Source organism: Phaseolus vulgaris, chromosome 4, assembly GCF_000499845.2.
Source record: "Phaseolus vulgaris cultivar G19833 chromosome 4, P. vulgaris v2.0, whole genome shotgun sequence".
Taxonomy (NCBI): Eukaryota; Viridiplantae; Streptophyta; class Magnoliopsida; order Fabales; family Fabaceae; genus Phaseolus; species Phaseolus vulgaris.
The window spans coordinates 41,973,201-42,045,289 of record NC_023756.2 but is presented as its reverse complement, the minus strand read 5'-3'; the positions used below and the strand labels follow the sequence as shown (position 1 = coordinate 42,045,289).

Genomic DNA, 72,089 nt, shown 5'->3' with positions numbered 1-72,089 from the left:
CAGACAGGGTCAGTTATCGAAGGCTTGGTGCATCATTGAAGACTTTAATTGTATAAGAAGGCAGGAGGAAAGGAAGAGTTTGGTGTCGTGCTCGGATTACTCTAGAGAAATAAAGGGGTTTAATGATTTCATTGAAAGCTCTGAGTTGGTTGATATTCCGTTGGTGGGCAGGAAGTTTACTTGGTTCAAACCCAATGGTTTGGTGAAAAGCAGGATTGACAGGGTGTTGGTTTCCAAGGAGTGGTTGGAGGTGTGGCCAAACAGCCAGCAATTTGTCTTCAATAGATCAATCTCGGATCATTGTGTTGTTATTCTAAAGGAGGTGTCAGTGGATTGGGGTCCGAAGCCGTTTAGGTTTTTGAATGTTTGGCTAAAGGATCGTAGGTTCAAGGAGTTTGTGAGTTCGAGCTGGTCTGCTTACAAGGTGACGGGAGGGGGAATTTTTGTGTTTAAAGAGAAGCTGAAAAAGTTAAAAGCAGACCTAAAGGTGTGGAATAGGGAAGTATTCGGAGATGTGAATCAGGCTAGTAAGAAAATCCAGAAAAGGTTAGACGAGTTAGATTCTCGTGACGACGAAGACAGGTTGTTGGAATCAGAAAGGGATGAAAGAAAGTCTCTATTTGCTCAACTATCTGAGTCCAGATCCAAACAAGAGGCGATCTTATTTCAGAAAGCAAAGCAGAATTGGATAAAGCAGGGGGATCACAATACAAAGTTCTTTCATTCTGCAGTTAAGTGGAGGAGGGCAAGGAATCAGTTACATGGATTTTTGACAATAATAAATGGTGTGATGATAAGGAGGAGGTAAAGGATAAGGTTCGTAAGTATTTTGAAGAAAGGTTTGCCCGGAACGATGTTTGTCAGGTCACTTTGGATAATGTCAGGTTCAATACCATATCGGAAGCTGATAACGCTATGTTAGTCAGCGTTTTCTCGAAAGAGATGCGATCTGGGGGTGTGATAGTTCAAAAAGTCCTGGTCCCGACGGGTTTAACTTTGGTTTTTTAAAATCTTGTTGGGACATTGTGAAGAAGGATGTGATGAACGCAGTAAAGGACTTTGCTGATTTTGGATGTTGGCCAAGAGGATCAAATGCGTTGTTTCTTTGTTTGATTCCAAAAGTTGAAAATCCTCAACAGTTGAAGGAGTTTAGACCTATCTCATTAGTAGGTTGCCTGTATAAGATCATCTCAAAGGCGCTCTCCTTGCGCCTGAAAAAGGTGATTGGAAAAATTATTGACATAAGACAGTCGACTTTTATAGAAGGAAGAGGTTTGCTGGATAGTGTGCTTATTGCAAATGAGGTTCTTGAGGAGTACAAGAGAAAGAGAAAACAAAGTATCTGCTTTAAAGTCGACTACGAGAAGGCATACGATTCGGTGAAATGGGAATTTTTATATTATATGTTAAGAAGGTTGGGTTTCTGCGCTCGGTGGATTCGATGGATAAAGGGATGCCTGGAGTCAGCTTCGGTGTCGGTCCTTGTAAACGGAAGCCCAACTAGGGAGTTCTTTCCTAGAAAGGGTCTACGTCAAGGCGACCTGCTTGCCCCTTTTCTCTTCCTTATTGTGGCGGAGGGTTTAGCTGGGGTGACAAGGGTAGCAGAGGAAAAGAAGTTGATTGACAGTTTGGAGGTTGGGAAGAGTAAAGTAAAGGTAAATATGTTACAGTATGCGGACGACACTTTGTTCTTCTGTGAAGCAAATACCAAAAGTGTCTTTAATATCAGGGCGATCCTGCAGTGTTTCGAGCTATCTTCTGGGTTAAGGGTTAATTTTGCAAAGAGTAGGATTGGAGGGACGGGGATGGACCAGGCCACACTTCAGAGATTTGCAGCGATTCTTGGGTGTGATACGATGGCCCCTCCGTTCATTTACTTGGGTTTGCCTGTCGGAGGGAGTCACAAGCGCGGTACATTTTGGAACAGGGTGATTGAGAAAGTGCAGGCTAGGTTAAGCAGGTGGAAGGGAAGAAGTTTGTCGATGGCTGGGAGGATTTGTCTGATTAGGTCTGTGCTTTCTGCTATTCCGTTATTTTATATGTCTTTGTTCAGATTGCCTACTGGGGTGGCAAGGAAGTTGATCAAGTTGCAAAGGGATTTTCTTTGAGGATGGGGTGCAGAAGGGAGGAAGATCGCCTGGGCGTCCTGGAACCTGGTGTGTAAACCTCGTGAGTTTGGGGGGCTTGGAATAACAGACTTGAGATTGTTTAATTTGGCTTTGTTGGAAAAGTGGATTTGGAGGTTGGGTTCGGTTGAGGTAGGACTTTGGAAGGACATCATTTTCTCTAAGTATGGGGGGTGGAGAGATCTGGGGGTGGCAAGTAATGGTAAGAGTTGTTCTCTTTAGTGGAAGGATTTGAAGGAAGTTTGGTATTCGAAGGGGTGGGGGAGTTGTTTCGAAGACAGTTTTGAGTGGAAGGTTGGGAATGGGATGGACATTTGTTTCTGGAAGGATAGCTGGTTGATGGGTGAGGCATTGAAGAATGTTTTTCCACGACTATTCTCAATCAGCTCTAACAAACATGCAAAACTGTCGGATCTTGGGTCTTGGTCTGATGGGAGATGGGTCTGGGGACTTGATTGGAGAAGGCCTTTTTTCGAATGGGAGAAATCGGCGGCGGATTGTTTAAGTCAGCTCCTGCTTGGGGTTGAGGTTGTTCTTGGAGAGACTGATAGGTGGATTTGGAAGGGTGGGGGTGTTCAGTCTTACACCGTTAGCTCTACTTACAACCTTATCAGGAAGGATATTGAAGCAGTTTCTTCGCAGGAGCTTAGGAAGTTGTGGAGGAGTAAAGCAATTCCTTTTGCAATGGTTTTGGCTTGGAGGGTGTTGAAAAACAAGCTTGCTACCAGGGTCAATCTTAGTAGAAGAGGGGTTCGATTAGAAAGCTTGAGGTGCGTGTTGTGCGGGAAGGAAGAGGAGTCGAGTAGCCATCTGTTCTTTGGTTGTTCGTTTGCTTGGCGAGTTTGGTGTTTATGTTTTAAGTGGCTAGGAATCCAGTTTGTGACTCATATTGAACCAATGTGCAACTTTGATCAATTTAGATTGTGCTTGCCTTCGGAGACGGGTCTGGTTGCTTGGAACACGATCTGGATTGGGGTGATAAGTGAGATTTGGAGCCACAGGAATCGTATAATTTTTAATAGAGGAGTGGCAGACGAGAAAGAGGTCTTTGCGTTGGCACAGGTAAAGGCTTGGTCTTGGGTTTCAACATCCCGGTTAGTTTCGTTTTCTTATTCTGATTGGTGTTTGGCTCCTTTGGAGTGTACGAGGTTAGTTTCTTGAGGTTTTTTGCTTGGTTTTGTAACGGGTAGAAGAGTTGGTTTGGTTTTTGGAAGGCGTTAGTTGGAGCTGGTTTAGCTTTTTTATGTATAAGGGTTGAACCACCCCTGAAGTGGTTCTATTTTTATTTTATTTATTTTTTATTGCCGATAAAAAAAAAAATTGCAAAAGATTCTCCGATGCTCAAGCCAATAAAAATATATGTGATTTTATAAGTGAGTAAATGAATGAAAGATTATATGTACTTCTTGAGTAAATGAGTCCATAAGTCCAATAAAATGACTACTTTATCCTACCTGTTAGGTCATGTGTCCTATTATTTTGGATACTTAATAGCTAAAATTGAGTTGTGAGTAACATGGATGGTTAATAAAGAACCATAAGGTGAGTTGTCATAATTGTTAACAGTTTTTATCCACTAATACATAATTAATATATTTATTATAATAGATATATAATAAATACTTATATTTTAGGTAATGGATAGTACAATTCCAATTATTAAAATATACAATAATCATCTTTATTAATAGTCTTATTCTCATAAGGTATAAAATCCTAATTAAGATAATTTGGAAGTTGACTATGTTAGGAAGAATATGTATCACATCTTCAGCCTCCAATTTTTCTAGAGTTGCACAAGTAGCCGAACATAATCTTCATCCGCAACAAGGGTTAATAGATGCAATTTCATCCATTTGATCAACTAAAAAAAGCATACTATAGTGTTTCATTTAGTACGTGGAAAGACATCACCACATCAAGATTGCTTACCACAAACAAGAAGAAACACTCATGATAATTCAGACTAATCGGCAGCATACAATATAATTATTAGCTAACAAAACAATTTTTTTATAAAAAACATAATCAATTTTGGACAAAAATAATTTATAAAAGATGTCAATTAAAAAAAACCTAATTAATATTTGTCTAAAATTAATCTTTTCTAGTTTTTAAATTTTTATCTATCTCAATTGATATCTAATTAGTCAATTGGTATCTAATTAATTAATTGATATCTAATTCGATATCAAAGTTTTAGTTACCGATTTTAGAATCTAGTGTAGTTGATAGTTAAAACCTTGGTAACTAATTAAATATCAATATAAAAATTAATTTATAAATTTTTATTAATAATATAAATTACCAATAATATTTTTAATCTATAAAATAATATCTAATTTAATCAATATAGTAACTAATTATTTTTATCTCTAAAATTAATATTGATTTATTGATTTTCATGATAGAAAAAAAAATTAATGTAATGAAATACCATACTTGTTAAAGAAATTTACTTGCATTCGGTTAGACAAAATTGTGTATTAAAACAAATTTGATAAAGCAAATTAGGATTATTTAAAGACTAATATATTATTTTTGAAGAAAATATGTGTTTCTTCTTTCAAATAATTTTAGTTGATTTAAGATTTTCAACATATCTTTAATTCAATCCTTTAAGTAAAAATTGTAAGCTCTAAAATCTCTGTTGAGTACTCATAAATGAATGTTTACAATGTGTAATATCCAAGTACTTCTATAATAGAATACATTAAAAATAGTAAGCATTAGTAATTTTATGCCACACAATATTTAGAAAAGTAATTTACTATCGAGGAAGAAATTCACTTGTTGGCATTTCATTAACAGATAATGGAATGCAGCCACTAGAAGAAGGTCTAGAACTTGATTCTTTTGAATCCATTGTGCCATGCAAGAAAAATGTGGGTTCCTCTGGTCTTGGTAATTCAACTAAATGTTTGCAAAAATATGAAACAACCTTCACCATTGATGGTCTAGCATGAGGATTTTGGTGCACACATAATAAACCAATTTGAATGCATATCAAAACTTCCTGTTCTGAATATTTTTCTTTAATACTTGGGTCTAATATGCTTAATATTGTCTCATCCCTCCATTGCCTCCACACCTGTAACAAATTAATTGTGAATTTAAAAATCCAAATCAAGAGGCACATCTTTAAAATTAAATTAACCTGATTGATAATTGAAGGTGTGACCTATAAACAATGACCAAACAAGAACCAAATGGTCATATTATTATACTCACATAACTCAAAAGGCTATTAGCAACTCCATGTGGTTGATCATAAGAAGTTGAATTCCTTTTTCCAGTAATAATCTCTAGAACCATCACTCCAAAGCTAAAAACATCTGATTTGTCTGAAAATTGTCCAAACATTGCATATTCCGGAGACATATAACCACTAAAAAAAATGTTAATTTAGTCAAAATCCACTTTATAAAAAAATAAAAATAAAAGAACAAGCAGAGAGTTTTGTTCTAAACATACTATGTTCCAACAATTCTAATTGTATTCCCCTCGTCTTGATTTATTTTAACAATCCTAGCAAGACCAAAATCTGAAATTTTCGGAATCATATTTTCATCTAATAAAATATTGCTAGGCTTAAGATCACGATGTATAACTTTAAGTCGAGAATGTTCATGTAAATAAAGAATTCCTCGAGCAACTCCTCCAATTACATTGTAACGTTGAGACCAACTTAACAAATGTGTTCTTTGAGAATCTGCATATTTAAAAGAGAGTGTAAGTGTAAAATATATTTCGAATTTAAACGTTGAGTTTTATAAAAGCATATATACACATAAATCTAAACATTAACCATGGAGTTTAAGGGTGGTAGTGTCAAACCAAATAAAAAATAGTCAAGGCTCTTGTTGGGCACATATTCATAAATAAGTATTTTGTGTTCTTCTTTCAGACAAAAGCCAATGAATGTCACAAGATTTCTATGTTGAAGCTTGGCTATCAATAAAACTTCATTCTTAAACTCATTTACTCCTTGTTTAGAACTTGTTGAGAGTTTTTTCACTGCTACTTGTCGGCCATCAAAAAGAATACCCTAAAAATAAAATTATTATTGATGTTAAAAACAAAAATACACATGTAAATATATTTCATGGGATGCTGTAAAAATTAAATATGTTTAAACAAACAATACAAAAGTAAATATATGTCATATTTTTTCTTACCTTGTAAACTTCTCCAAATCCACCTTTTCCAATCTTATTCTCATTTGAAAAATTGTTGGTAGCTGCTTCAATTACTGCCAAACTGAATTGCAATGGCTCTAAAGTGGCACTTTCGTAACCAACTGAATGAAATACATAAGATTAAATTGTAAAATTAATTAAGATGCTATAAAAGATCTTGAAACTTAAAATACGTACAATTTTCTCTAAGAATAGACTTAGCACTCCTTCTTGCTTTTCTCTTTATCAAATAGTAGACGAAAATGAAGAGTATCACTGAAACAGTAGTGGGTAGAACAATCGAGATAATTGTTCGCAATCCTCTTTTTCCTTTTTCTGCATAACAATCAACACATCTTATGTTTAAAATTTTTACTTAATAAACTATGTTATGTAATGATTATTTTTCCACCTTTTATAACATAATTGACGAGAAACTTAGTTATGACTGTGTATGATCCTTTAGAAAAAATGCCACAATGTCAAACTTACCAATAATGAATTTGAGATAGACTTATTATGATTTTAGAATTCATAAAATAGGCTTTCATTGGAAAAAAATGGGAACAGAGAAATATGGAGGAGTGGAGTTTACCTTTAAGAACTGGTGGAGAAGAATTACCAGGCCCCTGTAGCTGAGGATCCCTGTAAAATTGGAAAAATTCATACCTGAGATTGCAACTAGGATATAGAATTCTTCCCCCTGTGTTTCCCAGTTGAGAGAATGGCATATTTTTATTTATATCTTCCAGACAATGCATGCAATCATCACCCAACAAATCCTGCGTACATTGAGCAAGAACATAAAGGGTTTGTGAATCATCCATTTGTGAAGATTTCGTCACATATCTCGCACTACTGAGATGTGCCGACTCAAGAAGATAATTTAACGCTTTTATTAAACCATAAGTGAATAAGTTTTGCTCCGTAACATCGTTGAAGGTATTGATAAGACTCTGAAAAGTTGGACTTTTTTCCACTTTTGAGAAGAAATGACGATAGGAATAGCGAAGCATGCAGTGGCTGTACCAAATTACAGCCTCTTGAAATGAATTGCACTCTGAAAATATTCGGTGCGTTGCGTTGAGGACACACTGTTGACAGAGGCGTGAGGGAAGGTCACCTCGGCACATGAAGAGGCCATACACAGTGTTTTCAACACCATCTTTGTAATCCATTTGGTTGGTGGCATTGGAAGACATGTAAGAGAAGAGGGTGCTGAGATGTACTTTGAAATTGCTGTCAGAAGTTACATTAGTTGAGCAATTGTGACTTAGATAAAGGGGATCTTCTGATAACTCTGAATCTTCAGGTGCTTCTGTGGAGCGATAGAAAGGGTAGAGTTCATATCTAACATTACAACTTGGATACAGAACTCTCCCTCCTTGCTTCCCTTCGCAGCACCATGGTAGGTCCCCTATTGCTCCACTCAAACACCTTCTGCAATCAATGAGTGACAAGTCTGGAGTACACTGAGCTAGACAATAAAGACTCTGAAATTCAGAAATAATTGCTTGGTTTATTGCAAACTTGTTTTCAACAGCACTAGCAGCAGCATCTGCAGTTTTGTTCATGGTCTGGAACAATAATTCCATGAAACTTTCCTGGTTTGAGATATTACCAGTATTCAACAGGCCAACCCTAGGTCTAAGGGAGACAGTAGAGAAGAACGAGGTGTTGGAGTAACGAACGGTGCACTCATCGTACCAAATCACAGCTTGCTTGGCCAACGGGCAGTCTGAGGATAATCGCCTGGTTGCATTTTGGACACAATGTTGACAAAGCTGAGAAGGGACCTCACCCCTGCACATGAAAAGTCCAAAGGCAGAGTCCGAGGAATTTTGTGAAGGGACTGTGTTGTTGTAGAATCCGTTGTTGCCGGAGGCGTTATCTGATAAGGAAGAGAGTAGGGTTTTGAGATTGGATTGGAAGGTGCTGCCAACGGTAGTGTTGCCCCCAGAACAATCGTGGTATAGATAGACAGGGTCGGAAACGGTCTCTGCCTGAGTAGTTTCAAAAGTGAGGAAGTTAACAAGTATTAAGATGAAGAAAATGTTACAGGAAGCCATGGATGTGCTATGGATGTGCTGCTCTTGAATCATGTTTCCTAATTATTTTTGTGTTTGCTTTATGATGATGGGAAAGTGTGCTGGTGTTTGGTTTGGAAAAGTAAGTCAATGAGGCAAGTCAAGTAAACGGAAAACATAAGATAATTAATGTGGGAAAGAAATGAATGGAGAGAAAGAAAACACTGCCTTCATGATGTTCTCTGTTTGAATGAAATGGATGGGATGCTTCCATCAAATTACTTAAAAAACTTATAAAATTTTTTACTTAAAAAATAGCATTTACTACCCGAAAAATATCATCAACTTATAGTTTTAAATTATGAAATATATTTTAGTAATAAATAAATAGTTGCAATTAGTAATAATGAAAATATTCTGTTTAAACAATGAAATTAAAAGATCATAAACTTCAATTGATTAATTCAAAATAAAATATTAAAATAAATCAATTTAAAATAAATAAAAAAACTTAATATTTTTATGGTACTTAAATTCTTAATGCTCAATACATTTAAATATTTAAAACAATTAAACTTATCTGTCAAAATAGATACTTTACCTTTTGCAGTTATTTAATGTATTAACTTGACCATCTCACTATTGTCTATAACAGTATTAAAGGGATGGTTCTATTTAACATACACAATTTTTTACCATTTTACTTTTTAATTAATAGTTTTTTCAACTAAAATAGCTATCTATAAAAAAAACTATCTACAAAATAAATAAATAAATGTTTAAAAAATTATAGAAATGATTTTTATTTATTTTTAATTGGAAAATTTTAATCTTTAATAAATAAAAATAATTTATTTATTTATTTAATAAAATAAATAATTAAATATTTTTTCTTTATTTTAAAATAAATAAATAACATATTTTTTAAAAAGTAATTATATATTTTTTAATATTATTTTTACAAAATTATATATATTAAATTATATTATTTTTTAATTAATTATTTATAAAAATAAAACTATAAAAATAATAAATAATAAAATTATACATATTTTAATCTAATAAAGATGTGAATATGAACCACATGTAACTTGCATTTTTGGTTTGGATGGTAACAACAGTTGGAAGACTGTGTTTGAATGCTGGTAACTCTGAAAAGAATATGAACCACATGTCTCTTCGCTGATAAAGAAGGTTGAAGGTTAAGTTTTCCTATTAAAGTCTTTATAGACGGCGCAATTGACATAAGCACCAACGATTATGAGTTTGTTCTAAATGTCATTTAATTATTATATTTAATTGTAGTGGTACGTGGGAGACCGTGATTCCCTGATCGGGATTCGGTCTCCCCGAGATCAGTGAAATCTGGCCAAAACCAAGGAAATCTGGCCGAGACGAGAAAAATCACCATGGACGGTCCGGCCAATCGACACATAAACCATTAACGTTCAAACCAGATCAATGAAACTAATCTGTCATTAAGGATTAGGTAATACATTCATAAGTGTGATTCATTCCACTAATCAGGCCCAATAAGGTAAGTCCATTAAAATAATATAAATAGCACACATCCCAAGGAGAAAGCTACGTCATTTGTCATTTATTACTGTGCACCTACCTGAATACCGATCACCCGCTTTACTGACTTGAGCGTGGGAGTGCCTTCCACAGATACCCCCCATTCGGTGTTCACCCAAGACCGAGAGTCGAAAGAGAAGCGCGAAGACGAGAAGGACCCCAATTAAGCACCCAACAACCTGCCCGACCGAAGGAGGAAGACGAAGACTTCAATAGTTCTGTAGGTCTCATCTCCCTAGCAGAAACATTAATATTATTCTGAATTTATTAACAAAATATATTATTTAAAATAGAAAAATAACGTATAAGTATAAAGGTTGAAACATTTCTAAAATACTATTTTTATTTAATTAATTCACTAATAAAAATAAAAAATAATTTTTTTCTTTACCAGATCATATTTAATATTATTTTCGCAATAATTTGCATTCATGCATCAGGTGAAAGGAAAAAACTTTACACAAAAAAGTAGAGTTACATTCCATCCAAAGACGTCTAAACATAACAATTTAGGATTATCCAAGAGCTCCCATGATCTCAACATATAAAGAATTTTGAATCTCCAAGTAAAAAGAGAAGCTACCAATATAATCATTCGGCTACCTCTGAAAATGTCATCCTAAACAACTATACTAAACAACCCCTAACTACACAATTAGTGTTAACTTTGACCAAACTCACATACAGAAAAATACAAACAACTTACTTTCCCATGTGTTGATGTCAATTGCGAAATAGAAAAGTCACTAATATCATTATGTATGGATTTGGTAGAAAAGTTATGTGAGATGGGGGACTGGGTAGAAGATAAATGGAGCTAGAATCTATGTTGGAGAACAAAATGGTTTGATTGAGAAAACATTCAACTTCAGGATTTGATGACTAAAATTGAAAATATTAATCTATCCAAATCCAATAGTGATTAGTGGAAGTGGAGAAATGAGGCCTCCAATTCTTACTCAGTGAATTCAGTATATAAAATGTTGCATAATCTCTAGTGAAGTTAATGATTTGTTTACCAACTTATAGAAAATCAAATGTCTACCATCAACTCTTTTCTTTCCTTGGAGGTGCTCAGTGATAGGGTAGCAACTAAATAAAATCGATCACAAAAAATCAGTCACCAAATTAGTCACAGAAAATCAATCACAAAATCAGTGACTGTATCACTTTCCCTCTCCCAAATTAATTTTAAAAATATTAAATATATTAATAATAATAACAATAATAACAATAATAACAATAATATTAATAATTATTATAATAATATTATTAACAATATAAATAATATTATTAATTAAATAATAATACTAATAATACTAATAATAATACTAACAATAATAGTAGTAATAATGAAGGTTAAAGGGTTTTATGTTGGTGCCCTCAAACTAGATGAAAGGGTCATAGCCTTCATCACTGCTTGGATGCTGATACCAAAGGGGAGAAATCATGTTGTGCTAAATGAAGAAGATCTAGTGTTGATCTACTACATTATAAAGAACATCAAGGTAAACTAGATACATGTCTTCAAGGAGCACATGCTGAAATTCGTTAGGTTAAGTGATTATCGTTTTCCTTATATAATTCTTGTTTCTAAATTTCTGCAATGTTTTGAAGTTAACCTTGATGAAGAACTAACATAGGTGGTAAAACCATCTCATGAGATTAAAAATGGTTCTATAAACAAAATGGGGTTTATAAAAGTGCATAACACATGGATCAACAAAGAGGAAGACTCTACTGGTACCTCTGCTGGACCAAGTGGAAATGCAGAAACTGATGATGGTGTTGGACCTAATGCCTATGCTGAAGAAGACTACACATGCATGCTCTTGTAAGTTATAAACCGCCAGTGGATCATGGGATTCCTATGTCTCAGTTTGAAAGACTGATGATTAATCGCATAGACACAATGGCATGTGATCAAGAAGAGCACTATGGGTTCCGTGCAACAAGATTTCAACATCTGGATGAGCAAATTGAAGTTGTTCAGACCCAGCTTGCTGAGTTCCAGTATGGAAGGGAGATTTAAAGATTGTATCATCTTGCCTTTGTCTTTGAATTATTTCCTCTCTACCTATGTTTTGTAATCCTACTTAATTTATGTAACTCCTTATCTTTTTTCTATTTGCAAAGACAAATGGGGAAGATAACTATCGTTGGTTTGTAATTTTTTAAATTTATGCGTTTTACACTGTTTGAACAATTATGTTTCTACTATATTGCATGGTTTTGCATAAACTACTCTTTTCATAAATTCCGTTAAAACCTTTTTTTCTTATAGTGTTAGACTCTCGTTAGTACATGGTATTATTTTTTAGGATTTTTTGAAATGTTGAATGATGGGACTAATGTTATATAAACTTATATATTTTTTTTATAAGGATTGAAATATCCCTTAAATGCTTCAATTAATTTTTTTTTCTATACTGATGAAAAAATGAGTAAAAGTTGAACTAGAATTAGAGAATTCTTATATAATTATTTAATAAAAAAATAATTGTAAAGTTTTTTTTAATAAGATAAAATAAAATTAATATTTAATAATGAGAGAAAAATAGTTTAACTTTTAATAAAGATCGATCAAAGTACTCAAATAAGTTAAATAAAAAGCAAACCACAATATACATTCAAAGTAATTCATAACAATAATCTCCTAAGACAACTAATAATTGATATATCTTTCAGACGAATTATGATCTTGTTGATGATTTATGTTTGTTCATTATTTTCCTTCTAATAGTATTGTTGGTGATTTTTTTTTTCTTTGTGCAATAGAGTTGGTAGGTACTGTAGGACCTCACCATGAAATGTCTTCATGGGCTAAAATACGAAATTTGATTTACAACTATGCTCATCATTGGTTAATAATCACTTCTCATTTATTGTTATCCTTATCCGTCTTAGTTGATTAATCTATTCAACTTATCGAGTAGAAGATATTTATGCATGTTATATTGCTCTGGACGTAATTAGTTTGAATTTTATAAAACCTGAACAATGTGAAGGTATGCTAATATGGGATTACGATTCAAAAGAGAAAAAAAAGAGAAGAGAAGAGAGATAGAAAAACAGAATAGGGAGGATAGAGACACACAAGATAATCCGAGAGACCAAATAATATTTATGTTATTATTGTTGAAGATTCCACATCGACTAGAGATGAAGACAATTCATTGTATATAAGGGAGTGCAAACCTCACCTCATGAATTGATTTTATGGGGTTGAGTTAGGTTTAAAATTTATTTCGTAATATGGTATCAGAGTCATATAAAACTTATCCAAACGAATGTTTGTTGGCCTTTTCAGACCATCCGCTATTGGATCGTTATCGGACCACCCATCATATGTTATCCTACGCACGAGCTGAATGCAAACCTCACCTCATATTAGGCTTAAAATCCACTTTATATGATTCCAATGGTTAAAATACACAACAATCATCTTTGTTCATATTTTCATTAAGGTATAAAATTCTAATTAATTACTGTCAACAAATTAAGGGAAGTTAACTATGGTAGGAAGAATATGTATGCCACAGTCTTCAGCCTCCAATCTCCAATTTTTCTAGAGTTGCACAACCCTCAACAGAAGTAGCCGAACACAATCTTCATCCGCAACAAGTTATGTGTCTACTTAATAAATTATTTGACTAAGTCAGGAGTTCAATTTGTGAAGTACAATTCCAAGGAAGATAAGTCTGCAAATGATGAGAGAAATGGACAAATAATGGTATTATTAGTGACATCTATGGCGTCAACATGCTTGAGGTATCTTAATTAATCAATTCTTTACGTTCTCAGCTTCTCTATTGACCCACCAATCTTAACACTACAAAAAAAATCACTTTTAGCGACCACCAAATTCGGTCGCTAAAATCACTATAATCGGTCGCTAATCATATCTGCGACCGAAACAGTCACCAAATAAAGATGGAAGCGAAAACCCTGGTCGCAAAACCGTTAGCGACCGAATTATAAAGTGGTCGCTAATTTGCAACCGAAATTTCGGTGGCTAAATCGGTCGCAGGGAATTTGGTCACCAAAATTTAGAAACTAAATTAGCAATCGAAAATTCGGTTGCTAAATTTGTCGCAGATAAATTTAGTCAACAAAATTCGAAAACCAAATTAGCAACCGAAATTGCGGTGACTAAATCGGTCGCAGAAAATTTGGTCACAGAAATTCAAAACCCAAATTAGCTACCCAAATTTCGGTGGCAGAATTAGAAGGTGATAACGACCACCATTTTCGGTCGCTAAAAAGAAATCTTTTGGTGACTATTTTGGTGGCTAAATGGAGACTTCTACAGCGACAGATTTGATTTTGGTGGCTAAATAGCTACCAAATCAATTTCGGTGGCTATTTTTATTTGTATTATTAATACCTATTTAAAATGGTATTTTGACCATTTCATAAAAAAATTCAGACCTGCTTATAGAGATACTCAAAATTCAATCAAGCTAAATTGCAATGAACTTCAAATACATAGTTTAAGAAGAAGTTGTGCTCAAATTAAAGGTAAATCATACTACACAACTAAAACTGTTGAAAACTAGTTGAAAGAGTCAAATCTATGATATAATTCAACATATAACTAATCTTCTTTTGCATTGTCATCTCTACTCTGGTCTCCTTTATGATGTCCATTAGTAGTAGGATTTGAAGAGCCTGATGCGGGATTATTCATTTGAATCTGTTGTAGGATGAGTTGCATCTTCTCATCTTGTTTGCGCATGCGTTCACTTTGCTCTTCATGAGTTTTCATCAATAGCTCCATCTTTTCTTCAAGTGTCCGCTCCTTGACACGTTTTGTCATAAGTTCATCATTTAGCTTTTGAATAATCTCACGCATTTCTTCTATTTGATGGACTACTGGAGCTTGACTTGCAGCAGAGTGAGCACTTGTTGAACTATTAAACCTTTTGCTCAATACACCAAGACCATAGACACCTTTTTTATTTCCACTTCCAACAACATCGATGTATATTTCATTGTCATCAATAGAGGCAACATGAGAGTTTTGCGAAGATGCGCTTTCAAGCATTTGTTGTTGTTGGGCTTCTTCTCGACGTTTCTTATATTTCTCCTGAAAATGAAGTCAAATTGATTATTGCAAAGAAAACATATAGTAAAAATTAAACTATAACAAATTTTAAACATACCGCAAAGTCACGAGTCTTGTCATTGACCCATTGTCCAGTCTTCTATTTCTTTGTTCTCTCTACAACCTCCCAAGCAGTTGGTTGTCGTTCAAGCTCTTTAGTCTACATAAATTCAATAAAAAGATATAATAGATTGTATTTAAATTAAATATAGAAAGAGAAGAAATATAATAATATTACCATTTTCTCAAAGTGAGTTGCGGTAGATATGGAACCACCACAGTAGGCTGAGGCTCCCTTCTCAACAGCCCGATTCGCCTTGGCAATAGCACTCTTGTTCTGGAATTCTGTAGAACTCCAATGCTGGTCTAAGGTTGCTGGAACAAGTTGTGGAATCCAGGTCCCCTTATCTTGACCATGCCTAACTTTACTCATAGCATTTTTAAAGATACGGGAGGCTTTTGTATAAAAAATGGATCTAATGAGTTGGTCTTGTTCCATATCCCACCTATACTCTTTCTGCATGTAAAATAAATTAGAAAAAAAAAACATTGTAGAAAAATAAAATATCATTTTAAATGTAATCATAACTCAAATTACCTTGAACTCTCTAAACCATCTATCTCTAAGCTCAAGACGAACCTTCTTCCAAGTGGGACTGGGTTCATCATATTTTTGCTTGATGATTCGTGAGATTACATTGGAAGGTCCATTTGCAGGTGAAAAACTATGTTCAAAACATATTGTCAAAATGATATATGAAAATTAGATCATATTTACGAATTACAATTAGATTAAAATATACTTACTCTCCTCTTTCTGCATGAAGTCAGGGTCTTTCATCAACACGAACACCTCGACCACCACGATTAGGTGGTCTACGACCACCACCTCTACCCCTTGGTGTCATCTGCAAGTAAAAAATATTACATATATAAGATGTAATTAATACAATAATCAAAGTGGATCAATCAATTTTGAATAAACAAATAAAGTAATCATGATCAAAAGACTCAAACCTGATTGTGTTTTCTACAACCAAATATGTCAACCAAATATGTCAGTTATCTTCCTTGTTATTCACTACAATTATGGGAAACCACAAAAAAAAATTAATGTTAAACATAATTTGGACAAGGTATACAATCAATTTTAATGCATGAATTACCGAAGAGGTATCTGTGTCACTGAAATCACTCTCAATGTTATCCTCACTTGAAATGTATTCCTCCTCGTATTGTTCATCTATGTTTGTTTCATTTAGTAATTGTATATCTACTTCTTCTCCCCCCCCCCATCAACATCAGCAAGAGAATCATGAATGAATTCTGGATCAACATGTAGCACTACTTCAAGTTGTAGAAGCTCATCATCTTGGTATGGAGTGTCATGTTCAACCTCACTTACTGTGTTATCAATGATTCTAATACGAGCTTTTGTTTTAATTACTCCTAACCAACCTTGGTGTCCCTCTGGATATTTGGTGTAATAAACTTGCTCTGCCTGTTGGGCAAATATGAATGGATCATATGCTTCATTATATCTCCGTGATTCTTTTACTTGAACGATCTCATAGTTCTTATCTACTTTGGTTCCTATATTAGGAGTATTATCAAACCATTCACACTGGAAGAGAACTACATTCATTATTGGAAAGCCAGTATACTCCAATTGAATAATATTAGACAATATTCCATAAAAATCTGACTCTGATTGACCATTGGTTCCTCGTACATAAACACCATAGTTAGTGGAATTCATGCCTTCACTCCAAAGAACAGTGTGAAATTTGTATCCATTGATAACATAGATAGACCATGATTGAACTTTTCTCTTAGGACCCCATGCTAAGTTAACCAATAATGGATCTTCAATATTATTTTCTGGATTTAGAACCTAAACAAAAGATTATAAATTACACAATGTCTATCTAAAAGTAAAATTTGTATAAAAGGCAAATTAAAAACATACATATTGTTTGAACCATGTAGCAAAATAGGATGAAATGTATTGGCCAATTTGAGCTTCTGAAGCAGTAGGACTAATCTCTCTTAAATATTCAACATAAATACTACAACAAAGAAATTGATTATTCAAACCTCATGCAACATAATTAACTTTCTTTTCAAATAAGTGAACATTGTCTTACTCAAAGTATGGTTGAACCTCTTCACAGTTTTGAAGAACATACAATTGGGCAGCATCAAAGTCTTTTTGATTTAGATAATATGTCATGCATTTTCTGATTTCTCTTCCTGGATAATTGAAAATTGAAATAGGAGGAGCACGTGAAGAACCCTCGCCTACTTCAAGATTACGAGGGATCCTAGTCCTTCTTGTTTCAACATGATCAGGATAATAAAATGAGGCAAATGTAGATGTTTCCTCCACCAAGTAAGCTTCACAAATAGAGCCTTCCACCCTTGCTTTATTTTTTACTTTTTTTTAGGGAGTGTAAGAACCTAAAAAAGAATATGGATGTACATAATTTTAAATATTAAATAAATAAACAACAAATATTATAATAGTGATTAGTAATTTTATACCTCTCAAATGGATACATCCAACGATATTGGACTGGACCACCAACTTTTGTCTCGTAAGGTAGATGAATTGGAAGATGTTCCATGGAATCAAAGAAGCTTGGTGGAAATATTTGTTCCAATTTACACAATAACATAGGAATATTTTCTTCCATAACTCTTAGGTGTTCAACATTTAGTGTTGTCGAACTTAATTCTTTGAAGAAAAGACTAAGTTCAATAAGAACTTTCCAGATTGATTTTGGTAATGCGTCAAATGCAATTGGAAGCAAACGTTGCATGAACACATGACAATCATGACTTTTCATGCCATGTAACTTGCCTTGATTAAGGTCAACACATCTACCCAAATTGGAAGCATATCCATCTGGAAGCTTCAATTCTTTAACCCATTTACAAATAAAGACTCTTTGGGATTTCGTAAATGTATATGCTGCTTTTGGTTTGATAAGTTTGCCACCACCAATGTCTTTCAACTCTAGCTCTTTTCGATTGCATATTTGTGCTACATCCAATCGAGCCTTGTTTGTGTCCTTAGTTTTTCCTTTGATATCCATCACAGTGTCAAACACATTCATGAACACATTTCTCTCTGTGTGCATAACATCAATATTGTGACGTAAAAGTTGAGTTTTCCAATATGGCAACCTCCAAAATATACTTTGTTTCTTCCAATTATGTTTAATACCATATTCAGGAATATTTTGTTGTTCTTGTAATTCAGTGCAAACTGGTAAGTGTGCAACCCTATTCCAAATGTCAAGACTAGACAAACGTGGAGGAGGGGGATCAGTCTCAACAAACTTCTTCTTGAATGCCTTTTTATTCTTCCTAAATTGATGATCAGGTGAAAGAAATTGACGATGACAGTCAAAAAAGGATATCTTGTGGCTATGACTAAGATAAAAAGCCTTTGTTCTTTCCATGCATATAGGGCAAGAAAGTCTACCACAAGTCATCCAACCCAATAACATGCCGTAAGCTGGAAAGTCATTAATTGTCCACATCAAAGCAGCTTTCATCATAAAATTTTGCCTTAGTGACACATCATAAGTCAATATCCCTTCAGTCCACAAGGTGCATAAGTCATCTATAAGTGGTTGCAAGAACACATCAATCTTATGCTTTGGATTTGAAGGACCTGGAACTAAGATTGTCAAAAACATAAACTCTCTCTTCATGCACATGGAAGGCGGAAGGTTGTATGGGGTTAGGATAACTGGCCAACAAGAATAACTTTTTCCATATTGACCAAAAGGATTAAACCCATCTGCACATAAACCTAATCTGACATTTCTTGGGTCTTGACTAAAATCTGGATGCATTCTATCAAAATGCTTCCAAGCTTCTCCATAAGATGGATGAGACAAAATAGACGGGTCCCTTTGATTCTCACTATGCCATCTCATGTGAGGTGCAGTTGCCATTGAAGAGTATAACCTTCTAAGTCTAGGAATGATGGGAAAGTACCACATTTTCTTAATAGCAATTTTCTTTTCAATTCCCCTCCTAGTGACTGTCTTATATCGCTCCATTCCACAAATAAAGCAATTAGTTATACTTTTATGACAATGTTCCCTATAATACAACATGCATCCTTTTGGACAACAATCAATTTTCGTACAACCCAAACCCAATTTTTCCACTGACTTCTTAGCTTGGAAAAAATTATTAACCATTCGATGATCTTTGGGCATAGTCTCCCCCATAAGTTGGACCATTCTATTGAAACATCCTTCAGACATATTATAATCAGATTTCAAGCTTAGAGCTTCCAAAGAAGCTGACAATTCTGAGTGATTCTCGCATCCTTCCCACAAGGGTGCTTGTGCAGCAGCAAGCATGTTAAAAAAATTTCGAGTTTCAAGATCAGGATTTTCCTCCATGTACTCAGATCCAATAACACTCTCTGGTTGCATGCAATGTGCATTTGAGGGCCCCACATGATCCATTATCATTTGATGGAAACGACCTAATTCTTCTCTTTGTCCACAAGTTCCATAACATGAACTGGCAACATCCACTGGGGGGGATTGTGGCAATTCTTCACCATGATTTGTCCACCAATAATAATTAGGCATGAATCCCTCTTGATAAAGATCCCACCCAACTTGATCAACATACTTGAAAACTTTACAACTACATTTAATACAAGGACATCTTAACATTTCACCTTGTTCTTGAAACTTTTCTTGACTAATAACATATTGTAGGAACTCATACACTCCTTCTCTAAATTCCTCTGTCAGATGTTTGTTTCTGTCCAATCTTTTATACATCCACTTTCTACCTTCGGGGATTTCCACTAATGCAATCTGACTACAACAAATTCTTAATGTATACACTTGTTTTAGGAGAGAGAAAACAGGACACTGAATGGAGAAAGTAAAAAATGGATGCAAATATGAAAGTATTGGGTTGACAGGAAGAGAAGCATACCTTTGTTGGTTCACTTTGTGACTGATCTTCGGAGGAGGTTCTATTATTTATATAGAGTTGCTGCTATATATATTTTTCCTGTAGACAAGAGAGATGAAGAATGTCATATTGAATCAAAAGATCATTTAAATAAGTAAAACTAGCTTCAGCCTAATAATAAAGGTTTAGTCACCATCATGGAAAACTAATACAAAGTGAGATATAATCAACCATTGATTAGCCATATTGCCAACAGTTTCATCCCGATATCATACAAAAGAATAAGAAAGAAGAAACTACAAACTAAGGAAATGAATGCAGAGGCAAGTTTAGAACAGAGGGAAAAATCTTTCACCTTTTATTTTTTAAAGTTCAACCATTAATTTGGTCCCTATAGTTGAACAAACTTTACATTTTAGTCTCATGTAAAGATCGTATTTTTAGTCTTATACATACTATTGTGATCTCTTTTAATTTCTATGAATTTAAACATTGAGACTAACAGATTAAAAATGGTATGCATAAAAACTAAAAGTAATCGAAATAATGAGTGAGTTTACAATGTTGATGACCTTAAAGAGGTTGTGGCTGCCAATAAAGAGGATCACCTTAGAAAAGCAATGGAAGCACAGACAATCATTACTGAAGAATCTAAGCAATTCGAAGCTTGGAGGGACTCGCTGGAAACTGTCCCTACTATTAAAAAATTGTGGGCTTATGCGGAAAGAATCAGGCTCGCTGAGCTTGAGAGATGCTTAGCTAAGATGGGTGATGATATACCTAAAAAAACTCGGAGGGCTGTGGATGATCTTAGTCGGGGTATAGTGAATAAGTTGCTTCATGGTCCAATGCAACATTTAAGGTGCGATGGGAATGACACTCGGACTCTTAGTGAGACACTGGAGAACATGCATGCTTTGAATAGGATGTTCAACCTTGAAACTGAGATATCTATTTTGGAGCAGAAGATTCGAGCGAAGGTGGAACAAAACCAGAAATGAAATCCAACACCAATTTCATTGATCATAATGATTTATTCTCTCCATTAGAATAAGAGGAAACATCCTCACCTGTTAGGAATTTAGTTGCATAGCTGAAACACCTAAAGTGTCCATGGGGTCCTTCGTCAGCTTGGCCTAACATCAAAGCGTTTGTGTTTCTTAGTCATGTGTTTTCACCCTGTTCTTCCGTGGCCATTTGGCTTTGTATTATACAAAATGAAGTGTTTTGTTGAGCTTTGTATTTACCTCGAATAATATTTTTCTAAAATGTGTCCCAGTATTGGGAATGTTAATTGTAAGTGTCGAGCTTCTATACTAGAGAGAGGATTGGTTTTACACTACCCTTGTCTTTCTTGGTCCAGGTTTATTCACACTTTTTGTTAGTTTTTTAGATTTTGTAAACAATATATTTGGAACCAATCAGTTGTTGATCTACAAGCATTACAACAATATATTTTGTAGAGTCCACAAGGTAGGCCAACACACATACATTGAAAGAAGATCTTTTACTCGAAACAAAGCAACACAATACAGCTACAGTTGAGAACATAAGATTACAACTTATATAAGGCATACTTGCTCAAAACTACTAAAAGCCTAAAACACTGCAAATAATAATTCACCCAAACGGCATAGAGCATATGCATGCAATATGAGGACTGTGCCTGTGAGATCTTAAACAATGAAACTAATAAGTAATAACGCTCATTAATTAAGTTTGGTGATGATATTTGTTAAGGTACCATATCTGGGATCTAAACCCAGTACTTTATCCAATTTAATTTTTGGTTTTGACTCTTTTCAAGATGCAGACAAGTCTTCGGACCCAGGAAAGTCCGAAGATATTGCAAAAGGTATTTTAAAAGGAGCTCTTGATCTGCAAGATTCTCTAAGCATGATACGCAAGTTGCAAGAGGAGGACTCACAGCATACAACTCTTTTTGGGAGAAAACATACTAAGAAATCAGAAAGAGACATAATTGATGGAAGCAAGATTGGTAGAAAGCAAGCTAATCCATTTGGGGAACAAAGTAATGCAAAGGGGTTTCAAAGACCACAACCTTCTGCAGGTGGTTCTTCAAGTAACTGCAAAGAGGAACTCAAGAAGGTGATTGAGGAGAGCTTGGTTAGGCAAAACATGTTTCCAGAGACCACTGAAGGATTTGATTTAGGTCCAGAAACTTTTTCTATAAGCACAAGCCAATGTTCTGGGGTCAGGACTAACAACAGTCTTTCTGATCCTTCTTTATCAGTAATAGCTTCAAAGATTGAAAGAGGACCTAGCCTAGTTTTCAAGCTGATGGGTTTAGAAGAAGGCCCCTCAAAATCATTTGCAGCTGTTAAGCAAAAACTGTTGGATGGTGAGATAGATATGTCAAAGGTCAGAAAGAATGATTCTATACCTAAGAGGGTTAATCCAGAACAAAGAGCCCAGAGTGAAACTCTTGACACTATGCATTTCAAAGGTATTTTGAAGGAGTGTTTTGTCAAAGATTCTAAGCTTCATGTGCATCATTTCAATGATACCAATTCCAAGCAGTTTGTTGATTTATCTCACATTGCACTAATGAAACCTCAATGTACTCTATACCAACAATCAGAAAAAGTACCTATATTCCAGTTCTTCCAAAAGAGTTAACAAAACTGAGAGGAGAAATATCATCTTCCAAAACTATCAAACATAGAAAAGATTCCAGTTCCACCAACATGGGAAAAGAAATGGAAAAAGGTATCAGGAAACGGCTTAACAAAGTGGAAGGACCTAAATTTCTCAAAGAGGTTATTAAAATGGATGCAAATGGAAGCGATTCTGTTGAAGAATATTCAGGTAAGGTAAAACTGTATTGTCAATGAGTGATACATATTATTCAAGCAATCAAATACCTCCGTTCGCCTCCGTTCGCACCTCCGTTCGCCTCTGTTCGTACCACGACCACCACCCACAACTTCCTCCTCCTCCTCCGACCACCTTGCAGCTTCCTCCCCACCTTTGCTTACACCACGAACCAATTTTGGGTATTTGGTGCCCTAAAAGCATCTGGAACTTCAAAATAACTTTGAAACTTAAAAAAAACAAATCCCAAATTTTATCTAATTATCACATTCTTTTTTACTGAAGCCACCTCTTCATAAATAATATTAAAAAATGTAAAATTTATGTAAAATTAAAAAATAACTATTAAATAAGTATTTAAATATTCATGATAGTAAATGTGGATATTTTAATCAATTAATTATTTTTCATAATAATACATTTTATAATTTCTAACGCAGATACGTTAATAATTTTTAATTAAACAAAAATAATTTAGAAAGAAGTGATAAAATTGTTATTAATAAAATAAATTAATAATTAAAAAATTATTTACAATTTAATTTGGAAAATATATTTATTTTTAAAAATTAAAGTTATTTTAAAGAAATCATTTTATTTAAGTTTAATTATATAGTGTAATCTATTTTTTTAAAGGATTAATTTTATTAATAATAATATTGTGTTATGTAATTTTATTTAGAATTTTTATTTGAGCTGCTATTATAAAAATAATATTTAATAAATTTTATTTAAATTTAAGAAATTACAAATATAATTGACACATATTTTTTAAATAGAAAAAGAAATTAGTAATACAACTAATTATTTTTTAAAGGGATGAGTACTCATTAATATTCAAAGTGTTTGTGATCCTTGTATAATTTTTTAAAAATAAAAATGAATTATTATTATTATTATTATTATTAATAATAGTACTAGTAAAATAAACAATTATATTTAGCGACCAAAAGAAATTCGGTGGCTAAAAAATAAACGTATTTGGTGGCTAATTCAGGGGTAAAAATAAACAATTATATCTAGTGACCGAAACAAAATCGGTGGCTAAAACATAAATAAATTTGGTGGCTGATTCTGTGGCAAAAATAAACATTTATATTTAGCGACCAAAAGAAAATCGGTGGCTAAAAAGTAAGAATATTCGGTGGCTAATTCGGTGGCAGAAAAAAGCAATAAAATTTAGCGACCGAAATAACATCGGTGGCTAAAAAATAAACATATTCGGTCGCTAATTCGGTCGCAGATATATTTTTCCTAAGTTATTCAAAACAGCCACCACTTTAGCGACCAATGGTTTTGTCACTCTCATGTTCGGTCGCGGATTCGGTCACAAAACTAACTAACATAATAAATAATTCATTCGGTCGCTATTTCGGTTGCAGATTTGACACTACGGGTATTTGGTGGCTATTTCAGTTGTAAATTGCGACCACTAATTTTCTGTCGCTAAATTCGGTGACTAAATTGTTATTTCCTTGTAGTGTAAGTCTTAACAACCCAATCATTTTCATAAATATTTATAAGAAAATTTCACAGAAATTAGATAGAAAAAATATACATATTAAGTGTATTTTTTATTTAATAAATATTTATAAAAATTTAATCTGCTAGGAGTTATTTACAAGTATACTGTTTATTTAAAATATCATATCAATTTAATATTTGATTAGATCATAGTCTTTATTAATGAAATATAAACTTTTAAATTGAAAATTTAAATCAATAAAGAATTATGAAACTTAAACTTATAATATTTATATTAATAATTTTTTATTAGATAAAAATATATTTAAAATTGTGGCCATGCATATTTAATAACATTTTTATACTTTGTGTCCGGTAAGGTAGTAAGGTATTAATAGGGTTGAGTAAACAAATTTAAACTTATCTAAACTATGAAAATTATTCAAAACTAAAATACAATTCACTCGAATTTGAGTTCAATTGTTTTAACCATTTAAGAAAAGAAAACTAAATTAGATTGTTTTTATATAAATTAATTTTTTAAATATTTTAAATTAATTATTATTTAAAAAATTATAACTTTAACATTGAAAATATTAGTTTTGAATAATTTTTTAAATATTTTAAATTAATTATTATTAATTATTAGATTCTTGTTACAATTTGATAAAAGACAAAACTATTCTATCACCCCAACTCAACATTCAAAATATATACTAACACAACGTTCACGGGCCTGGAAAGGTTTTGCAAAAATGAGTAAAGATTCTTCAGCAAGCCATGCTCCATTCACCACTGTCTCAAATAATGCATGCACGTTAATAAGGGTATGAAAGTAAAAGGCTATTTTCTATCTGAAATTAGGTTAAATTTCTTTCTTCGTGTGAACAAAACAAAAGTGTTTCCACCACTCTCCCATCCACTTAGACACCCACAAATCACGTGAAACAAACACACCTTCCATCTCCCTGTAAACAAGTAATTCACTTTACTTGTTAATTTTTTTCACCCTAATGCATGGTTTCAAATTATTGCCAAAAATTGTTAAGTATGATCTGGAACAGAACAAATATTTTTTCATTCTGAAAACGTATGTTTTATTAGTTAAGTTCAGAATAATATTGAAATATAATAATTAAATCACAGTTATGTAACAAACCCTTGTTTTGTCCTCCAAATACAATGAATGACCTTATTTCCACTGATAATGGTGGGTGTTTAGGTCAATTGTGTCAGTAATAATTGTACGATGGCCTAACAACAATGAAATTATTGGTTCCAAACCAAACACCAGCACACTTTCTCATCATTATAAATCAAACACATCTTCTTCCTCCCAGTGAAACTAGGCCAGTCAATCGAGCTTAGAGAGAGTGCATGTTTACCTGTGACTAGCTTCCCTCTTTGCTTTCCTTGCTGTGACTGGTTGCTTGCTCTATGTGACTAGTGCAATCTTGCATGTGTTCCGTAACTGACTTTTGTCACATTTCTGAGTTTTGGATGCTATCTGCAGTGAAACAATTGAGAAATCCTTGTTAGTTTCCTCATTTTTGCAACTATTTAGGAAGAGATCAAATCCTTGTTAGTTTCCCTGTCTATATATACTGCAGTTGCTCTCGGGGCAATAGTACATATGACAGTCCCTTCCAATCCAATATGAAGACCTTACTCTCCACCTTATCATATAACTGTCCCCGAAAACAATGGATTCTTCAACAACACAGTCCCTTCACAAAATCCTTCACACTCTATCTTTGGACTTTTCAATGTGCAGGGGACTTCCCTTCTCAGCTTTGTCAACAATGTACCCAAAATGCAACCTTTGATTATCCTCAGAATGCTCATTGGCCAAGCAAGCGGTGAGTTGGTACGATGAGTACACCATTCATTACTCCAACACCTCGTTTTTCTCTATTGTGCCCATTAGATATTGTGCCCATTAGAACTATTGTCGTGTTGAACATTGCTAATATCTCAAACCAGTAAAGTTTCATGGAATTATTGTTCCAAACCATGAACAAGATGCTGCTGTTGGTAAAAGGTTTGCTACAAGGAAAGAAAATATTTCTCTTTGATTTCAGAGAGTTTATTGTGTAGCTCAGTGTACTCCGAATCTGTCACCCAGTGATTGTAGAAGGTGTCTGAGTGGAGTGATAGGGGACCTTCCATGGTACTGCCAAGGGAAGCAAGGAGGGAGAGTTCTTTATCCGAGTTGTAATGTTAGGTATGTACTTCTACACCAGTTTGGGTTCCTGCATCAAAATTTAGATATGAAGATTCAAGATTTTCAGAAGATCCAATTTATCTAAACCATAGTTGTCAACTAATGTAATTGGTGACTGCACTTTCAAAATGTATCTAGAGACCCTCTTCTCTTTCATGTCTTCCAATGTCACCAATGACAAAATCTCTTATAAGGGCGGTGTGGAGAATACTATGAATGGCCTCTTCATGTGCCAAGGTGGCTAAGGTGGTTGCAAAAGCCCATTCACAGTATTCTCCACACCCTGATAAGAAATTTTGTCAGTGGTGGCATTGGAAGACATGTAAGAGAAGAGAGTCTCTAGATACATTTTGAAAGTGCTGTTAGCAGTTACATTAATTGAGCAACTATGGTTTAGATAAGTTGAATCTTCTGAAAATCTTGAATCTTCATTTCCAAATTTTGATGCAGGAACCCAAACTGGTGTAGAAGTATTTTATTGGAGCGATAGAATGGGTATAGGTCATACCTAACATTACAACTCGGATAAAGAACTCTCCCTCATTGCTTCCCTTGGCATGACCATGGAAGGTCCCCTATTACTCCACTCAGACACCTTCTACAATCACTGGGTGACAAGTCCGGAGTACACAGAGCTAGACAATAAAGTCTATGAAATCCAGAAATATTTGCTTTCCTTGTAGCAAACATTTTACCAACCGCATCATCTGCAGTTTTGTTCATATTTTGGAACAATAATTTCATGTCACTTTCCTGGTTTGAGATATTAGCAGTGCTGAACACGGCAACCTAGGTCTGATGGACACAGTAGAGAAGAATGAGGTGTTGGAGTAACGAACGGTGCACTCATCGTAACAACTCACAGCTTGCTTGGCCAACGAACACTCTGAGGATAATTGCGGAGTTGCACGTCACCCCTGCACATGAAAAGTCCAAAGACAGAGTCTGAGGAGTTTTGTGGAGGGACTCTGATGTTGTAAAATCCGATTTTGCGGGAACGTTATATGATAAGGAGGAGAATAGGGTCTACAGATTGGATTCAAAGGTATGCCATATGTAGTGTTGCCCTGAGAGCAACTGTGGTATATATAGACAGGGTCGGAGTCGGTCTCTGCCTGAGTAGTTGCAAAAGGGAGAAAGCTAACAAAGATTAAGAGGAAGAAATTTCTATAGGAAGTCATGGATGTGATCGGTGGCTCTCGGATCATGTTTCCTAAATCATTTTTGTGTTTGTTTTATGATCATGAAGCAAGTCAAGTAAACGGAAAACATAATGAATGGAGATAAGGAAAAGCACAACATTCATGATGATGTGTTTATTTTCTACGTCGTGTATCATTATCTTCTGTCCTAATCAAATGTACTTCGCCAAATGCTTCCATCAAATTACTTATACTTAAAATCTTTTATTCACGTCCATTAAAAATTAACTTATACTACCAGAAAAATATCATCAACTTATAGTTTTATATTATTAAATATATATTTTAATATTAAATAAATAGTTATAATTAGTAATAATTAAAATACTCTGTGTAAACAATGAAATTAAAATATAATAAATTTCAATTTTACTTGACCATATTTGACATAAGCACCCACGATTATCAGTGGACATAAGGTCATTCATTGTAATTGGAGGACAAAACAAGGGTTTGTTTCATAACTGTGATTTAATTATTATATTTCAATATTATTGTCTAAAAATGATTGAATTCAAAACCTTTTTTTTTAAATTGCAGCGGTTTTGCTCTGTGAGTGGCGTTAGTAAGAACAAAACGATGGTGGAGTGGTTGCAGCGCTATGGAGTGATCACATCAAGTAAAGTGGCTGAAGTAATGGAGACAGTTGATAGAGCGTTGTTTGTACCGGGGCAGTTTCTTCCTGCACCCTACATTTTTCTTCCTTCTTCTTGCAACCCCCACAATGTTGTGCAAAGATTAAAGTGTCGTTATTATTTTTTAAAAATCCTAAAATGCACTTGAACTGTATTTATTGTTTTTCATTTTGGATTATGGAATCCAGAAAAATTTCGGATTGACACTTTCGGTAAATTTTCGGATTCATCAATCCGTAATTCAAAATACGCATTTCACATTAAAAAATCTATCATTAAAAAAAAGCATTTCAGATCCACCAATCCGTAACAAAAATATGCATTCTAGATTCAGAAATCCATAATTCAAAAAAAAGCATTCCAATCCACCAATTCATAACAGAATTAAGCTTCCAGATTCAGCAGTTCAGAAATCAATAATTTATGCGAAATTTACTTCCAGAACACTCCCTTATCCAAAAAAATAAGTGATTCAGTTTGGATTAATGAATCCGTAGCACACTTCCAGATCTCAATTTTCGATAACCACGGTGTCCTTTTTCAAACAAAAGGTCAAGGTCAGTTTTGGGATTTAGAAAATTTTGGAAGTACAGGAAGAAAAACGTAGGGGTGTAGGAAGAAGAAGCCTGGTACCGGATGGAGCTGCGCCTTATGATGACAGCCCCATGGCCATAGGGTACAATGCCACTATATCTGCCCCGCATATGCATGCCATGTGTCTTCAGTTACTTGAGGAGAATTTGCATTCTGGGATGCATGCTCTGGACGTTGGCTATGGTATTTTTATGAAGTCTAAAACGTGCATGAGGGGTAATTTCTAAGCTCTGCCACAGTCTCCTTCTTTAGAATATTTATATAGGCATAGCAAAAGAAAGATGGTGTGAAGATGTAGATCTGTGACAATGTTCATTGAAAAGCATTTAGATTTAGGTTCCCCTTATTGAGTCGAATATTTCTAATTCTAGGTTGATATTTTGAAGGATATATGATGTCCGGCTACATGGATCAACTCTTGTTCTGTTTACCAGTCCTTTTGGCTTTTCACATTTTAATCTTTAGTTGGTCATCACAATTTTCCAAATTTGACTTGATGGTTGGAACCCTAGGTCGTGCTGTTGGTGTAGAGCATTTTCTTGAATTGGTTTCTTTTTCGATAGAGAATATTCAGAAAAGTGCTGCTGCTACACAATTGAAAGATGTTCCCTTTCTGTTCATGTTGGTGGTATGGTTTTTCAAGTTTCTATTTGAATGGAATCTGAAAGATTGAATCCTTTCATTTTAGCACAATAACTGAATGCAATCCTTGTTTCTAACATAGGTTTTTAAACACATAATGTCGTAGTTTGGATACTATGGCAACAAAATGGATAGAATACACAATGGTTTTAAACACAAGATGGAATACACAATAGAGATAAAATTATTGCAATGTGTCATAAGTAATGAATAGAAACCATTAGGCTTCTTTTGTGTACCGTTTAAATTTAAGGACAAAAACTAACTTTATTCTTTAAAGTGTTAATTTATTTATATTTAGTTATTTTACTAAATGTATGTTTAGGGAATTTCCAAAAAAAAAAACAAAGATAATAGAAAGAAGCAAACAGTTCTTCATACTGGTGGATCCAAGAGCATTGCACGGAAGAAAGATGAGATGGTACCTTGATTCTCCAATAATTTTTTTTATATTATATATCATGATTCATATATTTTTGTTACATTTTATAGGAGCAAGAACTTGGTCGCAAAGTTAGTAGGGGAGAAGTATGGGTAGCAACACATAAACATGCTAACATAGAATTTGTGAATGATGGGGCAAGAGAGATTGGGCTAAGTATAATTTTTGTAAAGATGAAAACTCAACCAAATTGGATGTGAGTTTCATTTATAACTTTTTTCATTATTTGTATGAAAAAATTTAAGCATATGAGTCAAATACATCTTCCCTCTCACAAGATATATCAATTGAAGATTCACTAGCTCATGCCTTTGGAAACCAAGAACATTGTGGTCGTGTTCGAGGAATGGGATTGTGACCTTGCCCTTCTCATGTGTTTAGATATACTAGGAATTCTCGCACTGGGATATCTTCAACTACTTCTTATAGAGAATTGGAGAATCAGGTTATTGAACATGCCTTTTCTTATGTAGCAATTTGGTGTTGTTTACTTTAGATTATCATGCCAAGATTGGAAAGTTGTGTTGAATATAAATTGTGTTTTAATATAGGTTATTGCATTAAAGTCACAACTGGATGAACAAAATAGAAGATATGAAGAACCTGAAAGAAGATATGAATAACGTGAAAAAAGATTTGATATAATGATGAATTTTTTCTTTCAAAATTATCAAGGTCAATTTCCTCCTGAGTTGACTATGTTCAATCCTTCATCGGTAATGTTTAAAAAATTTAAATAACTTGTTTTATTTTTCAGATTTACATTTCTAATTGTAATACATGTTTATATTGTAGGTTTCTGATCAAGGAAGTGTGCCAACAAAGTTTTGGACATCAAAAGGAGCATATGTGATTGTTGAAGAATTTAGTATAATATGAAAATTGTTTTTGACCTATTTTGCGCTTTGTGAGCAATATGTTATGTTTTCATTTGTAGTACTTCATAGTACTATTCGTCTTATATTGCTTCCTTGTATTTTTTTTAACTTATATTTTATGTTTAATTTGAATTTCAATGTGTTTACTTGATATACTTTGGTGTGTTTTTATAAATATTTTGATATATGTTATCAATTGATTAATCTTATATCCATTTATTTGTTTTATTTATTGAAAAAGTACTTTAACAAACATAGAAAAATAAATACAATAGATGTAAATAATTGTGGTTTAAAAAACACATGAATGCCTAGATGATAAATGAATAAAAAAAACAAATTTTCATAATTTTGAAACCTGTGGTATTTTTTAAGGAGGTTCTAAAACATTTTACGGAGGTTTTGAAACCTATGATATTTTACGGAGGTTTTGAAACCCATGGTATTTTACGGAGGTTTTGAAACCCATGGTATTTTGCGGAGGTTCTAAACCTGTGGTATTTTACGGAGGTTTTGAAACCTATGGTATTTTACGGAGGTTTTGAAACCCATGGTATTTTACGGAGGTTCTTAAACCCATGGTATTTAATAGGGGTTTTGAAAGGCTTTTCCTGAGGTTTAAAAAAACCCTGGGGAACACATTCCCCAATGATGATTTAGCGGAGGAAACTGCAACCCTAGGTAAATGACTTAATGAAGGTTTTAACCTTGGGTAATGTAAAAATAAACCCCGTTAAAACCTTTTTTTTTTTTCTTGTAGTGATAGTTCTGTAGAACGGTGAAAACATAACCTGTTTATCAGGATTTTCAATTTCTTTGATGTTGAGTCCATTAAAGTACATTGTTCTTGTTATGGTTATCTGAAATATCCGTGTGACAATGTATGCCCGACAATAGAAACTATTGTTACATGAAACCCATGGTATTTTACGGAGGTTCTTAAACCCCTGGTATTTAATAGGGGTTTTGAAAGGCTTTTCCTGAAGTTTAAAAAAACCTCGGGGAACACATTCCCCAATAATGATTTAGCGGAGGAAACTGCAACCCTGGGTATGACTTAATGAAGGTTTTAACCTTGGGTAATGTAAAAATAAACCTCCGTTAAAACCATATTTTTCTTGTAGTGATAGTTCTGTAGAACGGTGAAAACATAACCTGTTTATCAGGATTTTCAATTTCTTTGATGTTGAGTCCATTAAAGTACATTGTTCTTGTTATGGTTATCTGAAATATCCATGTGACATTGTATGCCTGACAATCAGAATTATTATCGTCCCGTGCGATCAAAATTATTATCGCTCTGTGCGATCAAAATTATTATCGCCCTGTGCAATAAGAAGAATATTATCGTCCTGTGCGGTGAGAAGAACTTATCTCCTCGTGCAATCATAATTATTATCGTCTCGTGCGATTAGAAGAATATTATCGCCCTGCGGCGACCGTAAGAATATAGTGTCGCGTGCCATCATAATTATTACAATTCAATTTTGTATACTTGATTCAGTTGGTCATGAAAGTGTTACTTTGGAGCCTTTGCACTTTAGTTTGGTAGTAATCAAAGTTGCAAAGAACAACTTTTCAAGTGAGAATAGAATCAGAAAAGGTGGATTTGGAGAAGTTTATAAGGTGAGAAAATATGACATATTAGTTTTGTCTTCATATTCTCCTTGATGGTCGTCAAATAGCGATAAAAAAACTCTCAAAAAGCTCTAAGTAAGGTGCAAATGAATTCAAGAATCAAGTTTTATTGATAGGAAAATTTCAACACAGATCTAATCTTGTGACATTCATTGGCTTTTGCCTTGAAGACCAAAACAAAATACTTATTTATGAATATGTGCCAAACAAGAGTCTTGACTACTTTTTATTTGGTTTGACGCTTTCTACCATCGATCTCTCTATCGTTATTTATGTATAAATTGTGTGTTATATATTTTACACTTCCATCTCTCACTTGAATCTGTAGTTCCTCAACAAGCACATTTGTTAAGTTGCTATGAAAGATATAACATAATTGGAGGGATTCCTCGAGGAATATTTTATTTACATTAATATTCTCGACTCAAAGTCATACATCATGATCTTAAACTTAATAATGATTTTTTTGGATGAAAACATGATTTCAAAAATTTCAGATTTTGGTTTGGATAGAATTATTGAAATACATCAAGACCAAGCAAGTGCAAATAGAATTGTTTGTATTTAGTAGGTTTCAAACAAATAAAAAATTCCTATAATTTCATCTCCTCTTCTTCACAAAGTCTGTTTTTTACTATATTAATATTTTTTTTGCAATAGTTACATGTCTCCATAATATGTCATGTTTGGACATTTTTCAAAAAAGTAAGATGATTTTAGTTTTGAAGTAATAATTTTAGAGATTATTAGTGGAAAAAAGAATACAAATTCTTATGATCAATCACATGGTGCCAGTGACAACCTCTTAAGTTATGTGAGTATTTCATCCAACAATTTGGATCAAAGGAATTTAGGTAACATCTTCAATCATCATCTAGATTGATTGAATTGCATTGCTAATTTAGAATTTTAATTCAAAATTTGTTAGGTTTAGAGACAGTGGAGGGATCAAACTATGTGCATATTAGACCCCACTATTAAAGAAAAATATTTTGAACAAGAAGTTATTAGATGCACTCAAATTGGTATATTATGTGTTCACCAAAATCCTGATGCAAGACCAATAATGATGGAAATTGTATCATATTTTAGAAATCATTTGATTGAATTGCCAGATCCAGACGAAACTTCATTTTTCTTGCATGGAAGAATGAATTCAAAAATCATTTCCTCCTTCCAAACAACATACCACTGACTCCACCCTATTTTCCATTAATGAAATGCCAACGTGTCAACTTCTTCCTAAATATTAAATTATTTTTCCTAAATCCAAGTTTCTATAGACTTAGTAATTAGTAATGTCTTATGTCGTTTAACTCTATCCAATTAATGTTATTTACTTCTAAGAAACACTCAATTTAGAAAAGAAATACTATGATATACTGAAAACTTGATATCGTTCATAAGATAATCTAACCTATATGATTTGTAGTTATATTTTATTTTATAAGCTCACTGTGCTAATTTTCTCCATAACATTGTTTATTATAATACATTTCGTTTCCCATATCATAAATTAATTAATTTTTCCTTTATTTATTTTGACCTTTCTAGTGAATAAAGTTTTAGTATTAAATATTTTCAGGATATATAGTAATAAAATAAATTAATATGCATTATTGTTGAACATAGTAAAATTTTAAAACGAAATATTACTTTTAATCTTTTTTTATGTTTTAGTGTTTTTGTATTTTTTTTTATTAAATTTTAAAAGTCGTAATTTGGTACGATCAGAAGAACATTATCGAAGAATAATTATTGCCTCGTGCGATTAGAAGATAATTATCGCCCCGTGCAATCAAAATAATTATCGTCATCTGCAATTAGAAGAATATTATCATCCTGTGGGATCAAAAGAATATTACCGCCCCGTGAGACTAGAAGAATATTATCACCCCGTGCGATCAGAAGAATATGATCTCCCCGCGCAACCAGAAGAATATTATCGTCCCATGCGATCAGAAGAACATTTCTAGTAGTTTTAAGTTTGGACAAATTGGTTAACGCGTTGTTATTCTCTGACGCTTGTATTATTTGTTTAAGTTTAATTGTTTTAATATTTTTCTATCATTTTGTTTCTTAGACTGTATATATAGAGAACTTTGTGTGAACAGATGACACAGTATACCTTGTGAGAATTCTCTAATTTTAGTGAATAAAATGTTTTCTTTCAATCTTATTCTTTTATTCTTGTGTTTGTTGTTTGCTATTGTTACTTACCTAATAATTATTTCTTCATTAAAAAAGCACATTAAATACATAGTTAGAGAACTAGGAATGTTGTGTATTATTTCTGTTACAAAATATCAACAATTAATTCTCTAAAGTGACATGAGATTGTTTATAAAATAAATAAATTTTAAACATTATCCATATATATCATGATCAATTGACTATACTTTATTTGTGTTAATTATTTTGGAGAAAAAAGAAAAGCACACTAGTGAATAATGATCTTGATTATTGTACTCATGGTTGTTTTAATGATACTTTTCCTTTTGGGTCAATATTTGATAAAAGAGCAAAGGAAGAAAAAGTCTTAAAACTATTCTAAAAGAAAATTGTAAGTATTATTGAAAAAACATGTTAAACTTAAGCCTTTTAAATTTCAGGATATTTAGCATTTTTGTTAATTTTACAATTCAATTTTGTATACTTGATTCAGTTGGTCATGAAAGTGTCAATTTGGACCCTTTGCAATTTAGTTTGGTAGTAATTAAAGCCGCAACGAACAACTTTTCAAGTAAAAATAGGATCGGAAAAGGTGGATTTGGAGAAGTTTATAAGGTGAAAAAATATGACATATTAGTTCTGTCTTCATCTTTTCACCTAAATGATGATTTAATTTTTAGGGTATTCTCCTTGATGGTCGACAAATAGCAGTAAAAAAACTCTCAAAAAGCTCTAAGCAAGGTGCAAATGAATTCAAGAATGAAGTTTTAATGATAGCCAAACTTCAACACAGAAATCTTGTGACATTCTTTGGCTTTTGCCTTGAATACCAAAATAAAATACTTATTTATGAATATGTACCGAACAAGAGTCTTGACTACTTGTTATTTGGTTTGAAGCTTTCTACCCTTAATCTTTGTATCATTATTTATGTAGAGATTGTATGTTATATCTGTTACACTTACATCTCTCACTTGAATCTGTAGATCCTCAACAAGCAAATTTGTTTCAGTTGGTAGAATGATATAACAAAAATTTAACAACATTTGCACACACAAACCCTAAAACATCTTAAAGACATTGAATCCAAATACACACACACAATTTATAAACTCATGTTAACACTAATGAAAAATCCTAAACTCCTTTTAATCACACACTAACAAACATTTCGTACAATTAGTCATAAACACTTAAAATCCTACACTTACTTTAATTACACACTATAAAATTTAAATAGGTCGAACAATGACTAGAAATAAACAAATAAACCCTAAAAACAGTCTAACCATTCAGAAACCATTTAAAAACCCTAATAATGTTTTATCTACATGTTATAAAACCTAAATGCACAGAAACACTTCCACCTACCTTACAAAGAAACCTTTCACCTACTTTAAAAAGTCACAACTTCACTATAAAGATTTTTAAGTTTTTAAGTCACAAAAAGCAGGTAGAAAAAGGAAAAAGCCTATGATTGGTATCGGATTCGAACCGATGTTGCCTATTTTTTAAGGGCAAACTGATCGACTTGCATATGTTAAGCATCATTCTAAAAGTAGTAAAAAATATTCTAAAACTATATGAAAGTTAATAAACCTAAATACGTATCCACACAAGCAACCTATGCTCAACTACTTTAACTTAGGTTTCACACTGCAATGCATTGCACTACACTGTATCACACTATAGAGTTTCCAAAAGCTCTATTACTTTAACCTAGTATCCACGCCGCCAAACACTCCCTCTACTGCAGAGCTTTTCAAAAGCTCGATTATTTAACATAGCTTCCACAACACTGTACTCCATTGCAGAACTTTTCACCAACAATTAATTTCACATACCTTCCACGACCACCGTACACTTTCATTGCAGGGTTTTTCACTCACAACACAAATAGTTATCCAGACAAACACTCCCAGCACACATTGTTTATCCAGACAAAAATCTGGGTTAAAATATTAAGACACATTTTAAGAGTGAAAGAGATTAAAAATAAAGATAAAAGTTTAAACACATTTGCACACACAAGACACTGAATCCACACACACTCAAAATTTATAAACTCACGTTAGCACTAATGAAAAAACTTAAACTCCTTTTAATCACACACTAACAAACCTTGCATACAATTAAATATAAACACTTAAAAATTCTACAATTACTTTAATTACACACTATAAAATCTAAATAGGTCGAACAATGATTATAAATAAACAAACAAACCCTAAACATAGTCTAACCATTCAGGAACCATTTAAAAACCATAAAAATGTTTTAACTACACGCTATAAAACCTAAATACACAGAACCACTTTCACCTACCTTACACAAAAACATTTCACCTACTTTACACAATCGCAACTTCATTGTAGAGTTTTTTAAGTTTTTAAGTCACAATAGGCGGGTAGAAAAACGAAAAAGCCCATGATCGGTATCGGATTCGAACCGATGTTGCATATTTCTTAAGGGCGAACTGATCGACTTGCATATGTTAACAGCTTTCTAAAAGTAGTAAAGAAAATCCTAAAACTAGACGAAAGTTAATAAACCTAAATACGTATCCACACAAGAAACCTACATTCAACCAGTGTTATCAATATCGGATAACGGATCATATCGGAGTTCCCAAAATTCCTTTATAAAGTTATAACGAAACCCATAACGGGTTATGACAGAAGCATGGTCGTCGAACCTATACCTTCATTATTTTTGCCTTTTTTGAAGTTATTTATATATATATATATATATATATATATGCAAAAATAATGAAGGTATAGGTATAGTGGTGGTAGAGAGAAATAACACAGTATAGGTATAGTGGTTGTGGTGTACTTTGATAATAGTTATATATGTTTTACTTACTTGGGCCCAAAATAGGCCTAAAAACTAATGTTATTAGGAGTTTAAATTAGGGTTGTCTTCCCAGCCGCACATCAGTTTTAAAACTTGGCAATTTCTCCCTCCACCATATCAATTTCAGCATGCACCCAATCAGCTCTAGAAAATGACAAAAATACCCCCACCCAATCAGCTCTAGAAAATGACAAAAATATCCCTTCTAAATGACGAAAATAACCTTACACAAAAATGGGAAAAATTATTTTTGAAACTTTTATCTAAAATATTTTGGATTTCAATTTTCGGAACATATTTTTGAATTCTGAAAGTTTTTATCCAGAATGTATTTTTAGTTTTGTGTTCAGAATTTTTTTTCCAGCATGTATTTTGTTATTTCTCAATTATAATTATTAATTTGGATTTTTTTAATTTGGAATAAGGGTAGTTTTGGAAATTTAAAAAATTGATATGGTGGAGGTTAAAATTGATATGGTGCAGGAGGGTAGTATTGGAAATTTAAAAAATTGATATGGTGGAGGTTAAAATTGATATGGTGCACGAAGAATTTGCCTTAAAACTTTAGGAATTTTCATTTAAATTTTAAAGTTTTTTATCATTTTAAAGTTGAAATGGGCCTTTGGCCCAAACTTTTGTGTCTTAGAAATTATGTTTAGGTGTTCTGCAGCCTTCTTGTTCATCAGCAGCCACACGCAGCTCCTTCAGGCTCCGCTGTAGCCGCTGTCACAATTTTTTCCGATATTTTGGATATCTCCGATATCCGTTACCACTCCGCCATGACAATTGCGACCGCCATGAGAAATTTGATTCACCACCGCCTTGTTGTGGTGGTGGTTGGGAATTCCGCCACCGAAATTCGATAAGTGATAACACTGCGTCCAACTACTTTAACCTAGGCTCCATACTGCAATGTACTGCACTACATTGTATTGCACCGTAGAGTTTTTCAAAAACTCTCTTACTTTAACCTAGATTCCACGCCACCAAACAATCCACCTACTAGAGCTTTTCAAAAACTGGATTATTTAACTAGCTTCAACAACACCGTACTCCACTGCAAAACTTTTCATAAAAAATTAATTTAACAAACCTTCCACGACCACCCTACACTTTCGTTGCATGTTTTTTTCACTCAAAACACAGATAGTTATCGAGACAAACAATCCCGGCACACATTGTTATCCAAAAAAAAAAAACTGAGTGAAAATATTGAGACACATTTTAAGAATGAAACACATTAAAAATAAAGATAAAAATTTAAAAACATTTACACACAAACCCTGAAACATCCTAAAGACACTGAATCCACACATACTAAAAATTTATAAACTCACGTTAGCACTAATGAAAAATCCTAAACTCATTTTAATCACACACTAACAAACTTTGCGTACAATTAGTCATAAACACTTAAAAATCATACACTTACTTTAATTACACACTATAAATCTAAATAAATGGAATGATGACTATAAATAAACAAATAACCTCTAAACACAGTCTAACTATTTAAAAATCCTAATAATGTTTTAACTACACCTTATAAAATCTAAAAGCACAGAAACACTTTCACCTACCTTACACAAAAACATTTCACCTACTTTACACAGTCGCAACTTCACTGTAGAGATTTTTAAGTCACAAAAAACATGTACAAAAAGGAAAAAGCCTATGATTGGTATCGGATTCGAACAGATGTTGTCTATTTCTTAAGGGTGAACTGATTGACTTGCATATGTTAAGCATCTTTTTAAAAGTAGTAAAAAAATATTCTAAAATAAATGAACGTTAATAAACCTTGCGTACAATTAGTCATAGACACTTAAAAATCCTACACTTACTTTAATTACACACTATAAAATCTAAATAGGTTGAACAATAATTATAAGTAAACAAATATACGCTAAACAAAGTTTAACCATTCAGAAACTATTTCAAAACCCTAATAATGTTTTAACTACACGCTATAAAACATAAATGCAGATGACACAAACACTGAATGAACTTGTTATATCTTATACAAAACTTCAATGACTTTCACTTATTTTACACAAAAATCGTACAATATATTAAAAGTCTTTTCAGTCAAAGCAGACATAGTTCTCGAGACAAAAACCCTAAAAAATTGGTTAAAAATAATAAACCTAACTACATATGCACATAAAAACTTTCACTTACACAAAAACCTATCAATACTTTACACAGTTGCAACTTTATTGTAGAGCCTTTTCAGTCACAATAGGTAAGTAGAAAAATAAAAAAGCCCTTGATCGGTATCGGATTCGAATCGATGTTTCCTATTTCTTAAGGGTGAACTGATCGACTTGCATGTGTTAAGCATCTTTCTCAAAGTAGTAAAAAAATCCTAAAACTAGATGAAAGTTAATAAACGTAAATACATATCCACACAAGCAACCTATGTTCAACTACTTTAACCTAGGTTTCACACAACACTAACTACGTTGTACTGCACTGTACATTTTTCCAAAAGATCTATGACTTTAATCTAGTTTCCACGCCACCACACACTTTCTCTATTGCAGAGCTTTTCAAAAGCTCGATTATTTAGCCTAACTTCCACAACACCTTACTCCACTGTAGATCTTTTCACAAGCGATTATTCTAACATACCTTTCACGACCAACGTACACTTTTGCTTTAGGGTTTTTCACTCACAACACAGATTATTATCAAGACAAAGACTTCTAGCACACATTCTTATCCGGACAAAAAACTGGGTGAAAATATTGAGAAACATTTTAAGAGTAAAACACATTAAAAATAAAGATAAAAATTTAAACACATTTGCACACACAAATCCTTAAACATCCTAAAACACTAAATACACACACACTTTCAAAATTTATAAAGTCGCGTTAGCACTAATGAAAAATCCTAAACTCCTTTTAATCACACACTTACAAACCTTGAGTACAATTAATCATAAACACTTAAAAATCATACACTTACTTTAATTACACACTATAAAATCTAAATAGTTCGAACAATGACTACAAATAAACAGATAAACTCAAAACACAGTTTAACCATTCAGGAACCATTTAAAAATCCTAATAATACACGTTATAAAACCTATATGCACAGAAACACTTTCACCTACTTTACACAGTCGCAACTTCACTGTAGAGATTTTAATGTTTTTAATTCGCAATAGGCAGGTAGAATAAGGAAAAAGCCTAAGATTGATATCGCATTCGAACAGATGTTGCCTAATTCTTAAGGGCGAACTGATCGACTTACATATGTTAATACTATTTCTAAAAGTAGTAACAAAAAATCATAAATCTAAACGAAAGTTAATAAACCAAAATACGTATCCACACAAGCAATCTACTTTCAACTATTTTAACTTAGGTTTCACACTGCAATGCACTGCACTGCACTGTATTGCACTATAGAGCTTTTCAAAATCTCGATTACTTTAACTTAGTTTTCACGCCCCCAAACACTCCCTCTACTGCATAGATTTTCAAAAGCTTGATTATTTAACCTAGCTTCCACAACACCGTACTCCACTGCAGAATTTTTCACAAGTAATTATTTTAACACACCTTTCACGACCATCGTACACTTTCGTTGTAGGGTTTTCACTCACAACACAGATAGTTGTCCAGAAAAAACTCCCAGCACACATTGTAATCCAGACAAAAAATTGGGCGAAAATATTAAGACACATTTTAAGAGTAAAACACATTAAAAATAAAGATAAAAAATTAAACACATTTGCACACACAAACCCTGAAACATTTTAAAGACACTAAATCCACACACACTCAAACTTTATGAACTCACTTTAGCACTAATGAAAAACCCTAAACTCCTTTTAATAACTAACAAACCTTGCGTAGAATTAGTCATAAACATTTAAAAATCCTACACTTACTTTAATTACACACTATAAAATCTAAATAGGTCGAACAATAATTATAAGTAAACAAATATACGCTAAACAAAGTTTAACCATTCAGAAACTATTTAAAAACTCTAATAATGTTTTAACTACACGCTATAAAACATAAATGCAGATGACACAAACACTCAATGACCTTGTCATATCTTATACAAAACTTCAATGACTTTCACTTATTTTACACAAAAATCGTACAATATATTAAAAGTCTTTTCAGTCACAGCAGACAGAGTTCTCGAGACAAAAGCCTAAAAAATTGGTCAAAATAATATACCTAACTACATATGCACATAAACACTTTCACTTACCTTACACAACAAACTTTTACATACTTTACACAGTTGCAACTTCATTGTAGAGCCTTTTAAGTCACCATAGGTAAGTAGAAAAAGAAAAAAACCCTTGATCGGTATCAGATTCGAACCGATGTTTCCTATTTCTTAAGGGTGAACTGATCGACTTGCATGTGTTAAGCATCTTTCTCAAAATAGTAAAAAAAATCCTAAAACTAGATGAAAGTTAATAAACCTAAATACATATCTGCACAAGCAACCTATGTTCAACTACTTTCACCGAGGTTTCACACAACACTAACTACATTGTACTGCATTGTACATTTTTCCAAAAGCTCTATGACTTTAATCTAGTTTCCATGCCACCATACACTCTCTCTATTGTAGACCTTTTCAAAAGCTCGATTATTTAGCCTAACTTCCACAACACCTTACTCCACTGTTTATCTTTTCACAAACGATTATTTTAACATACCTTCCACGACCAATGTACACTTTCGCTGCAGGGTTTTTCACTCACAACACAGATAGTTATCAAGACAAAGACTCCTAGCACACATTCTTATCCGGACAAAAAACTGGTGAAAATATTGAGACACATTTTAAGAGTAAAACACATTAAAAATAAAGATAAAAATTTAAACATATTTGCACACACAAACCCTGAAACATCCTAAAGACACTGAATTCACACACACTCAAAAATTTATAAACTCACATTAACACTAATGAAAAACCCTAAACTCCTTGTAATCAAACACTAACAAACTTCTCGTACAATTAGTTATAAACACTTAGAAATCATGATAATGTTTTCTGGAGAGAGAGAGAGAGAGTGGCACATCGTGAGGAAGAAAGCTTATGGGTTGAAGAAATCAAGTGTTAACTTTTTCTACACAAATTTCCCTCTTGAATACGAAGAGGAGGACATGTGGAGAGTGTTTCAAAGATGGGTAAGAGTCGTTGACGTGTTTATCTCCAGAAGATTGAATAATAAAAATCAAAGATTTGGTTTTGTCAAGTTTCAAGATGTGGTAGATGTCGTAGATATGGAAAGGAGATTGGATTATGTTGGGATTGGTTACTATCATATGTTGCTGCTGTGGAGAAAGGTTGTAAGGGGGAAAAATGAATAAGAACCCAATAGCGTTCAGGCAGAGGTGCAACACTCGGAGTGGTTAGATAACTGTTTCATTGGTAGAACTGTAGAACCAAGTATGGCTAAGGATTTGAAGAAAAGTTTTATATTGGGTGGTTTTAAGTTCATTCGTGTACGGTTTTTGGGAGGTAACTGTGTGTTATTGTCTGGAGAAGATGCGAGTTTGATTAAAAAGACCATAGATAAAAATAAAGAGTGGTTTGAATCAATATTCGAATCGATTAACCATTGGGAGAAAGATTTTATGGTGTCGAAAAATTTTGTTTGGGCTCGCATTAGAGGGTTGCCCTTGAATCTGTGGAGTAGACATAGTTTGGAAAGTATTGTGTCAATGGTCAGAACACTTGTTGAAATTGATAAGGATACTTTGGTGATGGAAGAATTAGAATTTGCAAGAGTCTTAATTAAACTGCCTTTAGCAAGGGAGGTTCGTTGGACAAATTGTATGAATGTTAATGAGACCATGTGTCAAATTCTCATTGAAGAAGAACCTGTCAATAAAGTTACAAGACGACATTATGGTGAATGGGAAAGCAACTCTGACGACGACGAACTCGAAAGCTTCGTAGGGAGGGAGTGTGGTGTATCGGAAGAGTCAAAATTTGGTAGTAATTTAAATTTCCATGGAGGTATGGGCGAGGACACGATGGTGGAGGAGATGGAAGTGCCTCTCCGCGGGGAGGAACGAAAACCTTGTGCGGTTGTAGTAGACCGAAGTGATGACGTGGACGTTCAACATTTTAGTGGGCTACAAAATGATTGCCATATTAATGAGGCAATTGATGATTTAGGTGGCAGAGAAGGGTGCATTAATGAGGTAGTTGATGAAGTTGAGGGGTTGTTCACAGTTTATAACGTTGCACATAATGAGGTGGGTGGTCAGAGGCAAACCCTAATAGAGGTAAAAAGTTTATTTGTTGATATTGGGCTTATTGAGTGTGATTGGGCCCAATTCCAAACATTAGAGAGGGGGTGTGTTTAGCGGGAAATGGCCCAATCCTTAGTGAAACTGAATTATCTGGTGTTGGAAGTAGGGCTGACATGGACCTAGGTCATCCTAACAGTGACCACCACCCACTGCCGGTAGAGGTTGTCGGGGACGAGGGGCTTATCATGACGACGGCGTCTGTGCGGGGTGGCGCGGCTGCACGTTCAGTGGCCATCTCTGCGGCGACGGTGGCTGAGCGGAGTGGCTCTTGTTCGGAGGTCTCCTCCTCCGCTCTCGACGTTGGGACTGTGCGCGGCGACATGGTTGCCTTCTTTGCAGCGACGGTGTCTGTGTGGAGTGGCACACGTACGGAGGTCTACTCCGATGCCCATAGTGCTCGAATGGCTACCGAACACGAAGATTCTCCGTCGTGCCTTGGCATGCTTGGTTCGCCTACCAGAGACGTCGACTTGGTGGTGGCGGAAACCTCCTCGGAATCTGGCAGCAATCCTGCATACTCTCTGGTGGTCCGTAGGCCGTCGTGCATGGCTACAACAATTTCTAGGGGCATATTTGTGAGCCCTATGGGGAATGCGTGTATTTACCGCCAAATTACAGTGGTACCCAGTGCTGGACAGAGGTTGATGGAAGTTGGAGAATGTAGCAACAACAAGTCACAAGAGGTGGGGTCTACACGTATTGATGGACTCAAAGATCTATCCCACAAAACGAACATAAGGTTAGTATCCAGTTCTACCGCTTTTACTAATAATGATACTAAAAACTGTTTGGTCTGGTTAAATGATGAGAAGTTGGAAGCAGATAGAATATGGAACTCAGGAAAGAAAGTAGGATACTCTCGTTTTGAAAACGAGGATGATATTTTAAACAGGTTAAAGAGTCTGGAAGAAAGGGATAATGGGAAAGAGGGATTAGGTTGGGGCAGGCGAAATGTTGCTAATGATGAAACTGATTAGTATGAATATTAGGAGTTTGGGAGGAAGTATATTACTGACCTCATTAAAAAACAGCAAGTTGGATTTATTTGTCTGTAGGAAACAAAATATGAACATATTAGTAAGGAAAGGTGTTATCAGATTTTGGGGTCAAATGAAATTGACTGGATTGAGATTGGAGCTATTAATAATGGTGGAGGGATAATCACAATGTGGAAGAAAGATTGCTTTGAACTGATAAGATACAGAAGTGGGAACAATTTCTCAATTGTTGAAGGAATATGGAAGGTAGGAAAACCAATAGAAATAACAATAGCTAATGTTTATTGTGGCGGTTCTTTAAGAGAAAAGAGAATTGTTTGGGACGAGATAAGTGAGATAAGGAAAAACCACCCAATAAAACTGTGGTGTGTAGCTGGAGATTTCAATTCTATTAGAAGTGTTGGGGAGAGAAGAGGTCAAAATTCTAATGTCAATTATAGTAGTGAAATACGAAGTTTTAATAAGTTTATTGAAGATTCTAGTCTGGTTGATATTCCACTGGTGGGAAGAAAGTTTACTTGGTATAAACCTAATGGGACAGTGAAGAGCAGAATTGATAGAATTTTAGTATCCCTTGAATGGTTAGAGAAGTGGTCGGGAAGCAAATTGTATGCGGAAGGGAGATCGGTTTCGGACCATGTGCTTTAATTTTAAAGGAGATAAACATCGACTGGGGTCCAAAACCGTTTAGATGTCTCGATATTTTGCAAAAAAATGTTCGTTTTAAGGAACTCGTAAGGAATAAGTGGGTAAGCTATGACATTAGGGGAAATGGTTTGTACGTTCTAAAAGAGAAATTGAAAAGGTTAAAGTTTGACATAAGGAATTAAATCTATTTTTGGAGATGTTAATAAACAAATAGTGGAATTGGAAAAGAGAGTCCAAGAACTGGATCGAAAAGATGACGAGGGAGAGTTGAGTGTGGTAGACAGAGAGGAGAGAAGACAATTGTTAGCTGATTTGGGGCAAGTCAGAGTTAAACAAGAGGCGATCTTACAGCAAAAAGCAAGGTTGGGTTGGATAAGTCAAGGTGATTTAAATACAAAATTTTATCATTCAAGTATTAAGTGGAGGAGAATGCAAAACAGAATTAATGGACTCAAGGTCGGAGATCAGTGGTGTGAAGATCCAGCTGAAGTAAAAGCTAGAGTGAAGGAATTTTTTGAGGTCAGATTTAGTGGGGGGGGGGGAAGTCAACTGCTAGATTGGATAATGTTCAGTTTAAGGGTATATCTAGGGAGGATAATGAAATGTTGGTTGGAATTATATCTAAAGAGGAAGTTAAGGAGGCAGTTTGGAATTGTGACAGCTCCAAAAGTCCTGGACCAGATGGTTTTAATTTTTGCTTTATAAAATTTTGCTGGGACATTTTAAAAGAAGATGTTGTGAGTGTGGTACAAAAGTTTGTAGAGGGTGGAAGTTGGCCGAAAGGTACTAATGCTTCCTTTATTACTCTTGTTCCAAAGGTTGTAAATCCGCAACAACTGAATGATTTTAGACCGATTTCTTTGGTGGGTTGTGTGTATAAGATTATCTCTAAAATCCTCTTTTCAAGGTTGAAAAGGGTACTAAGTAAAGTTATTGACCCTAGGAAGTCTGCGTTCTTGGAAGGAAGGGGTTTGTTGGATAGCGTGTTAGTGGCTAACGAGACCCTTGAGGAGGTAAAAAGGAAAAAGAAAGAATGTGTGGTGTTTAAGGTGGACTATGAAAAGGCGTATGATTCAGTAAGCTGGGAGTTTATTTACTACATGCTAGGAAGATTGGGTTTTTATGGTAAGTGGATTGAATGGATAAAAAATTGCTTAGAATCTTCATCAATATATGTGTTAGTAAATGGAAGCCCAACAACTGAGTTTAAACCTTTGAAGGGCCTAAGACAAGGGGATCCTTTAACACCTTTCCTTTTCCTTATTGCGGCTGAAGGACTTGCAGGGGTAATTAGACAGGCAGAAGAAAAAATGTTAGTAGAAAGTATTGAAGTTGGGGGAAAATGAGTAAAGGTGAGTATGCTGCAATATGCAGACGACACTTTATTCTTCTACAAAGCCTCAATCCAAAGTGTATTGAATTTAAAGGCTATTCTGAAGTGTTTTGAACTTGCCTATGACCTTATGGTTAACTACTCTAAGAGTAAGGTTGGTGGACTGAGTGTGAATATGGATCAGACGATGATTTTCGCCTTTATTCTTAATTGTGACATTATGAAGGCACCTTTCAGTTACCTGGGGGTGATGGTAGGCGGGAATCATAAGAGATGTGCTTTTTGGGAAGCCATGCTCACTAAATTATGGAATAGGTTGAGTGTGTGGAAAGGGAAATCCCTCTCTATGGCATGCAGATTATGTCTAATCAAATCAGTGCTTACGTCTTTACCGCTCTTCTATGTCTCCCTATTTTGTATGCCAACAACTATGATGAGGAAAGTGAAAAGGATACAAAAAAACTTTTTGTGGGATTGGGGGTCAGAGAACAGGAAAATTGCTTGGGTAGCGTGGGATAAGGTGTGTCAATCGAAAGACAAAGGCGGTTTAGGGTTCATTGACATAGGAAAGTTTAACTTGGCTCTTCTAGGGAAATGGATTTGGAGACTTAAGTCTGAAGAGAGAAGTTTATGGAAGGTTATTCTAGAGTCTAAGTATGGTGGGTGGAGGGGATTAAGATCTCAAAGTCAGATTTGTAAGGAGTCGTTGTGGTGGAGGGATCTTAGGAAGGTATGGTACCCAGAGGGGTGGGGTAATGATTTTGAAGACAGAGGTTGATGGGAAGTAGGGGATGGAAAAGAAATCAGGCTATGGGAGGATAAATGGCTGGACAACATTCCTCTAGCGTATAAATTCCCTAGGCTTTATTCGATTTCCTTAGATACTGGGTGTACCCTCTCACAGGCTGGGGCTTGGAATAATAATTTTTGGTCGTGGAAGCTGCGGTGGAGAAGGAACTTCTTTGTGTGGGAATCCAGTCTGGCTGATTTTTTGATGCAGTCGTTGAAAAACAAGAGGTTAACAAGAGAGGGTGGAGTTAAGCCCGATAAATGGATCTGGAGGGATGTGGATTCTACGAACTTTTCTGTGAAGGCAGCATATAAGGTTCTCTTAGGGGAGGAGAATGTCGAGGGTGAGGATGTATTCACGAGTTTCTGGAATCTAAAGACCTTACCTTCGACACAATTTACGGCCTGGAGGGTGTTATGTAATGTCATCCCCACTAAGGACAATCTTTCGAGACATTGTTTACTTTTGATAAGTGATCGGTGCCCATGGTGTGATGTGGAAAAAGAGTCGGTAAGACATTTATTTTTTGAATGTAGGATCTCTTAGAGAATTTGGGGTATGTGCCTCGAGTGGTTGGGGTTGTCTTCGGCCCTACATCATGATGCACAAATTCATTTTAGGATGTTCAATCCTATAGGTTTGAATCACACATTTATCAGGTGCTGGGGGAGCATTTGGTAGGTATTGTTAGTGAAATTTGGAATCACAGGAATAGGGTTGTGTTTGAGAATGGGCGGGTGGACTTAGTGGAGGTGTTTACTGTGGTACAAAGGAAGACTTGGTCTTGGGTCACAGTAAAAGAAATATTGGCCATTTTCTCCTACTCAGATTGGTGTTTGGAACCTCACTGTTGTATGAGATATTTGAAAGACTGATTTTTTGCGTTATTTAACTAACGAATTTGCCCAGTAGTAGTGGTGTGTTTTGTGCAGGTTTCATCGGGTTCGCTTATCTGGCAAGGTTGGATTGAGGTGTGTGGCCTGGGTTGCGCTTGGAAGGTGTCGAAGGTGTGCGCAGATCTATCTGGTTATGACTGAGTCTTGTAGGTCTGGAAGGTTCTCTCTGGTTATGTATGGGTTGGTTTTGGCACTTGGGTTCTTGGTGTTCTTCAGCCTGCAGCAAAGACTCTGTTTGATGTTGGGTGTTGTGTCCTGTAATAAGGGTGTGATCTATTTGGTGGATTTTTTGGGTGTACTTGTTCCTCTTGTAGGTTAGGTGTGTCGAGTTTTGGCACTTGGTTTGGCACCTTTGCTTGCTGGCAAAGATCCTGTTTATTTGTGTGGTGCATGCCCTTATTTTGAGAGTGTGAGCTCATGGTGGGTAGATGTAACTGTATTTGTTGGGCTTCTATATCTTGGACTGGTTTATTTTGGTTGGTTTGTAGTGTACTATTTGTTGGATCCTGTGTTGGTAGGGTGTTAGGAAACTTGTTTTGGATGTTTTGTATAAGGGTTGAGACACCCTTAAAGTGTCTTATTTTATTTATTCTTTTGCTGATAAAAAAAAAACTCTACATGGTTGTAACTTCATTGTAGAGTCATTTAAGTCGCAACAGGCAGGTAGAAAAAGAAATACTAAAAGTAGACAAAAGTTAGTAAACCCAAATATGTATCCGCACAAGCAACCTACATTACACAGAGAGTTAACTACTATAACATAGTTTCCAAGCCATCACACACTGCACTGTTTAGTTTTTCAAAAACTCAACTACTTTAACTTAGTTTCCACGCCGCCACACACTGCACTGTACTTTATTGTAGAGCTTTTTAAAAGCTCATTAACCTAGTTTCCATGCCACCATACACACTATAAAATCTAAATAGGTCGAACAATGACTATAAATAAAAAAAAATAAACCCTAAATACAGTCTAACCATTCAGGAACCATTTAAAAACCCTAATAATGTTTTAACTACACGCTATAAGACCTAAATGTAGATGACACAAACACTTAATGACTTTTGCCTACCTTACACAGAAACTTCAATGACATTAACCTACTTTACACAAAAAATCGTACACTATATGAAAAGTTTTTTCAGTCACAGCAGACAGAGTTATCGAGACAAAAACCCTAAAAAATGGGTAAAAATGATAAACCTAACAACATATGCACAAAAACAATTTCACATACCTTACACAAAACCCTTCACCTACTTTACACAATTGCAACTTCACTGTAGAGCCTTTCAAGTCGCAATAGGAAGGTAGAAAAAAATCCTAAAACTACACGAATGTTAATAAATCTAAATACGTATCCACACAAGCAACCTACGTTCAACTGCTTTAATCTAGGTTCTACACTGCATTGCATTGCACTACACTGTACTGCACTGTAGGGCTTTTCAAAAGCTTTATTACTTTAACCTAGTTTCCACGCCGCCACACACTCCCTCTATTGCAGAGCTTTTCATAAGCTCGATTATTTTAACCTAACTTTCACAGTGTTTAACTTCACTGTAAAACTTTTCTCAAGGGATTATTTTAACATACCTTCCATGACCGTCATACACTTCGCTGCAAAAAATTTCACTCACAACATAGGTAGCTATCCAAACAAACAATCTGAGCACACATTGTCATCCAGAGTTATCGAAACAAAAACACAAAAATATGGGTCAAAAATAATAAACCTAACTACATATGCACACAAACATTTTTACCTACCTTACTAAAAAACTTTTCACCTACTTTATATGGTCGCAATTCATTGTAGAACCTTTTAAGTATCAATAGGCAAGGAGAAAAAAAATTCTAAAACTAGACGAAGGTTAGTAAACTTAAATATGTATCCGCACAAGCAACCTACCTTACACAAAATGTTAACTACTTTAACTTAGGTTCCAGACCGTTATACATTGCACTGCACTATATAATTTTTCAAAAGCTCAATTACTTAAACCAAGTTTTCCCACTGCCATACAATGCACTGCACTAAATAGTTTTTCAAAAGTTTAATTACTTTAATCAAGTTTTCAAGCTGTCATACATTGCATTGTACTGTAGAGTTTTCCAAAAGCTCAACTACTTTAATCTAGTTTCCACGCTACCATATATGCACAGATACAGTTTCACCTACCTTACACCAAAACCTTTCACCTACTTTACACAGTTACAACTTCACTGTAGAGCTTTTTAAGTCACAATAGGTAAATAGAAAAAAAAAATCCTAAAACCACCGAAAGTTAATAAATCTAAATACGTATCCACGCAACCTACGTTCAACTACTTTAACCTAGGTTCGACACTGCACTGCACTATAATGTACTGCATTGTAGGGCTTTTCAAAAGCTCTATTACTTTAACCTAGTTTTCACGCCGCCACACACTCCCTCTACTGTAGAGCTTTTCAAAAGCTCGATTATTTTAACCTAACTTACATAGCGGTTAACTCCACAGTAAAACTTTTCGCAAGCGATTATTTTAACATATCTTCCACGACCGCCATACACTTCGCTGCAGGATTTTTCACTCACAACAAAAGTAGTTATCCAAACAAACACTCCGAGCACACATTGTCATCCAGAGTTATAGAAACAAAAACACAAAAATATGGGTAAAAAATAATAAACATAACTACATAACAAATTTGAAGACCAAAGGAGTACAAATAGAATTGTTGGAACATAGTTCGTTTCAAACAAAAAAAAATTCCCTATCATTTCATAGTTACTTCTTCACAAAATATGTTGACTATATTTATATTTTTTTAGTGGTTACATGTCTCCTGAATATGCAATGCTCGGACATTTTTCAGAAAAGTCAAATATTTCCAGTTTTGGAGTGATGATTTTAGAAATTATTAGTGGCAAAAAGAATACAGATTCTTATGATCAAACACATGGTACCGGTGATAGCCTTTTATGTAATGTGAGTATATCATACAACAATTTGGATCAAAGGAATTGTTTTCTACTAATATAGGTTACATCTTCATTCATCATTTATATTGATTCAATTGCAGTGCTTATTTAGAATTTTAATGCAAAATTTGTTAGGTTTGGAGACAATGGAAGAATGAAACAATGTAGATATTAGATCCCACTATAAAAGAAACATATTCTGAGCAAGAAGTTATTAGATGCACTGAAATTGGTTTATTATGTGTTCAGCAAAATCCTAATGCAAGACTAACAATGATGGAAGTTGTTTCATATTCATTTGATTGAATTGTCAGATCGAAACGAGCAAGCCTTTTTCTTGCATGGAAGAATGGATTCAAAACCATTTCCACCTTCCAAACAACATACCAATGGTTGCACCCCATTTTCCATTAATGAAATTCCAACAAGTCAATTTCTTCCTCAATAATAAATTGTTTTTCCTAAATTTCTAGTTTCTATAGAATTAGTAATTAATAATATGTAATGGCCTCATGTTATTTCTATCCGATTAATGTTATTTACTTCTAAAAAGAACTCAATTTAGAAATTTAGAAAAGAAATACTATAACATATTGAAATTGTGATATCTTTCTTGAGATAATGTAACCTATATGACATGTAGTTAAATTTTATTATATACATTCACTATGCTCATCCTTTCAAAAAAATCAAATTTAACGATGAATGTTTACCCATTGACCTAAATTCGTAGATAAATTCAACATTACTTATAGATATTATCAATTGATCTGAATCCGTAGGTAAATTCAGTTTTACCTACGTGTATTAGCCACATATCTAAATCCATAGGTAAATTCAACTTTACTTACAGATTATTACTCTCATTTCTCTATGCATAAGTAAAATTTACATTAGTCACAAATTTTACCCATGAATCTATATTCAAAATAAATTCAAAATTATTATTAATATAAATATTTTTATTAAGAATATAAATAATCCTAATAGTTTTTAAAGGATTAATAATATAAATAATATTAATCATAATAATTATATACATAATATTAAAAATATTATTATAATATACGTAATTACATAATTATAACTAATATTCATAAATAATAATAATAATTATAAATAATAATCATAACTAATAAATAACATTATAAAATTAATAATATTAATATAATAATTTTAATAATATTATTAATATTAATATTATAAATATTATTAATATTAATAATATTAACAATAATATTAATAATAATAATAGTATATATAATAATTACCAATAATAATCTTAAAAATAGATATAAGTAATATTGGTAAATAATAATTAGAAATAAAAATAAAACAAATAATAAATAAAATTTAAAAAATAAGATATGTTGAATTACATATAAGTTGAATAAGATATGTTGAATTCTAGTACTGGAGTTGATAGGTAACTACTGTTTTCGTTATCCACGCGCGCACTATCCATAGGTAAATTGCCTGCGCTCTCATTACATACAAATTTTGATTTGTGGTAATAAGTAAGTAATGATGATTTATCTACGAATTTTGACTGTTACCTACGAAATTTTTCAATAAATAAATTGTTATTTTCTTCTAGTGTTACATTTTTTATTTTAATACATTACGTTTCCATCATTATAAATTAATTACTTTTTCATTTATTTATTTTGAGCTTTATATAGAATTAAGTTTTTATATTACATATTTTCAGGATATATAGTAACAAAATAAATTAATATGCATTATTGTTAAACATAGTAAAATTTTAAAACTAAATATTACTTTTAATCCTTTTTATGTTTTAGTGTTTTTGTATTTTTTTTATTAATGTTTAAAAGTTTTACTTTGGTACTTTATTTTTTAAAAATTATTATATTTATTTTTAATAAAAATGTTAAATAAGTTATAAGAGGTGAGTGACATAAATAAGTCTATTAATCTATGTAAGGTTTTAATTAAAATTACTAAAAGAAGTTTTTAAAAGCATAAATTAAAATATTTAAATATGTTAAACTCTGTTAGGTTGTGAATATAATGAAAATATGCATTTTAATCTATTCCTATTTAATATAAAGAATTTACAAATGTAGTTTTGTAAAAAAATGTCAAAAAATATTGCTATAAAATGTAAAGTCAGAAAGAGGTGGCACGAAATTTTTATTGTGAAAAATGTTACTTTGTCAAGATTAATGGTTACAAATACACTGACAAAAACTTTTCCGTTGCTAAGTTGTAAAATGTAATGAAGAAATTCTTTACAAAATTATTTAATATTTAAGTAAAAATATAAATAAAATAATTAATTATTATATTAATTAAATTATAGATTATTTTATAAATTAAAAAAATTATTGATATCTAATATAGTTTTTATTATTAATAAAGTAGTTTTTAAGTTGGTATTTAATCATTGACTACTAAAATATTAATAGTTAAAACTTTGATAGTTAATTTAGATAACAATTTAAAAATTATTTTATAAATTTTTATTAATAGTAAAAATCATTTTAAATATCAATAATTTTTCAAATTTCGATGTTAGTATCTAATTTAATTAATATAATAATTAATTATTTTTTATTTCTAAATTTAATTACTATATAATGATTTTCTTATACTAATTAAACGTTATTTGTCTGATGAAAATGTGTTGATGTGAGAGGAAGACTAATGTTGTAAGTGTAAAAAAATAGACTCTCACTTAAAGCGATAACGCGAGTGTTTTAAGGAAACAAGTTACTTATAACTTAATGCAATTTTATTTATGTTTAAGCGATAAGTGGACTTTTAGTGCTTGAAACAAATACATATTTTGTATCATTTTTTCGTGTATTTTTGTGTTTGTTTCTATTTTATTTCTACTGTTTATCCAATTTTGTAAAAATCATTAAAGTTAGCACAGTGGTCTTTACATTTGATATAATAGTCATAGATTTTTAGAAAAATATTTTAAACATTCGTAATTTATAAAGAGTTTGAATTGAAATACAATAAAAACAAAAGTTGTTTAGAATGAGGAGAGAAATCTCTCATCCAATCCCCTAGGATTGAGTGACCAAAATCTCCAAAATTCTTTCATTTACTATTTTTTTTATATTTTAAATATTTTTCTAGATTTTTGGCATTTAGTTTACATAAATACTTGTGAAAAGTTTTAAATTTTTTTTGTGTTGTTACCTAATACAAATTTAACAAACATTTACATCTTAGATATTTCATATTTCTATGTTTAAAATTTTTATTTTGTGATTATATCATTTTGCATACTATTCTCATTTGTGTTTGATATATGCATATGGTCATTATAATTGATATTTCTCTATATTTCAAATTTTGATTTTAAGCTAAAACTAATTATTTAAAAAAAAAAAATCAAAAATTGTACGTCAATGAGTGCATGGTCCGATATAAATTTACGTTATCTCTTAACATACATAAATAGTCTTAAACATTAAAGGTAAAAGATCTCTTTTAGCCAAGTGAGAGGCTAAAAAATGCTATAAAAGAGTAAGAGAGAATCATGACACAAATTAATCTCTATTAATGTTAATAAATTTTTTAAAAGGAATTAATATTAAACTTCTAGTATTATAAATTAAACCACAAAATAAACAAATATTAATTTTAAATTGATTAATAGTAATTAACAAGAATCATACAGTTGATTTTTTTTTCAGATTTCGACATCTTCACTTGCTTATTAAATATATTGATAACATTTTATTTTCTTCTTAAAATTCTTTTTTTTCATAATTTTGTTTTCTAAATTTTTATTTTTTAAAATATATATCATGTATCACGCCTATCTTTAATCTTTAATTTTTTTTATTAAAAAATAATTGAGATAACTAATAATTAGGTTACGTATTTATTCTTGATGCAGACTAATAAATATCTTCACATCAAAACCATTACTATTACCTAAAATGATTGCTGTAGAAACAATTACGTAAACCTAATTTAGAAAAATCAAACCACTCTTTGAGAACCTATACCTATACCTACTTGAAATTTAGAAACAAATTTAGTAATTTAACCTTTATTATATGTGAGGATGCAACAACACCGACATTTTCTACCTTCATGGTCATTATCCTATACTATATATAACCATTTTCTTTTCACATGCAAATTGATCATATAATAATCCTTCATGGCCATTATCCTATACTACAAATAACCACTTTCTTTCCACATGCAAATTGATCATATAATAATCTTTTTGTCAACTATCTCTCTCTTCATCTTCTCTGACCAAACTTAGTAGCCTAATTAACATCTTCACATTATGAGATTCTTGGAACTTCATTGTGATCCAATGTCTGCAATTGCAGCCTTTGCAGCTATAGCTCTAACAGTGTTCATCATATTCAGAAGTTTCATACACAAGAAAGGAAGGTACCATGTGGTTGGGGGAACTATGTTAGACCTGTTGTTCAACTTCCGAAGTATGCACGATTACATGACTAGTCTTGCCAGAAAACACAAGACTTACCGGTTGCTTGGGTTTCACAGGAGTGAGGTTTACACAGTGGACCCTGTCAATGTTGAATATATCCTCAAAACAAACTTTGCAAACTATGCGAAGGTACTAATTAATTCTCAAAGATTTTTCTGGTAGAAACACTCTTTTATTATCTGAATATGCATGATTTCAAAATCTACTACAAATAAATTCATATTCTAGAGCCTAGTTTTTGCTAGTAAGGTTCAGTTAAGTACAGGAGTATGAAAATTTCATGAATGAACTTCAAACATAATTTTACAATATGATCGATAATCTTTCTGCCTTCAAATTTCATTTTAACCCTGTAGCAAACATATATATACCTTTTGATCTCTTTGGAAACTCAAGAATCAAGATAAAACAACATCATGAGTTTCTTACATGTTTTCTGTGAAGATTTTGCTTATTTTAATCATGGTACCATAATTTGAAATTTAAGTTTGAGTTCAATGATCGGAAATAGGTGACCATGATGACATAGTGGAGCCTCAAATTCTTATTCTCGTGTGGTGTTACAGGGCTGGTACCACTATGAGAAATTGACAGATCTTTTAGGCGATGGAATATTCACAGTGGATGGCGAGAAGTGGCTACATCAGAGAAAGGTTTCGAGCTATGAAATTGGCACCAAAGCAGTGAGAGATTTTAGCCTTCAAGTGTTCAAATCCAATGCAGTAAGACTTGCAGGAGTTGTTTCAAAAACAGCTATGTCAAATAATCCAGTTGACTTCCAAGTAAGATTTTGTTACATGCTTGATACAAAGAGGTTAAGTCCATTATAAAGAAAATAAAGAATCTATAATATTAATCTCATGGTGTTTATTGACAGGATCTGTTTATGAAATCAACCTTAGACTCAGTCTTTAAGATTATCCTCGGTGTAAACTTGGACACCATATACGGAACATACGAAGAAGGCACTGAATTCTCCAATGCCTTTGATGAAGCAAGTGCTATAACGTTGTATCGGTATGTTGATGTTTTCTGGAAGATCAAACGTTTTCTCAACATTGGATCAGAGGCAGTACTTGGAAACCTTATTAAAGTGGTGGATAATTTTGTTTACAAACTAATCAGAATTAAGATAGAGCAAGTACAAAAGTCACAATATGATTTTCCTGTGAGTAAAATTTTTACCCACACTTCTTGTTATATCAGAGTAAATAGTACAAGCATTCACAATGTAAAGGCTTTATATGCTGGCATACAATCATAAATTGTTATATATTGTAAGTTTGTTGAATTTTACCATAAATTTTTACACCGATTGGACATAGATATTAAACTTTTGCTATCCATTTGATACGCAAATCTGTTGACAGGAGAAAAAAGCAGATATGGTGTCAAGGTTTCTAGCATTGAATGAGACAGATCCCAAGTACCTAAGAGACATTATTCTCAGCTTCGTGATTGCAGGAAGAGATACAACAGCTGCTACCCTTTCCTGGTTCTTTTACATGCTATGCAAGCATCCTCATATCCAAGAAAAAGTTATGCATGAAGTTGGAGAAGTAACAAAGTTGAAGAACACTTGTAATATTGATGAACTTGCAGATAGCCTAACCGATGAGGCCCTGGAAAAAATGCACTATTTGCATGCAGCTTTAAGTGAAACCCTCAGACTTTACCCTGCGGTTCCATTGGTAATGAACTTGTGCACTGTATGCATTACAAATCCAATGTTAAAAAACTAAAAGAAAGGTTAATTATGTTGAAATTTCACTCCTCTAAAGAGCATCAACACTTTAGAAGTGAAAGTGTTTCGTAATTTGTTATAATGTATTTTATCACAATCTCAAAAGTTGATTTTCTAACAAATTATCCTCCAAATGGAACACTATTATTGTACTTTATGTTCTGAACTGTACAATTTAGAGAAGAAGACAAATCTTTTCGGCCTCAGGAGTCCATTCTATCTAAAGATTTTGTATGTGATGATACAGGATGGCAAACTTTGCTTATCAGATGAAACTTTGCCTGATGGATTTAGCATTAGGAAAGGTGATTCTATAGCATATCAGTCATATGGCATGGGTAGGATGGAATTCATCTGGGGTGAAGATGCAGAGGAATTTCGACCAGAGAGATGGCTTGATGAAAGAGGAACTTTCCAACCAAAGAGTTCTTTCAAGTTCACAGCCTTTCAGGTTAGCAAATGCAAAATATAAAAAAAGTGACAATATGTGAAGAATGTGATGGACTAAGAATTTGAGTAAAAACGCACTGCTTTTATGAGTAATTGAAAAACTTTGAAATTCAACTTGTTATCACAATGCAGGCCGGTCCAAGAATTTGTCTGGGGAAAGATTTTGCATATAGGCAAATGAAAACTTTTGCTGCTGTTCTTTGTCATAGCTACAAATTCAAGCTGGCTGTCCAAAATGAATCAGTGAATTATAAGACTATGCTCACTCTCCACATTGATGGTGGCCTTCATCTGCATGCTTATCAAAGATTTGAGCCTATGGGTTAGAAGTTGTGGCTTCTAAAAGACCAATGCATAATATGTTGTATGTTAGTATTATGTTTCTCCTCCTTTAAAATTTGTGAATAAAAATGCAGTGTGTTTAGTGTTTGGTTGAAACCAACAGTAGTTGGTCAGTACTCATTAGCTAGCAACATTATTACTGCAGTGTGAATAAAGAAGTGTAGTGGATGAATAAGACTTGTAATGTAACTAGTCTTTCTCCACGGGATCCTTTATTTTCAGGGTAGATTATAATAGTTGTTTAATTTATAACATAGATTTAATAGCATTTTTTTCTCTGTAACTATATCATATGTTATTGTAAGATACATAATGTTACAATAAAATATTTATTATAATACTCGTGACATCAGAGAAAAGCATTGCTTGACGAATAGGTTGGTACTAGTTTTGTTTAAGGATGTATTTGATAGCATTTTTGAAAAGTACTTATTTATCAGGTGGTCACTAATTTATTGACTTATATTGACTTAATTAAGAAAAAAAGAAGAGAGGTGTTTTTCTTTATGAGCTACCAGGTCATTATGCACCTTAAAGAACACATCCTTTTATATCAGGATTTTCATGGGGAGATAGAAAGGGAGAAACTGTGAGTGTCTCTGGTGAGAAAAGAAAAGAAGCTATCAAGAGATATAGTGAAAAAGAAAACAAGAGTAACCAATGTGTCATGTGCATATATATATATATATGAGAAGCTAGTTTGGAGAAGAGGTTTTATATCAATTATCATATGTATATGGTTCTCTCTGTTGTCTCATTAGATATCTTTTGGAGTTTTTTTGTGTTGTTATCCACCTTGTTAGTGCGGATAATATTTTTTTGTTAATTCTTGGAGGTTCCAAGAGAACTTGAACTTGTGGTATCCATTAATTATTAGTGAACTTTTTCCTAGACTAAATTATGTGGGTTTTTCCTTCATATTGGGTCTCTCTCAGGTGCATTCATTGTTTTTTCTATTATTTATATAGGAAAGGATTGATATTAATTTTGCTTCCTCTTGTTATTTTTTATTTATCGTCCCAAAAATTGGTATTAGCTCCTATTAGGAGCTTTGTCTTGTGCTATGAAGATGGGAGATGGTGATAGTGTTGAAACCATGATTAAATTGGATGCTACCGATTATTCAATGTGAAAATTCTTAATGGAAGACTATTTATTTTGCAAATACTTGTTTGATTCTATTGAAGAATAAGATGTTAAACTAGCATATAGATATAAGGGAAATGGATAGATCAATTTGTTTATCATCATATACCTAATGAGTTTGTGGCTTACCGTTTATGGAAGAGATTAAGCAAGTTTTTTTAGTCTAGAAACTCCTTGAACAAGGCATTCCTGATTAGGAAGCTACCAAACTTGAAATACAAAGATGATTCCTCAATTGTTGAACACTTGACTAGTTTTCATAATATGGTGAATCAGATGATTGTAAGGCTTTGTGTCTCAAGTAAGAGGCACACAACTTACTAAGTAAAGGGGTCAATGAGTAAATAAATTAATAATGAATGATAAAATAGTATTTGACTGGTAAGGAGCGGGAGTTCCCTAGTCATGATTGTTATTTGATGGACTTAGAAGAATAATAAGATTTATATCTATTATCAACTATTAACATTGAAAAATGTTCTCTCCCTCACAAGTACGAATGTTTTTTTCTGCCCTAAATCCATCAAGTAAGAGATATTGTAGAATAGTGAGTTAAAGATAGTGAAACATTGAATTATCATTCATCTAATTGGATCCCTAGAGCATTGAAAAACCATCTCTCATAGAAAGAATGGGCTAAAGTCATTCATCTCATTTTTAGAGCACTAAAGGGTAATATCTTATAAAGAAAGGTATGCATACTATTCCTTTAATATATGTTGTTAGAATCACGTAATTTTAAGATCTTGTTTTAGTTTTGTATGTTATGTAGTTATAAAAAAAATTAAGGTTTTACGTTATGCTTTTACATTGACCATTATGGAGATTGTGTTAGATGAGTTACTTGCATTGTTGTTTTTTAGATCATCAACAAACAATTTGTGATATGCATTGAGTTTAGGAGTAACTTTAACACTAGTACCGGCCATAAGTGCAAAAAATAAAATAAAATAAAATAAAAATTGAAAGTAAAAAAAATCTCATTAAATATCAAGAGTCGAAGCAATGATACCAATCGATGAGAAAGTAGAACGGACCATTCTGATATTCAGTTTGAGGAAGAATATTGATGTGACACTCAAAAAAAATGAGAAGGTGAGTGATACGTTATATGGTTTGATTGCCACAAGTTACCTTAATAAAATCAAATTTGGTTCTTATAACTCAAAACTCCATAAAGTTCTCACCAAGAGAAAACTCAATTTTGTTTCAAAATCCATATCTCTTCTTGATTGCATTTCAAGTACATCCTTTTATAGGCCAAATTATGTAAGGCTCTCTAAATTTCACATTAATCCTCACTAAGTAATCTTTAATGCTCGGTGGTAATTAACCCCTACCATGTTGTCTCTAATTTTCATTAAAGGCATCATAATTTCTCACCATGAGAATATGACTTATTCACCTTCTTGTAGGTTTTTAACTTCTCATGTGACCATTCAATCACTCAATTAAAAACATAATAAAAATTTATTATGTGGCACCTCATGATTATTTATCTTATTAATTGATCAATTACCATAATTATCCTATTATATTATTGGTAATTACTTGATGGACGTAATTACTATTACCATAAATAATTAGGGTTTCCCTTTGGGTGTATTATAAATAGAGATTACCAGACAACTAAAGAGACACCCTCATATTCTAACATCACACGGCCGAAACTCATTCCCTAAAGGGATTTTCGAGCCTCTCATCTCTCTGTCTCTCTACTCACATAATTCCATTCTAAGCGATACACCCTAAAGGGGAACCCGATCAAGATCATGTCTTCGTCCCTCAACCATACGATCACGGGTCTACCAGGTATTATTTAATCATCATTATTCTCATTTCATTATATGATTGAGGAATCCTAATCCAACATGTGGTATCAGAGCGTTTATGTTGCTTAATCGATTCTTCTTTCGTTTTCCCTAAATTTGGAAAAAACGAAGATTTTGATTCAACCTATTGATTTTCGATGTTTTTATTTTGGTATATTATTGAACCACTTATTTTCGAAAATCCACTTTGATATTATAAAATAAATTTTAATTTTTTCGAGATCCATAATTATTTTAAGATTTTGAAAATTAAAATTTAATATGAATGTTATGTGTTCTTCATAATTTTCGTGAGTATTCCCTTATTTGGAATGAAATTAATTTTGATTCTATGTTCATCATCATTATTTTTTGTTCGTATGAATTTTCGAAAATTAGGAATAAAGAATTTTCAGAAATTAATTATTCCCTTAATTAGGAAATTTTGAAAATAATATTTTTCCTTAATTCAAATTTTCGAAATACAATTGATTCCCTTAATTAGAAATGGATTTGATTTGATTGTGTTTTCCTAAAAAAAAAAAAAATTGATATCTTAGTCTCCAAGTTTTTCCTTATTTAGGATAGTATATTCTTGCCTTATTAATTTTCGGGTATTATTATTATTATTACTATTTTCGAAAATAGCAGTCGTGTCAAACTTGGAAACATATCAATCTAATTAAAATTTTGAAGACCAAATCTAAAATCAAATCCTTAATATTCCGCTACTCACCTTATCGGGTTTACGAGTAACATATTTACGCGTTTCCTTTTATTTATCGAATTAAATATGGTAAATCTCATGATACCGTAATTATGTTTAAAAAAAATACTTATTTTGTTAAACTCTTAAAAAAAATATTAGGTTTGACAAAATTAAAATTAAAATTTTTGCTTAAACTTAATAATAGGAGTCTCCCTTCTGTCCAACGATGATGGGTTATGTCTTGTTATTTGAGTCTAATTAAGCACCTTCACTTACTTGTGAGTACACTTAATTATTAAATATTCACATGACATTTGCCTAAAAACACAATTACTTCTATTCTGTCCAACGATGTTTGTTGCACTTGTGTTTTGAAAACTTAATATGTGCATAAGCTTAAATGTTCACTTCTGTCCAAAGATGATGTGTCACATTCTTATTGCACATACCTTACTTATAATTGTTCATTATGCTTAAATAATTGGTAATTAACCAAAGTGAAAGCTGATTATTTAAGTAGAACCCAATCTAGTCTATTATTTTGATGTTATAATAGATTTTATCACAACTTCATTATTATAATGGTTCTTACTTATGTCTGCTTTAGATCTAAGTTTCCCTATGTCACTCTAACTTTTTCCTTAGCCTAGGTATCTTAATTTGTCGTCTAACCAACCCCTAATATGAAAATTGAGACCTTGACTGGTGAAAATTAGTGAAGGTTTCCTAGTCCACTTCATTATGACTTCTCTTCCTTCTGCGTTTGAAGCCTTCAAAGTCTACTATAATACTCAGAAGGACAAATGGTCCATGAGTGAGTTGATTGCTATGACTGTTCAAGAAGAAGAGCGCCTGAAGCTGGAGAAACCAGATGTTGCTTACCTCGTGGCTATTGAATCGAAGAAGCGGAAGGGCAAATTCCATTGAAAAGGAATCTAATAAGGTCCCTAAAACTGATGCAAGTGCACCCTCCAGCTCTAACAAATCCACTACCAAGTCCTACTGCAAGTTCTGCTGCAAGGTAGGACATAAGCAGTCTAAGTGCTCAAGCTTTAAGGAGTGACTAGCTAAGAAAGGTAATCATCTAAATATGATAATTGAGTCATTTAATTTAAATGTTCCAACTAATACTTGGTGGTTTGACTTGGTTCTATGGTTCGTGTGACCAATTCAATCCAAGGATTCCTTACAATCCGGAAGCTGGAAAGAAACCAAAGAACACTTAAGATGGGGAATGGACAAGAACTATTTGTCGAAGCTGTTGGAACCTTAGAATTACTTATGAAAACTGGAAAATGTATTAAACTTTATGATACCTTATATATTCCCGAAATTACTCGGAATCTTGTATCAGGACCAAAGTTAGACATTGATGGTTTTTATGTCAATTGTTAGACCAAAGTTAGACCAAAGTCATGGCAAACTTACTATTTCTTTAAATTCTCAATTGTTTGGTACTGGTTTTCTAGATAACGGTCTCTATAAGTTAGAACTAGATGATAGCTTCTCCAAATCTTTGTTATCATATAATATTAATGAGAACTTAACAAAGACCAGGAGAAAAAGAGACTTAGAAACTTCATCCATGTTGTGGCATCAACGTTTAGGCCACATTTCACGAGATCGCTTATCTCGACTTGTGAAGGATGAAGTCTTACCATATCTCGATTTCACTGATTTTGGAACATGTGTCAAATGCCTCAAAGGCAAAATGACATCCACAACTAAGAAAGGTGCCACTAGGAGTTCAAAATTATTAGAACTTATTCATACTGACATTAGTGGCCCTTACAGCATCGTTGGAATAACAGGACATAATTCATTTATCACTTTTATAGATGATTATTCTTGTTACATGTACTTGTATCTCATTAAGGAAAAATCTGAATCACTTACAACGTTTAAAGATTATAAAACTGAAGTTGAAAAACAACTTGATCTTCAAATAAAAGTTGTGCGATCAGATAGAGGAGGTGAATACTATGGTAGACATACTGATTTGGGACAAGCCCCTAGTCTATTTTATGAGTTTTGTAAAAGCCAAGGGATTGTGAACCAATACACCATGCCCGGTACTCCTCAACAAAACGGTGTTGCTGAAAGGAGAAACAAGACCCTAATGAACATGGTGCGTAGTATGTTAGCCAACTCCAATTTGCCCTTATTCCTCTGGACCGAGGCATTAAAAGCAACAGTTCATATACTCAATAGAGTTCCTTCCAAATCTGTCCCTAAAACTCCTAATGAACTTTGGACTGGAAGGAAACCGAGTCTTAGATATATGAAAGTATGAGGCTGCCTTGCTGAAGCTAAAGTTTATAACCCTTTCTTAAAGAAGCTTGACATGAAAACAGTAACTTGTCACTTCATCGGGTATCCCGATCACTCAAAGGGTTATAGATTTTATTGTCCTTCCTACGTCACCCGCATTGTAGAAACCAAGCATGCTCATTTCCTGAGGATTTCAAGATCAGTGGGAGCAGTGACAATCCTTACCTAGATTTACTAGAAGTACAAGAGGCGGGGGGGAGATCTACATCAACTACTAATTTGCCTCTGATCACTCCTCTTGTACCCACTCCGCGCGTCACTGCACCACCTACTCCACGCTCAGAACCTGATGCTACTCTGAATCCATCCGAGAATGAAGGCACCCTGAACGACAAACATCAGTACAATGCAGAACCCGCTAATCAGCTCAGGAGGTCATCTAGAACTAAAACTGGTACTAATTTTGATGATTATGTAACCTACCTGACTGAAGCAGAAATGGATGCCGGAAGGTATACCGATCCTACCTCTTACAATGAAGCCATTACTAGTGATCAGTCTTCTGAATGGAATAATGCCATGCTCGATGAGCTTGACTCCATGAAGAAAAACAATGTTTGGGATCTAGTAGAATTACCCGACGGAGTAAAACCCGTAGGATCTAAATGGGTGTTCAAAACCAAGCTAGATCAGAATGGAAACATTGAACGCTTCAAAACAAGATTGGTTGCAAAAGGGTTCACTCAGAAAGAGGGAATTGATTATCAAGAGACCTTTTCACCTGTCTCTCGAAAAGATTCCTCAAGGATCGTAATGGCCCTCGTAGCTCACTTTGATCTAGAGCTACATCAGATGGACGTCAAGACCGCTTTCCTTAACGGCGACTTGTATGAAGACGTGTACATGCAACAACCAGAAGGTTTTAAACCTAAAGGTCAAGAACACCTAGTCTGCAAGTTGAAGAAATCCATTTACGGGCTGAAGCAAGCCTCACGGCAGTGGTACATAAAGTTTGATGAAGTCATGAAGAAACAAGGTTTCCTTAAGAATCAAGTGGATCAATGCACCTACCTCAAGATGAGTGGGAGCAACTTTACTATACTTGTCCTTTACGTAGATGACATTCTATTGACAAGTAATAGTATAGACATGTTGCATGAGTCAAAGCGCATACTTTCGCATAATTTTGACATGAAGGATCTCGGAGAGGCCGCTTATGTTATTGGCATCGAAATATACCGAGATAGAGTTAAGGGGATTTTGGGATTATCCCAAAGGGCCTACCTTGACCGTGTCCTCACTCGTTATAACATGCAGCATTGCTCTCCTTCTGTGGCTCCAGTAATTAAGGGAGATGTTTTCGGTTCTTTTCAATGTCCAAAAACAGAGGCTGAAAAAGAGCAAATGGCGATGATACCTTATGCATCTGTAGTTGGAAGCATTATGTATACTCAAGTCTGTACTCGTCCGGATATCGCGTACATTGCTGGAATGCTAGGCCGGTATCAATCTAATCCTGGTCTAGATCATTGGAAAGCAGCTAAGAAAGTACTTCGATATCTACAAGGCACAAAAGACTATAAGTTGACCTATAGGAGAAGTGACAGTTTAGAAGTGGTGGGTTATTCTGACTCTGATTTTTCAAAATGCAAAGATGACAAGAAATCCACTTCTGGGTATATCTTTATGTTAGCAGGCGGGCCTATCTCATGGAAGAGTCATAAGCAGCAATTAACAACAACCTCAACAATGATGGCAGAATATGTTGCAGTGTACAATGCAACTTGTCATGGAATGTTGTTGCGAAATCTTATCGCTGGACTCAAAGTCATTAACTCCATTTCCAGGCCATTGAAGCTTTATTGTGATAACTCAGCTGCCGTTAGTTTTTTGAACAATAACAGTTCGAGTGGCGTTGGATTATATCTTGATACAAAGTACTTGTTCGTACGTGAGCGAGTTGAGGAAAATAAGCTTTGTGTTGAGTATATTAGTACTAAAAATATGCTTGCGAATCCGATGACTAAAGGTCTCCCACCTAAAGTATTCGAAGAACATGTTTCGAAGATGGGATTATCTAAAGACCTTATTTAGCATATTTGTACTTACTTATGTTTAATAAAATTTCCTCATTTACCTTGATTTGTGTGTCCATAAATATGTTTATGCATGTCTAAATATACATAGACACTAATTGTACAAATCAAAGTCTAAAGGGCTTACTTATCAATTGATCCTAAAATTTACTTAAGTTTTAAATTTGTATTGTAGTATGATTAATGGGGGTCTTGAGTTGAATATTGATTCAAAGACTGTATTTCTCTGCTACAATTACAGTTTAGGACTAAAATGAGTATTAAAATCTGGCCAGACTTATCTAATGCTCATAATAAATAATCCTTTGGCCAAGTGGGAGAATGTAAAAATATTATGTGGCACCTCACGATTATTTATCTTATTAATTGATCAATTACCATAATTATCCTATTATATTATTGGTAATTACTTGATGGACGTAATTACTATTACCATAAATAATTAGGGTTTCCCCTTGGGTGTATTATAAATAGAGATTACCAGACAACTAAAGAGACACCCTCATATTCTAACATCACACGGCCGAAACTCATTCCCTAAAGGGATTTTCGAGCCTCTCATCTCTCTGTCTCTCTACTCACATAATTCCATTCTAAGCGATACACCCTAAAGGGGAACCCGATCAAGATCATGTCTTCCTCATGGGTCTACCAGGTATTATTTAATCATCATTATTCTCGTTTCATTATATGATTGAGGAATCCTAATCCAACATCAATCACTCAATTAAAAACATAATAAAAATTACAAAAGAAAACCTAAATTATACTGACCCCAAAAGATCGTATAAGATAATAAGTTAAGACAACACTTTCTATAACCCAGTATCATGCTATTAGTAGAAGGACAGAGCTCCAACCTTAAGAAAAAGTGAATAGGGCCAATAACCTTGATCCCAAAACTCGTATTAAAATGATTCTTGACAACGTTCAATTCTTCTACATTGTTTGTGTTGAATCAAAGTGTGATCAAAGGCTTTAAAGAATCCAAATCCTAGTGTTTGACGGAAGGCTAAAGTTATTGTTGTGTTTAGAGTAGGATCTGGGTAGTTTATTTGTGTAATCCACTCTTTGTTGACTCTAAAGCTAAAGTGTTTTCAAATCTTTTAAATTTAAAGTGTTTTTCAAACTAAGTGAAAACAACCTATTGTTTTGTCGAAACAACCGATTGTTTTACTCTTAGTTTTTTTTGAAAAGGTTGAAAACTGTTTTGGTTGGTTGACTTGTTGTCAAACCAAAACAATCGATTGTTTCGTGCTTTCAATCGATTGTTTGTTTGAAAATCCTAACAGAATCTGTTTTGTTAGTTGAGTGTGCTTTAAATGATTTTCAAACTGAATACGCTCCTGTTTTAAATATTTTGACCAATATTTGAAAGCTATAAATAGTTTATTTATGTTTTATAACAAACAAGGAAAAAGAAAAACAGATTTGAGTTTTTCAGAGATTGCTTTCAAGATTTGAACTTTCACTATTCAGCTTTGGTTTTCTCAAGAGAGAGTGGAATAGGATTACATTTGTATTGATTTCATTTCATTCTGTAGCAAGTGTAATTCGTTCTGAATACTTTGTAAATTTTGGTGTTGTAAACCAAGGAGTGTTGTGTGCTCTTGAGGTTGTCAAGATCAACATTCTTGGTGTGTGTGTGTTGAGCCAAAGGAAGTGTGTTTCTTGAGGGGTTCAAGGTCACTTCTTTGGTGGTTTTGTGTGTAATATGTATTTGATTGCGTAGTGGATTGCCCAGTGGATTCTGGGGACTGGATGTAGCTCTTGGTTTAAGAGGAACCAATATAAATTGTTTGTGTATCTCTTTCTTCCCTTAAACTCATTTAAATTTAGTTGTTGTTGATTTACTGGTATAAACAACCGATTGTTTCGAAGAAACAACCGATTGTTTTTCTGGTGCTTTGTTGTTGTGTGCTTTGTTACTTGGCTAACTGAATTCCTAATCTGGTTTCCTGCAAAGAATTTCATTCTAGCTGAAAAAGTTTTTGAAAACCCCCTTTAAACAATCCACCCCCCCTTCTCGTTTAAGGCCATATATTCTAACAGTTTGTACTAAGTATAATATAATTGACATACACAAGAATGGCAAGCAAAGAGACACCCTTGATCTTTGCAAATAAAGAGTAATCAGAGGTACTTTGAACAAAGCCCCAGGATACAAGAGTAGAAGGAAGTTTCAAATTTCATTCTCTACTAGCTTGCTTTAAACCATAAAGATATTTTTGCAATTTGCAAACTTGTTGTGGATAACTAAGATGTAAGCCTAGTGGTGGAATCATATATACCTTTTCTTTCAAGTCATCGTGAAGAAAAGCAATGTTGACATCAAGTTACTCTAAGAACCAACCTTTTGTTATTGCAACTGATAGAATAAATCAAACAATATTATACCAGAGAGAATGTTTCAAAATAATATAAACCCTTTATTTATGTGTACCCCTTAGCAATCAATCATTTCTTAAATTTTTAATTGTACCATCAAACTTATGTTTAATTTTGTAAACTCATCTACATCCAGTTAGGTGTTTTCCTGAGGATAATTCACCGAGGACCAAGTTTGATTTTTCTCAAGAGCAAGTAACTCCTTACTTATGACTTCTCTCCAACAATCATATTTAGAAGCCTCATCAAAAGAGGTGGTCTCATTTTTAGAGAAATTTTTAGCACAAGAAACAATGTTGTAAGACTAAAAAGAATTAACAGAAGACAAATAATTTTGATTAAAACATTTAATAACTAAAGACAAATGAGTAGGAGCTTGAGAGAGAAAACTTGTGTGAAAATCCTTAAGTACTCGAATCTTTTTCTTGTATGACTAGAAATACATAAAGGAACACTTGATGATGAACTCATTCATATTTCCATTGGAAATAAAAATAATAGATTCATGGTTTGAATTTGTTTGGACGTAATTGTGTCCAATATTTTTCTCAGATGAATGTTGGTGTGTGATTATTATTCTTATTGTAGAAAGGCAAAACATCGACAACTATTTTCAATTTAAAACGGAGGCTATATAACCGCATTTGATAAACATGTAGTCTTAAATCGAAGAGATAAGAAGGTGGCTATTTAGCCGCATTCGTAAATTCGATTTATAAATGCGGCTATTTACCATAGTCGCATTTATAAATCGCATTTATAAATCGCATTTATGAATGACGTTTAGGGGTTCTTTTCTTTTTTGTTGTTGTTTGGGTTTCTAATCAAAGTTCTCAACTTCGAACAGGTCATTATTTTAGCATTTCTTTTAATCTCTTAGTGCATCCATATCATACATCTTCACATTCTTAGTATTTCATGTCAATCTGAATCTGACATTTTCAAATAATGGATTGATATTGGAAGGCCTGATAACCAAGAACATAAATAAAAGTCAAGAAAACGAAAAATAAAAATTTCCCAATGAAACACAAATATACGTACGACGGAGCAAGGCGGCAACAACAACGAGGAAGACATGGTAGAAAGCAAACAAAAACCTTCCCAATGAAATCGTGACCTTAGCAATGACATAAGACAAATCAATAGAGAAACGAAAAACATATAAAAATCAATGGTGAAGAAGAAGAGAGGAAGACAATGCTTACCAATGCCACGAAGACAATGCAAAGAAGAGAGAAAGAAAAGAGGAAGCACAAAAGAGAAACGAAGCGCAAGAAAAAGGAGAGTATGAAAACTTATAGTGGCGCGCTTCTGAGTTAGGGTAAAAAGGGTTTTAAGAAGGTGGTCATTTGTAATAGTTGCATTCTTAAATCAAAGCGCTTGATTTAAGAATGCGGCATTACAAATAGTCGCCTTCTTAAATCAAGTTAATTTAAAAAATATCACCGCATTTTGAAAGACCGCGTCAGACCGTAAAAAAGCATTAAATAATGGGTAGTTCTTTTAAACTTTTGTACTAGTGTAGGTGCAAAAGCAAAAGACTGAGGAATAGGACCAACCACCGAGAATCTTAAGAAAAGAATTCATAAAGGTGTTGTCCACATATTCAAGAAAAACATTTTATGTCTCTTGATCAACATGGCTAAAAGGGAACATATTTTCATAAAATAATACATTTCTTGAAAGAATAATGTTAATACTCTTTAAGATGAAAAGAGTATAACCTTTTGGTACCTTCCCTATATCCTAAAAAAACACCTTTTCGAACTTTGGAACTAAGCTTGTCGTGTGAGGCACAAAGGGTACTAGAAAAGGCTAGACACCCAAATATTTTTAAATGGCTAAGATTTGGTAAATGATAATGTAAAATCTCAAATGTGTTTTATTTTTTAATAAAGAAGTTGGTGTCATATTAATGAGATGAATGACATGAGTGACAATAAATGACCAAAATGTTGTGGGCTAATTTGATTGAAAAATGAAATCATAATGTGTTGGTGCTTTTGTTCTACAATGTCATCTTGTTGAGGAGTTTCTACACAACTAATTTGGTGAACAAATTCCTTATTGTTAAAAAAATCACGCATAATGTTTTGCAAACTTGTTCTTGTTTCATAATTTCCTTTTAACAAACATATACAAGTGAACTTGGTAAAGTCATCTACCAAGGTAAAAATATATTTGTAACCTTCTGCATACGAGATTCTATGTGGTCTCCAAATATGAACATGTGATATTTCAAAAAAATTGGTGGCTTGGTATTGCTAAGCAAAAGATGGTTTCTTTTGTTTTACAAAGTGACATACATCACAAGCAGAACAAATGGAAGTATCAATATGAGAATAGAATAATTTGAAGCATGTCTCATGTGACAATGCCACAAATTTTTTATTTCATGAACTATACTACCTTTATTTTTATTACAATGTAAATTATCATCTTACAATTTGTATTAGGACTTCTTTTCATGGTGTAAAAGAACAAGAAATACTTGAAGTTTTTAGTTAATATAACTTTTTCACCCTCTCGGTTGTAGCAATCAATCTCCATGAATTTTTCTAAAAAATAAAATCTTTTGAGTAATGAAAAAGAGTAATACATACCATTACTTTTTTTCAATATTGAGATAGAAATTAGATTGACAGAGAAAGCATCAATGAATAACACATCATTCAATTCAGCAAGATTGACATATAATTTGTTACTATTATGTAGAGACACTTGAATTTCAGAAATATTTGTGATTGAGGGGAAAAAAATCTTTATCAGAGAAAATGTGGATAGTAATCTCTGTGTCTAATATGATTTTTTACCCGAAATCACATAATTAGTGGAATTATCATATGAGGTAGTGACATAATTGAAAGTATGATGAGAGGAATCAATTTGGGATGAGAAGAAGAGCCCACCAACTATTAATATTACTTATGAGTTAATTTTTGTTTGGTATATGTTGAATCTTCCTTAACAAAAATCCTACCTTCTTGAAATTTCTCCATTTTAAGTGACTAATGACATAATTGCATAGAAAAAAATAATTAGAAAAACATATGAATCAAAGCTCTTTTGCACAAGTTCTAAAAAGAGCTATAATACCATATTTACAAATCATCACCCATAGAAAATTAAATAATAAGAAAGTGATAAAGAAAAGAGAAGTGGTTTTT

The 72,089-nt window shown here is 33.3% G+C and overlaps 4 protein-coding genes, 1 long non-coding RNA gene and 2 pseudogenes across 5 annotated transcripts; 4 read left to right on the top strand and 3 right to left on the bottom strand.

Annotated features, from left to right (window-relative positions):
* Positions 1-2,432: 2,432 nt before the first annotated feature.
* On the top strand, positions 2,433-3,287 carry LOC137838847 (uncharacterized). Its single transcript, XM_068648063.1, has 2 exons — positions 2,433-2,896; positions 3,047-3,287. Exons 1-2 carry the CDS (start codon positions 2,433-2,435, stop codon positions 3,285-3,287), a joined length of 705 nt encoding a protein of 234 aa, XP_068504164.1.
* A 1,456-nt stretch (positions 3,288-4,743) lies between these two features.
* LOC137837716 (cysteine-rich receptor-like protein kinase 19) lies at positions 4,744-8,587 on the bottom strand. The gene is made up of 7 exons (XM_068646817.1): positions 6,900-8,587; positions 6,503-6,640; positions 6,305-6,426; positions 5,964-6,174; positions 5,601-5,838; positions 5,358-5,514; positions 4,744-5,217 (listed from the first exon to the last, which is right to left on the bottom strand). The coding sequence occupies exons 1-7, from the start codon at positions 8,404-8,406 to the stop codon at positions 4,897-4,899; spliced, it is 2,694 nt and encodes an 897-aa protein (XP_068502918.1). The 5' UTR covers positions 8,407-8,587; the 3' UTR covers positions 4,744-4,896.
* An 8,069-nt stretch (positions 8,588-16,656) lies between these two features.
* On the bottom strand, positions 16,657-17,428 carry LOC137837717 (uncharacterized). The gene is made up of 3 exons (XR_011085506.1): positions 17,164-17,428; positions 16,986-17,085; positions 16,657-16,910 (listed from the first exon to the last, which is right to left on the bottom strand). It is a non-coding gene; the product is annotated as an uncharacterized lncRNA (long non-coding RNA).
* A 14-nt stretch (positions 17,429-17,442) lies between these two features.
* LOC137838846 (uncharacterized) lies at positions 17,443-19,638 on the bottom strand. The gene is made up of 2 exons (XM_068648062.1): positions 17,561-19,638; positions 17,443-17,476 (listed from the first exon to the last, which is right to left on the bottom strand). Exons 1-2 carry the CDS (start codon positions 19,636-19,638, stop codon positions 17,443-17,445), a joined length of 2,112 nt encoding a protein of 703 aa, XP_068504163.1.
* Positions 19,639-22,683: 3,045 nt separating this feature from the next.
* Positions 22,684-27,907, top strand: LOC137838845 (cysteine-rich repeat secretory protein 38-like; annotated as a pseudogene).
* A 1,093-nt stretch (positions 27,908-29,000) lies between these two features.
* On the top strand, positions 29,001-51,951 carry LOC137838844 (cysteine-rich receptor-like protein kinase 34; annotated as a pseudogene).
* A 3,566-nt stretch (positions 51,952-55,517) lies between these two features.
* LOC137837715 (cytochrome P450 704C1-like) lies at positions 55,518-58,857 on the top strand. The gene is made up of 6 exons (XM_068646816.1): positions 55,518-56,091; positions 56,529-56,744; positions 56,840-57,130; positions 57,333-57,653; positions 57,954-58,157; positions 58,289-58,857. The coding sequence occupies exons 1-6, from the start codon at positions 55,792-55,794 to the stop codon at positions 58,481-58,483; spliced, it is 1,527 nt and encodes a 508-aa protein (XP_068502917.1). The 5' UTR covers positions 55,518-55,791; the 3' UTR covers positions 58,484-58,857.
* Positions 58,858-72,089: the final 13,232 nt, after the last annotated feature.

Coding starts and splice junctions, on each gene's coding strand:
- LOC137838846 (XM_068648062.1), bottom strand. CDS start 19,638: ATGCCTAATTATTATTGGTGGACAAATCATGGTGAAGAATTGCCACAA. Junction 17,477..17,560: donor TGGATGTATCCATTTGAGAG/GTATAAAATTAC, acceptor ATTCTTTTTTAG/GTTCTTACACTCCCTAAAAA.
- LOC137837716 (XM_068646817.1), bottom strand. CDS start 8,406: ATGATTCAAGAGCAGCACATCCATAGCACATCCATGGCTTCCTGTAAC. Junction 5,839..5,963: donor CCTTGACTATTTTTTATTTG/GTTTGACACTAC, acceptor TTAAATATGCAG/ATTCTCAAAGAACACATTTG. Junction 5,218..5,357: donor CTAATAGCCTTTTGAGTTAT/GTGAGTATAATA, acceptor AATTTGTTACAG/GTGTGGAGGCAATGGAGGGA.
- LOC137837715 (XM_068646816.1), top strand. CDS start 55,792: ATGAGATTCTTGGAACTTCATTGTGATCCAATGTCTGCAATTGCAGCC. Junction 57,654..57,953: donor TTTACCCTGCGGTTCCATTG/GTAATGAACTTG, acceptor GTGATGATACAG/GATGGCAAACTTTGCTTATC. Junction 58,158..58,288: donor TCAAGTTCACAGCCTTTCAG/GTTAGCAAATGC, acceptor ATCACAATGCAG/GCCGGTCCAAGAATTTGTCT.
- LOC137838847 (XM_068648063.1), top strand. CDS start 2,433: ATGGACATTTGTTTCTGGAAGGATAGCTGGTTGATGGGTGAGGCATTG. Junction 2,897..3,046: donor GTTCGATTAGAAAGCTTGAG/GTGCGTGTTGTG, acceptor TGATCAATTTAG/ATTGTGCTTGCCTTCGGAGA.